This window comes from Bos grunniens, chromosome 12, assembly GCF_055505025.1.
Source record: "Bos grunniens cultivar Pamir isolate PY7600 chromosome 12, Bosgru_T2T1.0, whole genome shotgun sequence".
Lineage (NCBI taxonomy): Eukaryota > Metazoa > Chordata > Mammalia > Artiodactyla > Bovidae > Bos > Bos grunniens.
Window position 1 is genome coordinate 57,546,388 of NC_141176.1, and position 72,089 is coordinate 57,618,476.

Here is a 72,089-nt window from a genome sequence, read left to right on the forward strand (position 1 = left end):
CATTTGGCACTGTCAGTTTTTGAGTTGTAAGCCTCTAGTAGATGTACCAGAGAAGGCACTGGCAACCCACTCCAGTACTCTTGCCTGGAAAATCCCATGGATGGAGGAGCCTGGTGGACTGCAGTCCATGGGGTCGCGAAGAATCAGACACGACTGAGCGACTTCACTTTCACTTTTCACTTTCATGCATTGGAGAAGGAAATGGCAACCCACTCCAGTGTTCTTGCCTGGAGAATCCCAGGGATGGGAGCCTCGTGGGCTGCCATCTATGGGGTCGCACAGAGTCGGACACGACTGAAGCGACTTAGCAGCAACAGCAGTAGATGTACAATGTATCACATTTGATTTTACAATGATGAATAGTAATATTGGAATTACTTCATATGTTTATTTGCAATCCATATAATACACTTTTTTGTTGGGGAGTATATTCAGTTCCTTTATTTGTTTCTTAATTGGGTTGTGGGTTAAATGATTGTTGAGTGTAAAATGCTATTTATACATTTGGAAACGAGTCTTTTATCAACTCTATAATTTGTGAGTTTTCTGTTCCAGTGTTGTTTATCTTTTCATTCTCTTAACAGTATCTTTCAAAAACAAAATGTTAACTTTGATGAAGTTAAATTCATATTTTTTTCTTTCTCAACTCATGTTTTTGATTTTGCATCTAAAAGATTTTGCATCATTTTGCCATATGAAAGTCCACATTATTCTGTCATATATTTTATTTTAGAAAACTTATATTTTTGCATTTCAAATTCCAGTTTATGGTCTATCTTTAAAATTATCTTTTATAGAATTTTATATAAAATTATCTTGCATAATTTTAATTTTTATAGTATGTCAGGTATTTTTGGAGATTCGATTATTTTTATGCATGTGAATGTCCAAATTTTTCCAACACCACTTTTTGAAAAGACAATCCTTTCTGCATCAAATTGCCTTTGCACCTTTATCAAACATTGTTTGTCTATATATGTATGGATCTATATATTGGGGTCCTTTACTTTCTTAATTTACTGTGTATACTGATAGTTTCACAAATACCACACTATCTAGGTTACTTTTGTTGTTGTTTAGTCACTAAGAGGCTCTTTAGCACTATGGTAATTCAGTTCAGTTCACTGAGTCGTCACTCAGTCGTGTCCGACTGTTTGCGACTCCATGGACTGTAGCATGCCAGGCCTCCCTGTCCATCACCAACTCTCAGAGTCTACTCAAACTCATGTCCAGTGAGTCGGTGATGCCATCCAACTATCTCATTCTCCATCATCCCCTTCTCCTCCTGCCTTCAATCTTTCCCAGGATCAGGGTCTTTTCAAATGAGTCAGGTCCTCCCATCAGGTATTGGGGTTTCAGTTTCAGCATCAGTCCTTCCAATGAATATTCAGGACTGATTTCCTTTAGGATGCACTGGTTGGATCTCCTTGCAGTCCAAAGGACTCTCAAGAGTCTTCTCCAACACCACAGTTCAAAAGCATCAGTCCTTTGGCACTCAGCTTTCTTCACAGTCCAATTCCAATGGCAACCCACTCCAATATTCTTGCCTAGAGAACTCCGTGGACAGAGGAGCCTGGTGGGCTGCCATCTATGGGATCATACAGAGTCAGACACGACTGAAGTGACTTAGCAGCAGTAACAGCTCACATCTATACATGACTACTGGACAAACCACAACTTTGATTAGGTGGACCTTTGTTGGCAAAGTAATATCTCTGCTTTTTAATATGCTGTCTAGTTTGGTGATAACTTTTCTTCCAAGGAGTTAGCGTCTTTTAATTTTGTGGCTGCAATCACCATCTGCAGTGATTTTGGAGCCCCCCCCCCGCCCCTGCAAAAAAAAAAATAAAGTCTGTCACTGTTTCCACTGTTTCCCCATCTATTTGCCATGAAGTGATGGGACCAGATGCCATGATCTTCGTTTTCTGAATTTTGAGTTTTAAGCCAACCTTCTCACTCTCCTCTTTCACTTTCATCAAGAAGCTCTACGGTTCCTCTTCACTTTCTGCCATAAGGGTGGTGTCATCTGCATATCTGAGGTTATGAATATTTCTCCTGGCAATCTTGATTCCAGCTTGTGCTTCATCCAGCTCAGCCTTTCTCATGATGTACTCTGCATATAAGTTAAATAAGCAGGGTGACAATATAGAGCCTTGAGGTACTCTTTCCCCGATTCAGAACCAGTCTGTTGTTCCATGTCCAGTTCTAACTGTTGCTTCCTGAGCTGTGAACAGATTTCTCAAGGAGAAGGTCTTGGGCGATTTTAAATTTTAACTCAATATAAGATTTTAACTTGAGTCCTCTAACTTTGTTGTTTTTCAAAACATTTTTAAAATTTTATTTTTTTCCTATTCATATAAATTTTATAATCAGGTAGTAGATATCTAAAAGAAAGCTTATGACAATTTTGATCAGTAAATCTAAGAATGTAATTTATATCAACTGACAGCTTGTAATATCAGTCTTCTAATATAGATGAACATGATTTATATGCCCATAAATTTATATCTCCTTCTAGTTTCCACATCTATTTTATTAGAATTGTATATAAGAGTTTAAATATTCCAGGGATGGATTATAAATTTAATATTAATATTTAATTAAATATTATCTTTATATAGAAATACAATTGCCATTTAAAAATTGACCTTGTACACTGCAACACAGTAAGCTCTTATATTACTCTAGGTATTTTGTTTGTTTGTTCTTGATTTCGTAGATTGTCTATACTTTTCTCCATAAACAATGTTCCTCCCAATAAAAACAGTTTTATTTCTTTGTTTCCTCTGTATAGGCTTGTCTTTATTTTTCTTGCCTTATGATATTGCCTCGTACTTCCAGTGTGATGTTGGTTAGATATGATATGATATGACATCCTTGTCTTATTCCTAGTCTTTGTCACTTCTATGTAAGTTTATTAGGTGCAGATTTTTCATAAATAAATGTTATTTTTAGAACTAATGAAGTTACCTTTTATAACTGGCTTCCTGAGGATTTTATAATCAATGGATAAAAGTTAATATTTGTCTATTTTCCCTCATACATTAATACAATCATATATTTTCTTCTTACTAATATGTTAAATGGTGAACTGTACTGACCAATTTTTGGAATGCTGAATTTGTCTAACATGCCTGAAATAATGTCTGCATGTTCATGATGTATTATCTTTTTAAAATACTACTAATTTAGATATGATAATAAAGATCTGTATGTCCACACTTAAGAGGGATATTGGCCTTTCAGTTCAGTTCAGTCGCTCAGTCACGTCCGACTCTTTGCGACCCCATGAACCGCAGCACGCCAGGCCTCCCTGTCCATCACCAACTCCCAGAGTTCACCCAAACACATATCCATTGAGTCAGTGATGCCATCCAACCATCTCATCCTCTGTTGTCCCCTTCTCCTCCTGGCCTCAATCTTTCCCAGCATCAGGGTCTTTTCCAATGAGTCAGTTCTTCACATCAAGTGGCCAAAGTATTGGAGTTTCAGCTTCAGCATCAGTCCTTCCAATGAATATTCAGGACTGATTTCCTTTAGGCTGGACTGGTTGGATCTCCTTGCAGTCCAAGGGACTCTGAAGAGTCTTCTCCAACACCACAGTTCAAAGGCATCAATTCTCTGGTGCTCAGCTTTCTTTATAGAACAACTCTCACATCCATACATGACCACTGGAAAAACCATAGCCTTCACTAGACAGACCTTTGTCTGCTTTTCAATATGCTATCTAGGTTGGTCATAACTTTCCTTCCAAGTAGTAAGTGTCTTTTAATTTCATGGCTGAAATCACCATCTTCAGTGATTTTGGAGCCCATAAAAATAAAGTCAGCTACTGTTTCCATTGTTTCCCCATCTATTTTCCATGAAGTGATGGGACCAGATGCCATGATCTTAGTTTTCTGAATGTTGACCTTCTGAATGTTGAGCTTTAAGCCATCTTTTTCACTCTTCTCTTTCACCTTCATTAATAGGCTCTTTAGTTTTTCTTCACTTTCTGCCATAATATTGGCCTTTAGTTTTTTATTAGTATTTATGGTTTTATTAGGTAACCTCATAAAAACTTTTAGTAAGTGTTCCTTTCTATATTGGTGTTTGGAAGAAATTGTATAGAATTGGTATTACTTATTCCTTCAACATTTGGTGAAATTATTAGTGAACATATAGGTTTTGAATTTGTTTAGTGGAAAAATTTGATCTGCAAATTCAATTTATATAATAGATATAGAGCTATTCAGGTTACCTATTTCTCCCTAAATCAGTTCTTTTAGTTTGTGTCATTAAAAGAATTAGTTAATTTCTTCTAAGTTATCAAAATTATGGACATAGACCTTAGCTATATTTATTTATTATGCTTTTAACTTTATGAGATAGGTAATGATGTCTATTCTATTATTTTTTTGTAATGGTACTTTTTTTCTTTTATTTATTTAGTTTTATTGTTTAGACCAGGGACAGATTTATATATTAATTGAATTTTTCAAAGAACCAGCTTTTGATTTTTTTGTTTCCATCAATTGTGTGTTTGTATATATAGATATACACATTCACACACACAATATCTCTCTCTATATAGAGAGAGATACTTCCCAGGTGACATTACTGGTAAAAAATCCACCTGCATTGCAGGAGACTTGTGTTCAATCCCTGGGTCAGGAAGATCTCATGGAGAAGGACATGGCAACCCATTCCAGTATTCTTGCCTAGAGAATCCCATGGACAGAAGAGATGGGCTATAGTCTATAGGGTCACAAAGATTCAGACATGACTAAGTGACTTAGCACACATACATTTTTATATATATATATATATATATATACACACACATACATATATATATATACATACATATATACATATGAACATGTGAAATATACATATTGAATATATGTGTAGATCTATATCTACATATATATGGAAATAGAGTTTTGTTTAGGCATATATACATATGTGAATATAAATATATATTTAAACTCTTTTTCCTATTTTAAACTTAATTCATTTCTGTTCTAAATTATTCTTAGTTTTCATTTCAATCCCCAAAAAAAGGCAATGCCAAAGAATGTTCAAACTACTGTACAATTGCACTCATTTCACATGCTAGCAAAGTAACACTCAAGATTCTCCAAGCTAGGCTTCAACAGTACACAAACAGAGAACTTCCAGATGTTCAAGCTGGATTTAGAAAAGGCAGAGGAACCAGAAATCAAATTGCCAATATCCACTGGATTATAGAAAAGGCAAAAGAATTCCAAAAAAACATTTACTTCTGCTTCATTGATTATGCTAAAGCCTTTGACTGTGTGGATCACAGCAAACTGTGGGAGATTCTTCAAGAGATGGGAATACAAGGCCACCTTACCTCTCTCCTCAGAAACCTGTATGTAGTCAAGAAGCAACAGTTAGAACCAGACATGAAACAATGGACTGGTTCCAAACTGGGAAAGGAGTACATCAAGGGTGTATATTGTCACCCTGCTTATTTAACTTATATGCAGCATACATCATGTGAAATGCTGGGCTGGATGAAGCACAAGATGGAATCAAGATTATAGGAGAAATATCAATAATTTCAGATATGCAGAAGGCACCACCCTTATGGCAGAGAGTGAAGAAGAATTAAAGAGCCTCTTGATGAAAGAGGAGAGTGAAAAAGTTGGCTTAAAACTCAACATTCAAAAAACAAAGATTATGGCATCTGGTCCCATCACTTCATGGCAAATAGATGGGGAAACAATGAAAATAGTGACAGACTTTATTTTCTTCAGCTCTAAAATCACTGCAGATGGTGACTGCATCCATCAAATTAAAAGATGATTGTTCCTTGGAAGAAAACCTATGCAAAACTAGACAGCATATTAAAAAGCAGAGACATTACTTTACCAACAAAGATCCGTCTATTGAAAGCTACGGTTTTTCCAGTAGTCATGTATGGATATGAGAGCTGGTCCCTAAAGAAGGCTGAGTGCTGAAGGATTGATGCTTTTGAACTGTGGTGCTGGAGAAGACTCTTAAGAGTCCTTGGGACTACAAAGAGATCAAACCAGTCAATTCTAAAGGAAAAAGTCCTGAATATTCATTGGAAAGACTGATTCTGAAGTTGAAGCTACAATACTTTGGTCACCTGATGCAAAGAGCTGACTCATTGGAAGGGACTTTGATGCTGGGAATGTTGAAGGCAGAAGGAGAAGGGAATGACAGAGGATGAGACAGTTGGAATGGTTCACCCACTCCAAGGACATGAGTTTGGCCAAGCTGTGGGAGATGATGAAGGACAGGGAAGTGTGGCATGCTGTAGTCCATCGGGTAGCAAGCATAGGACATGACTGAGTGACTGAACAACAGCAACAAATTCTTTGCTTTATTCTTTTTACTTCTTGTCTGTTTTTTCCTAATTATTCTAATTTGAAGATTGTGAAGCTTAAGCTATTAACTGTAAATCTTTCTTTTAATATATGTGCTTAATGCTTTATAGCATTTTTCAAATTTTGATGTTTTATTTTCTTCTTTTAATATAACATATTTTTCAAATATTCTTACAACTTGCTGTTTAGCACATGAATTATTTAGTAGTGAAATGTTTAATCTCGAAATATTTGGGTATTTTCCAGATATCATATAGTAATTGATACCAAGTTTAATTCCATTATGGTCTGAGACATACTTTATATGATTTATATTCCCTTAAATTTATTTAGATGTTAAGGTTGGGCTTTTGGCCAGGAATTTGGTCTATCTTCATGAATACAGTATGTATACTTGGAAGGAATGTTTTCTACCCTCATTAGATAGAGTGTTTCATAGATGTTGATTAGATCAGGTTGGTTGATAGTGCTGTTTTGCATCAATGATTTTCTTCCAAAGAAATTATTGAGAGAGAGTACTAAAATTTCCAAATGTAATTGTGTTTTTTTTTTCCCTTAATTTTCCCTTTCAGGTATCAGTTTGCTTCCTGCATTTTGAGGTTCTATTACTAAATTTATATTCCTTTGGGATTACTGTGTTTCTTGGAGACTGCTTTCTCATAATGTAACACCCCTCTATAGTCCTGATGATCTTTCTTGTTCTGAGGCCCATCTTGTCTCTTATTATTAATTATAGCCAGACCAGCTTTCTTTTGGTTAGAGTTTGTATGGCATATATTTTTATTCATATCTTTACTGTAAACTCATCTTAGGTCTTACTGTTTAAGTGGGCTCTTTTAGGCAGGTTTTGCATTTTTATCCATTGGGACAATTATTGTCTTTTATATGGTATGTTTACGTTGCTCACTCTAAAAGTAACTATAGGTACAGTTGGATTATAATTTGCCATATTGAGAACTGTTTCCTATTTCTTTCGTTTCTTTCTTGTTATTGTTGTTGTTAATATTTTTCTTCTTATTCTAATTTTTCTCTTTTTTAATTTGAAACTTTTACAATTCCTCACTGGTTTTTTTTTTCTATTTAATTATAATAACAACCTTTTAAAACTTTATAACTATATATATTTTACAATACTGAATATGAAATGAACAAGTATAAATTCAAATCGTCTTTTTGCTTTACATCCAAGGTCCTTATAATAGTATATTCTCCATTTCTCTCTAATCTCTAATTCATTTTTGCCTTCACATACAGTGAAAACAGCCAATACACATTTGTTATTGTTGCTTTAAATATATGATTTACTTCTAGAGTAAAAAAGGTAATAAAAATTCACTTTTTTTCACTTTATTTCTTTAGATTATAGTTTCTGACCTCTTAACTTACTCCTTTGGCCTGAAAAACTTTTCAACAATTTTAGAGCAGGTATTCCAGCATTTTGTTCCCCAAATGTTTGTTCATCAGAGAAAGTCTTTATTTTTCCTTTACTTTGAAAGATGTTTTCACTGGAAATTGAATGCTAGGTTATTATAGTTTATTCCTTTAATACTTTAAAGATGTCACTTATGTTCTGATTTTTGTATAATTTTTGATGAAGAGTTGATGTGATTCCAAACTTTGTTTATCCATTGTTAAGGTTTTTATTTTTTCCCCCCTGTTGTTGTCAAGATTTTTCTCTTTACCTGTGATTTCAACAGTTTAGATATTATATGCCTGTGTGTGTGTGTGTAACTTTATACTTCCATGCATTTGTGAGCTTTCTTAGATTTCTAACTTGCTCTCTACCATGAATACTGGAAGTTATCAACTCATTTCTTCACACATATGTCCTCTGCACCCTTCTCCCCATTTTCCTTTTTTTGAATTCCAATTACACATATACTACAATGTTTTATATTTCCCCACAGTACTTGAATGTGTTGAATGTGATTTTATGCTTTGTGTTTTATTTTTTCACTCTTTTTTCTCTGTATGTTTTAGTATGGATAGCTTCTTTTGATGTGTCAAGAAGTTCACTGATTTTTCCTTGGCTATATTCTACTTACGAACTCATAAAACATTTTTCATTTATGTTACTTTGGTTTGGATTTGCACCATGCTATTTGATTCTTTCTTAAAGTTTCACATAGTTGATGATATGTATCTGATCTTATATGTCATATTAGTTTTATGTTAGAGCCTTAGTACATTATTCATTACTATTTTAAATTTTTTCAATATTTCTAACATGAGTCATTTTTTATTATGGTTCTGATTATTATGTTTTGCCTTTAGGCTCAATTTTTTATTTTTTTCATAATGTGCCTTATATTTTACTTCATTACTATTTTATGAAATCTGGGAATATTTTATAAGACAGAAGATATGGAGGTCAATATATGCAATGCAAAGAGCAAAAACATGATTTTTCTCCTTCTTGACTTTTATTGTTGAGATTTTTATTAATCTATTCAGGAAGTTGTTGTTTAGTTGCTAGGTCATGTCCAATTCTCGTGACTCCATGGACTGTAGCCCTCCAGGTCCTCTGTCCCTGGGATTTCCCAAGCAAGAATACTGGAGTGGATTGCCACTTCCTTCTCCAGGCAATCTTCCCGACCCAGGGATTAATGTGGCATCTCCTCCAATGGCAGGCAGATTCTTTACTGGTGAGCCACCAGAGAACCCTGAATGTGTTTAAATTGTATTATTGTTATGTTTGCCAGAAGTGAAGTTTATTGTTGGAATGGATACCAAACAATTCAAATTCTTAGAGTGAAAACTGTTATCTCCCCCTTGGCTGTGTGTCTTCGCTTTGTGTTCCTTCCCAGTGGAAATTAGTCTCTTGAGCACTTCCTACTGTAGCCCCTGCTATTTTCACTCAAGTCTTAGTGAAAGTTAGTTTCATGAAAAAGGAGAAGTAGAAAGGAATGTTCTCGGATTTTATTCTTCAGTTTCTCATCAAGGAATGTATTGCAACCTTCATTTCAGCACTGTGAATTTCACAAGAATTCCTCTGCTCAAGTGATGGATTAAATTAGTAGTATTTGTTAAGATGGTAAGTCTTGAGATTTACCAGTCAATCCTAAAGGAACTCAACCTTGACTATACATTGAAAGGACTGTTGCTGAAGCTGAAGCTCTAATACTTTGACAACTTGATGCAAAGAACTGACTTGTTGGAAAAGACCCTTACACTGTGAAAGACTGAGGCAAAAGGAGAAGTGGGCAGCAGGGGATGAGATGGTTAGACAGCATCACCAACTCACTGGACATGATTTGAACAAGTTCCAGGAGACACTGGAAGACAGAGGAGCCTGGTGTGCTACAGTCCATGGGATCACAAAGTTGGACACAACTTAGCAATTAAACAACTATAGCAACAAAATCTAGAGAATTGCTTTAGGAATGCAGGATAAAATTAGTTATTTCACTAAATTTTGTGGGTCATTTGCTCCCACATGGAAGATAAAATTGTGTTTTTATAATTCTCTTATGGTTGATTGAAGCCAGCAGAGTCGTTACTTTCAGAACAGGTATTTAGTTGCTGACTAAAAATACTCTGGGGCTCTCTTTTATCACTGGAATAGGTATTAGTCAAGTTTAAGATTGTGGCTACTCTGTGAACTGAAGTTCTGAAGTGACTATGATTTACAGTACGTCTGCTGACCCTCAACATACAGGTAGCATGAGAAAAAAATCAAAGTTTGTCATTTTAAGCTACTGAGATTTCATGACGTTTCCCTCTATAATAACATAACCTGTCTACACTAACTTGTCAAGGGAAAAAAGTCAATTGTTTAAGTTAGGATATTTTAAGTTTGAGATATGGATAGATTTCTTGTAGTTGGATGACTGAGTCCAAGTGTCAGAGTGAAGGTAAGATTTGGAAATAAATTAGAAAATCAACACTTAGAAGATATTTTAATACCATGAGAATAGAAGATATTGTATAATAAAACTTTAGAGAGAAAAGAAGAGGCAATAATTTTGAATATTTAAGAATCTGTACAGAGATAGTTATCCAGTCAGTTAACCAAAAAAATTGTTTGTATTTTAATGGCCTAGAAGTTGAGAACAGAGTGTTTTAAGGAATGCTGGAGTAGTCACCAAATACAAGTTTCGCTTAAAATGTCAAAAGGCATGAATTAAATATGCTACTTAGTTTAACAGCATGGAGGGTAATAGTTATATTATGAAAAGTTGTTTCAAAAATAAAAGCATAAGGAAAATTAAAGCAAGGAAAAGATAGTGAGAAATTCAAATTATTTTCATAATTTTCTGACATCAGTTGTATAAGACACTAGTAATACACTATATATTTATATGTACTTCTGCATTTATATAACATATGTCTGTAAATTTTCATATGTATTTACATAGATGTATATAAACATACATGTACACATACAATTATGTATATATATGTGTGTATAATGCAGATAGTAGCACCGCTAAACTTTATATTACTATATAATAAACATTCCTCACAATCTCATTAACAATAAGATTTTCCTCACTTTTATGTAGGCTCTCAACTTTACTGTCCTAAAGTCCACAATTTCATTGACAAGTCTTCACAAGAGAGTATAGACTTTACTACTGCTTTCCCTCTTCAGTTTTTTTCTAACCCTTAATGCCTTGCGCCAGAGGCACTCCCATGTTTTAGGCAGCAACCTGTTTCAAGGTAATAAAATCGATATTTGCTACTTGTTCAGTAGCAAATGCTACTGTTCAGATGCTCAGTTCAGTTCAGTTCAGTCACTCAGTCGTATCCGACTCTTTGCGACCCCATGAATTGCAGCACATCAGGCCTCCCTGTCCATCACCAACGCCCAGAGTTTACTCAAACTCATGTCCATCGAGTCGGTGATGCCACCCAGCCATCTCATCCTCTGTCATCCCCTTCTCCTCCTGCCTGAATCCCTCCCAGCATCAGGGTCTTTTCCAAGAGTCAACTCTTCACATGAGGTGATCAAAGTATTGGAGTTTCAGCTTTAGCATCAGTCCTTCCAGTGAACACCCAGGACTGATCTCCTTTGTTTTATTTTTTTTTAATATAAATTGATTTATTTTAATTGGAGGCTAATTACTTTACAATATTGTATTGGTTTTGCCATACATCCGCCATGGGTGTACACATGTTCCCCATCCTGAACCCCGCTCCCACCTCCCTCCCCCATACCATCCCTCTGGGTCATCCCAGTGCACCAGCCTCGAGCATCTTGTTTTATGTATTGAACCTGGACTGGCGATTTGTTTCACATATGATATTATACAAGTTTCAATGTCATTCTCCCAAGTCATCCTACCCTTGTCCTCTCCCACAGAGTCCAAAAGACTGTTCTATACATCTGTGTCTCTTTTCCTGTCTCGCTTACGGGGTTATCATTGCCATCTTTCTAAATTCCATATATATGCGTTAGTATACTGAATTGGTGTTTTTCTTTCTGGCTTACTTCACTCTGTATAATAGGCTGCAGTTTCATCCACCCCATTAGAACTGATTCAAATGTATTCTTTTTAATGACTAAGTAATACGCCATTGTGTATATGTACCACGGCTTTCTTATCCATTCGTCTGCTGACAGACATCTAGGTTGCTTCCATGTCCTGGCTATTATAAACAGTGCTGCGATGAACATCGGGGTACACGTGTCTCTTTCAATTATGGTTTCCTCCGTGTGTATGCCCAGTAGTGGGATTGCTGGGTCATGTGGCAGTTCTGTTTCCAGTTTTTTAAGGAATCTCCACACTGTTCTCCAAAGTGGCTGAACTAGTTTGCATTCCCACCAACAATGTAAGAGGGTTCCCTTTTGTCCACATCCTCTCCAGCATTTATTGCTTGTAGACTTTTGGATAGCAGCCATTTTGACTGGTGTGAAATGGTACCTCACTGTGGTTTTGATTTGCATTTCTCATCCACTAGATCATGGAAAAAGGAAGAGAGTTCCAGAAAAACATCTACTTCTGCTTTATTGACTATGCCAAAGCCTTTGACTGTGTGGATCACAATAAACTGTGGAAAATTCTTCAAGAGATGGGAATACCAGACCACCTGGCCTGCCTTTTGAGAAACCTATATGCAGGTCAAGAAGCAACAGTTAGAACTGGACATGGAACAATACACTGGTTCTAAATAGGACAAGGAGTATGTCAAAACTGTATATTGTCACCCTGCTTATTTAACTTATATGCAGAGTACACCATGAGAAACCCTGGGCTATAAGAAGCACAAGCTGGAATCAAGATTGCCGGGAGAGATATCAATAACCACCTTATGGCAGAAAGTGAAGAGGAACTAAAAAGCCTCTTTATGAAAGTGAAAGAAGAGAGTGAAAAAGTTGGCTTAAAGCTCAACATTCAGAAAACAAAGATCATGGCATCTGGTCCCATCACTTCATGGGAAACAGATGGGGAAAGTGTCAGACTTTATCTTTTGGGGTTCCAAAATCACTGCATGGTGATTGCAGCCATGAAATTAAAAGACATTCCTTGGAAGAAAAGTTATGACCAACCTAGATAGCATATTAAAAAGCAGAGACATTACTTTGCCAACAAAGGTCCGTCTAGTCAAGGCTATGGCTTTTCCAGTGATCATGTATGGATGTGAGAGTTGGACTGTGAAGAAAGCTGAGCACTGAAGAATAGATGCTTTTGAACTGTGGTGCTGGAGAAGACTCTTGAGAGTCCCTTAGACTGCAAGGAGATCCAACCAGTCCATCCTAAAGGATAATCAATCTGATTTTGGGGTTGACCATCTGGTGATGTCCATATGTAGAGTCTTCTCTTGTGTTGTTAGAAGAGGGTGTTTGCTGTGACCAGTGCATTCTCTTGGCAAAACTCTATTAGCCTTTGCCCTGCTTCATTCTGTATTCCAAGGCCAAATTTTCCTGTTACTCCAGGTGTTTCTTGACTTCCTACTTTTGCATTCCAGTCCCCTATAATGAAAAGGACATCTTTTTTGGGTGTTAGTGCTAAAAGGTCTTGTAGGTCTTCATAGAACCGTTCAACTTCAGCTTCTTCAGCATTACTGTTTGGGGCATAGGCTTGGATTACTGTGATATTGAATGGTTTGCCTCAGAAACGAACAGAGATCATTCTGCCTTTTTTTAGATTGCATCTAAGTACTGCATTTCGAACTCTTTTGTTGACCATGATGGCTACTCCACTAATCCGAAGGGATTCCTGCCCACAGTAGTAGATATAATTATCACCTGAGTTAAATTCACCCATTCTAATCCATTTTAGTTCGCTGATTCCTAGGATGTCGACGTTCACGCTTGCCATCTCCTGTTTGTCCACTTCCAATTTGCCTTGATTCATGGACCTGACATTCCAGGTTCCTATGCAGTATTGCTCTTTACAGCATCAGACCTTGCTTCTATCACCACTCACATCCACAACTGGGTATTGTTTTGCTTTGGCTCCATCCCTTCATTCTTTCTGGAGTTATTTCTCCACTGATCTCCAGTAGCATATTGGGCACCTACCGACCTGGGGAGGTCCTCTTTCATTATCCAACTTTTTGTTATTTCAGAGTTTCTATGGGTGAGGGATACATAAATTACTTAATTGGGTATCTCTGATTCAAGGATTACCATGTAGCAGAAGTCAAGCTGTCAGCTGCAGCTGAAGGTTTTTCTGAAGGCTTGACTGGAGAGGGAGAAACATCCAAACTCATTCACAGTCTTTGGCAAGCCTGGGTCCTTTACCATGTGGTCCTCTCCATAGTGCTGCTTAACAACATAGCAGCTGGTACCTAACCATCAGAGTGAGTGATCCAAGAGACACTAAGAAAGAGGACACAAGACAAAACTGCAATCTGATATAATTTAATCTTGGTGTAACATCCATTACTTCATAGGTTATATCACATTTGTTGGAAGCAAGTCATTAAATCTAGCTTCTACTCAAGGGGACAGGATTAGATAGAGTTGTGAGTACCAGTAGATAGAAATAACTGGAGTTTATTTTAGAAGCTGTGTATATCTGCTCAGTTGCTCAGTGGTGTCCAACTCTGAAACCCTATGAGCTGTAGCCCTCCAGGCTCCTCTCTCCATGGGATTGTTCCAGGAATAATACAGTAGTGGATTGCCATTTCATACTTCAGGGGATCTTCCTGACCTAAGGATTGAACCCAAATCTTCTGGATCTCTTGCACTGCAGGCAGAAACATTGCATGGCATAACAAAAATGGCCAATAACAAAAAGGAATTATACATATACTCTTTCTTTATATCAGGAGTCCAGCAAAAGAGAAACAATATTCTTATGGCTGTTGTTTATGTAAAACAAATTTATTATTTCTCAGTTTCCAATTAAAAGTAAACTACTAATTATTTCTCCACACCAATATATAGAAAACTTTGTTTTTCAATCACTAAGTCATGTCCAACTCTTTTTGACCTCATGGATTGCAGCATACCAGATTTCACTGTCCTTCACTATCTCCCAGAGTTTGCTCAAACTTATGGCCTGAACTCGTGGTGCTATCCAACCATCTCATTCTCTTTCACCCCTTTTTCCTAGCGCCCTCAGTGTTTCCCAACATCAGGGTCTTTTCCAGTGAGTCAGCTCTTCGCATCAGGTGGCCAAATTATTGGAGCTTCAGCTTCAGCATCAGTCCTTCCAATGAATATTCAGGACTGATTTCCTTTAGGATGGACTGGTTGGATCTCCTTGCAGTCCAAGGGACTCTCAAGAGTCTTTTCCAGCACCACAATTCCAAAGCTTCAGTTCTTTGATGTGCAGCCTTCTTTATGGCCCAACTGTCACATCCGTACATGACTACAGGACAAACTATAACTTTGACTATACAGAACATAGGATATATGAAAACACAGTATATAGAAATTCATCAGAGATTTTCACACTGTCAAGTTTCAAGATTGCACATTTATTTAATTTCACACTGTTTATGTGCATCATTAGTATTTTGTAGGGAAATAAGCAGAGTTATTATCAGTGATGGCCAACAAATTCTGTTTTAGATAGGCCTATTATATGCTGGAAAAGAAAGTAAAGGGATATATAAATTAGTGGTGGTTTAGTTGCTAAGTCATGTCTGACTCTTGCGACCTCATGGACCATGGCCTGCCAGGCTCCTTTGTCCATGGGATTCTCCAGGCAAGAATACTGGAATGGATTGCCATTTCCTTCTCCAGGGGAGCTTCCCAACCCAGTAATTGAACCCAGGTCTCCTGCACTGCAGGCAGATTCTTTACCAACTGAGCTACGAGGGAAGCCTCATATAAATTGCCAGTTGTTTTTTTATTTGTTTGAAGTAATTAAACCAGATAACTTGTATTATGATTGGTTAATTTGATTGTACCATTTACTAAGTAGTAAAACATACATTCATAAGAGTATCATGGAATTTATTTAATTCATCTAATCATCAAAAATATGTTGTTGTTTTCTTATAATAGCAATTCCATTTAGCTTGACTTTATCTGCTACTTTACTGAACAGGCTGACTATTAACTTTTTGCCATGATACTTCTGGCAAGATATATAAATAACATCTCTCAGTCCAACTATTTTGATTATTTTAAATATACTGCTTGATGTTGACAGGGTCACTGATTACTGCTATTTGGATGTGAACCACCCCTATACACTTGCAACAATTTATCAAGCATGTTGATGAGAATACCATGTGAAATGGTGCCAAAAGGCCTCAGTAAAATACAGATTTGTTAGGTTTTTTTTCTCTCCCCTTATCTAAGATGCCTGTCATCCTGCCATCCTGCATGAGCAATGCTTTCAAGTTGAACAAATTTGAGATAGGAAGAGCAAATATGCTGCCACCAGCCACACTTTATAAAAGTTTGACTAATGCTTAATGCTGAATGTAGTGGACAGATTGCTGACATGAATGGTTTTCATCATGTGGAATTTAATTCTTCTGTTTTTTGTTTTTGTTTTTTTGTCCATAGTAGAAATAGAGAATGAAGTCTTCACCCATAGTATACCCAATTTACAGCTCTCTGGACTGCAAGGAGATCCAACCAGTCCATCCTAAAGGAGATCATCCCTGGGTGTTCTTTGGAGGGAATGATGCTAAAGCTGAAGCTCCAGTACTTTGGCCACCTCATGCGAAGAGTTGACTCACAGGAAAAGACTCTGATGCTGGGAGGGATTGGAGGCAGGAGGAAAAGGGGACGACAGAAGATGAGATGGCTGGATGGCATCACCGACTCAATGGACATGAGTTTGAGTGAACTCCGGGAGTTGGTGATGGATAGGGAGGCCTGGCATGCTGCAATTCATGGGGTCACAAAGAATTGGACACAACTGAGCGACTGAACTGAACTGAAGCAAAAGATATTCACTATAATTTTTTTTCCTCATTATATTTTCTGTTCCAATATCCTGGTCACTTACATCTATGAATGCATTATGCTTTTAGTATGATGCATGTGGGTGTTCTTGTTTGACGATTATTGCTGACAGATGAGGGCATTCTGGAGACTATTCAAGGTCTGATGCCCTTGGGTAAGGCTGAGAGGTAGATGGTTTGCAGTGTGTGTGAATGGGTTTATATTTCCATTGGAGACCACAGAAATAAATCACTGACTTAACTTTGTAAATATCCCATTTTCTATCACTGTAATGAATAACCTATAGACTGATTCTCAAGCTGGAAATCTTACATACACACATACATACATACATATATACATATTTACTAAAAGTGTTCCAACTTTGTGTTTTTTCCATCTTGCACCCGAGTTAGATAACTTGCTAAATAAGACAAGGAAGAGCAATCTGCATTGCTAAATATTTGGCCAGAAAATTTATCTGAACCAACCGTCAACAGCACAGAGCCATAGTCTGAAATGCCACTGAAACAAATTTAGATAAATTCCTTTATTAAAATACTTTTTTCAAGATAATGTTCAGTCTTTAAAATAATGAATCATTTTTATCTCAGAAAAACATAAGTCTATTCATGGATGGCTTATTTTGTTAGTTTTTTTATAATAATTTTATCATATCTCAGTAATCCTTTTTTCTTTAAAACATATCAACTTAATACTTCTGTAGTATCAGTGCATGTATTTATATTTTTTCCTTGGCTTACAACACTGTTATATCTACTTTGAATACCCTTTTCTCCTTATGTTACCATTTTCCTCATTCACTTTGAGTTTATAATGTGATTTATGAAGGAATGACTTTCATAACTAAGAGGAACCACTGAATGACAGATAGATACTTTGCTTCAAAAACACAGATATTTTAACTAATTGTATTTTCAATGTGACAAGTGTGCATGCTCAGTCACATCTGTGTCCGACTCTGCAACCCCATGAACTGCACCCAGCCAAGCTCCTCTGTCCATGGAATTTTCCAAGTAAGAATACTGGAGTGGGATCTTCCTAACCCAGGGATCGATCTTGTGTCTCTTGCATCTCCTGGACTGGCAGGCAGATTCTTTGCCACTGTTCCACCTAGGAAGCCCATCAATGCAAAAAAGGGGGCTTTAAAAAAGAATAAAAGTTTAGTGATTTTCAACTGTGCTTGATCCAGTTAGTGGAACTGCTTGATAATTATGAAGAACTGATGAGTCACATACATCCCTAAAGAAAGTATTCTCACTAAGGAAAGTCAAATGGGATAGTGTTAACTGAAATGAGAACCAAAAATACTTACAGAACAGAGTTACAAAAAAGTCAATAAAATTAAATAAGATCAAAATTATATCTTAAAAAATAGATCATGGATGATTGCTTAAAAGATCTTTGTAGTATTCAAAATTAATCTATACTCAGTTTTCAATAATTAGACAATTTCTGATATTATACATTTTGTAATTGATAACATAAAACAGGCTAAAATAGCCATAACAAACACCCTTTTAGAACAAAACATCAAAGTATATATAATTGCATGTATTCTTACAGTTATTTATAAATAAATACTTAAAACAGATTGGAAAGTGAGACTATAAATAGAAGCTTGAGAAATGCACTTGTGCATATGTTATCATCAACATATTCTCTATAACTTATACAAAGTTTATAATAGTCATTAAAGAAAAAACTCTAGTGAAAAATGAACACCTTGCAGATACAAATTGCCAATATATGTGAAAAGCTGTTCTCATTAGTAGTCAAGCAACAAATTTTATATTAAAATATCATTCTATGCCATTAGATTAGCAAAATTATTATAAATATGTATCATCTATTTATCTACTTATGTATTCTACTTATGTATTTAGCTATCATCTATCTATCTACCCATCATACAGCTATCTATCTATTCTCATCTACTCATCCATTTTTCTGGCAGTTTCCAATGCTAAGGAATATGAAAATGAAGAGGGAAATGAATTCTCATAGACTCCTACTGGAAATAAGAATAGTAACAAGTTGTTTGGAAAGCCATCTGGCAATGACTATTAAAACATGATTTAGCATCCCAGCCACAGGTTTTATTTCATAGTTAGAAAAACATTTGTACACAAGGATACTTGGTATATAGTATAGATTATTATAGCCATTTAGCATAATCTCTTTCAGTTCAGTTCAGTTGAGTTAAATTACTCATTCATGTCCGACTCTTTGTGACCCCATGAATCACAGCACACCAGGCTTCCCTATCCATCACCAACTCCTGGAGTTTAACCCAACTCACGTCCATCGAGTCAGTGATCCCATCCAGCCATCTCATCCTCTGTCATCCCCTTCTCTTCCTGCCTCCAATCCCTCCCAGCATCAGGGTTTTTTCCAGTGAGTCAACCCTTCACATGAGGTAGCCAGAATATTGGAGTTTCAGCTTCAGCATCAGTCCTTCCAATGAATATTCAGGACTGATTTCCTTTAGGCTGGACTGGTTGGATCTCCTTGCAGTCCAAGGGACTCTCAAGAGTCTTCTCCAACATCACAGTTCAAAAGCATCAATTCTTCTGTGCTTAGATTTCTTCTTTTTTTTAATTTAAATTTATTTATTTTAATTGGAAGCTAATTACTTTACAATATTGTATTGGTTTTGCCGTACATCATAGTCCAAGTCTCACATGCATACATGACTATTGGAAAAACCATAGTCTTGACTAGATGTACCTTTTTTGGCAAAGTAATGTCTCTGCTTTTAAATATGCTATCTAGGTTGGTCATAACTTTTCTTCCAAGGAGTAAGCGTCTTTTAATTTCATGGCTGCAGTCACCATCTGCAGTGATTTTAGAGCCCCCCAAAATAAAGTCTGACACTGTTTCCACTGTTTCCCCATCTATTTCCCATGAAGTGATGGGACCAGATGCCATGATCTTAGTTTTCTGAATGTTGAGCTTTAAGCCAACTTTTTCACTCTCCACTTTCACTTTCATCAAGAGGCTTTTGAGTTCCTCTTCACTTTCTGCCATATGGGTGGTGTCATCTGCATATCTGAGGTTATTGATATTTCTCCCGGCAATCTTGATTCCAGCTTGTGCTTCTTCCAGCCCAGCGTTTCTCATGATGTACTCTGCATATAAGTTAAATAAGCAGGGTGACAATATACAGCTTTGACGTACTCCTTTTCTATTTGGAACCAGTCTGTTGTTAGGTATTAGTTATTGACTAGATGTAGCAGGAAATGACAACTCACTCCAGTACTTTTGCCTGGGAAATCCCATGGACAGAGGAGCCTGGTGGGCTACAGTCCATGGGGTCGGGCATGTTGAGAGACTTCACTTTCACTTTTTACTTTCATGCATTGGAGAAGGAACTGGCAACCCACTCCAGTGTTCTTGCCTGGAGAATCCCAGGGACGGAGGAGCCTGGTGGGCTGCCGTTTATGGGGTCACACAGAGTCAGACACGACTGAAGTGACTTAGCAGCAGCAGCAGCAGATATAGTACATGTGTGTTTAAAGAAGATAGAATATATTCAAATCCTTTATATTTTCTTGGGATGATTTAGAATGAATATGTTAAATTGTATATAAGATTTTCATGAAGAGAAAAATTTAAACAATATGTAACAACATATATGGTAAAGCAAATTTAACTTAGACATAATAATTTTAGAGCATGAAGAAACAAGAAAATAGTGGTGGGAAGTTAGTAATACAAAATACATGTTGTCCTTAAAAATAAAATCTAAAACCCAAACCAAAATAAAGAATTATTTAAGAAGATAGACCATTATATATTTTGTTATGAATTTAAATACTTTGGACTACTATAAACTGCCAAAATTTTAATAAGCTACAAAAGAAATATTTTATATAATTTGTCCAAGTAAAGGATACTGGGAATAAATGACCTTTGTGGAAAACAATATTCTTCAAAATTTATGTGTATTATAGTGTATTGATTAGTGAGATTAATAAATTGCTACCTGTAAATAAAGTAATTCAGATATTCAGAAATCCAGAACATATAAGTTTTATATCACAGCAATGAAAAAGATATACTAAAGCATGATGCTTTACTCATTATTGAATAATTTCAATCTCTCATACAATGTAATGAATTTAACCAAATAAGTATCAATAGAATGTAAAAATTGATAAATAATAAACCATGCCATTTTATTTGACAATCTCATGGATGTGTGATTTAGGAATCCTAACATAGTATCTTACAATTACTCAAAAGGTGATAATGGTAGAACATCTAAATATTTAGAAAAATAAATAAATATTGAACATTTACTTTACCATGTATGGAAAATTATTTGATCAATAATCAAACTAAGCTTCTTGGTCACTTGAACAATTGAAAAAGTCTATTTCTCTGTTTATGTCCAAACTGTTCAAAATGAGAATAAGGGAAAAAAACTGAGAAAAAAAAAATAAACTCACAAGAACAAAGAAGGAAATGACAACTAATCAATATGTCAAAAAATCATAGTTAATAGATACTTTGGGGACAAGGAAAAGTTGCCCTACAAACCAAACTTACTGAGTGCCTGCTTAGCCTGGAACTGACATAAAATAAACCAACTCATGTTGCAGAACGCTGGAAATTATCAGAAATTTAAGACAAAATGTAGGGTGCAATCAGGGGTTGAATATTAGTGGATAGTTGAAAGTTTCTGAAAATCTTAAACTGATATCGCCAAATGAATCCCCTCATTTCTAGTTACTCGGATCACCATTTACTATTACCTTGTTTAGTGAGGTTCTTTCATACATTTCTCTTACACAGAGATAGTCTGTTACACTCTGCATTTCAACCTGGCATCCCCCTTTCCTAAATGACTCTTTAAAACTGTTCAAGCATTCAGTTTATTTCTATGTGTTGTAAAATTCTCTGGATTTTGACAAATCATTGTATCATGTATCCACCATTATAATAACTTGCCTAGCACTTTCACTAACCTAGGGATAAAAAAAGAAAGAAAGAAGCGTTTCCCCTATTCAACTTTTCTCCCCTTCCCAGGAATCCATGACTTTTACTGATCTTTTACCATTGTTACAGCTTTGCCTTTTCGAGAGCAACTGGTTGGAATGATAGCATGTATCTACTTCAGACTACCCTCTTCCACATAGCAATAGGAATTTAAGTTTCACTTTTGTCGTTTTACTGGTTCATAACTTATTTCCTTTTGTCACCAAATAATTTTTTATTGTATGGGTATGCCAAACTTGCTTAATTGTTTATTTTTAAATCCACTTATGTAAAGACATTTTGTTACTTCCAATTGGGGGCTATCATGTAGTAAGTTACTATAGAAATTCATATGCAGGCTGTTGTGTGGATGTAAGCTTTAAATTCACGTGAGGAAACACCTAAAGGTGTGATTGTTAGAGCGCATGACAAGACTAAGTTTAGCTTTTGTAAGAAACTACCAAACTGTATTCCGAAGTGTTTGAAACTCTTTGTAGTCCCCCCAGCAATAAAGAGAGTTCCTGTTGCTTCACAGTTTCTTGTAATTATATTTTCAGAGTGTATTTGTGCTTTGTTTTAAAATGACTTTATCCATTCTAATATGTGTATATGTGTGTACCTTCTTTTAACTGGCAATTTCCTAATCACAAATTATGCTGAGTACTTTTTCATATGCTTGTTCACCCAGTTTTATCTTTTTAGGTAATACATTGTTTACAATGCTTGCACATTTTAAAGTTTAACTGTTTGTTATTTCATTGTTTCACAGAATTCTTGATATTTTAAGAATCCATTATCACATATGAGTCAAAATTCTTCCAAAAATAGTGAATGTCACCATCTATATAGGTATATAAATAGGGGGATATAATGCTTTCAGGGGCTTTCCAGGTGGCTCTACTGGTAAAGAACCTGCTTGCCAATGCAGGATATGTAAGAGACACAGGTTCAACCCCTGGTTTAGGAAGATCCCCTGGAGGAGGGCATGGCAACCCACTGCAGTATTCTTGCCTGGAGAATTCCATGGATAGAGAGCCTGCCGGGCTACAGTCCATGGGTTTGCAGAGTCGGACGCGATTCAAGTGACTGAGCATGCACATGTGCAATGTTTTCAGAGAGGCATAGACAGCATTACATAGTAAGTAAATTTTGAGCTGACAAATGAGGAATAAAAAATGAAAATGAGGCTGAGATCTGGAGCTTACAGCATGGACAGAATCGTTCAGGTATCAGGGAGCAGTAGAAGTACTGAATAAAAGCTGATATGTCTAAAACACATAGAAAGATGACAGACAAGGTTTCAGTGTTTTGCAAGGGTCAGGTTTTGCTGTGGATTTTGTTTATCTGGGAGGGACAAATGAATGTGGGATCAACACGATCAAAGTTTTTCTGTAAAATGAGTGCACTGTCTTCAATTTTAACACTTTTTAGATTAAATAAAACATGGATGCAGGAAAAGTAGTTAGGAAATTATTACAGTTGCCCAGGTATAACATGCTGGTGGCTTGGAATAGGTTGTTGTAAGAGTTAAAATCAGCATGGCAGATTTATATGTTGTCTGTCTGAAAATGAAAACTTTATCCATTTAGAGCTGTAGAAATTTGATGACTGATCTTAAAGTCCACTGTTAAGTGGAAACACTGGAGAAGCACCAGAAAGTGTTGGTATGGACCAGTTAAATTATAGATCAGAAAGTTGGAGGCAGGGATAACTAAAATGTGGTGTGATGAACTCTAAGAAAAGAGTGGTTCAAGGAGAACACAAGCAATCATGCCATGTGCTGCTTAGAGGGCATATGGAATAATTTTTATAAAGGCTAGATTCAGAAATGCTTTATATGTTGTCAATCTTGACAAGAGGAGACTGAGTGTTGAGAGTATTAAGCTGCAGTTGTGCAATAACCACACTGAAAACTTTATCTTGCTGGGAAGTAAACATTATAGTGTGTGTGTGTGTGTGTGTGTGTGTGTGTAGTTATTTCTTTATAATTTTATTTTGCATTATTGAGAAATTTTCCAAATATTGAATCCTGAATTTCTTGAGAAGCTGCAGATACAAGAAGTTATAAACAGCAGAAAGCCTTGCCAACTAAGAAATAGTTGATTGGCATCACAAAACTTCATCCCAAAACTTTTCTCCAGGGTGCATGTGTGCTAAGTCGCTTCAGTCATGCCCCACTCTTCTCACCCCCCTGGACTGTAGCCTGTCAGGTTCCTCTGTCCATGGGATTCTCCAGGAAAGAATACTGGAATGGACTGCCATGCCCTCCTCCAGGGGACTGAACTTGTGTCTCTTACATTTCCTGCATTGGCAGGTGGGTTCTTTACCACCAGGGACACCTGGGAAGCCTCTTCTCCAGGATGCTTAGTCCTAATAGATATGCTCAGCTACAGATGAGGCTCAAGGTTTCCTTTAGCATCTCTGTTCTATTTTTTATAAGACAAGCTAGCTAGGCGACTTCTTTGGACTTTTTTTCTTCTGCAAGCAAAATCTCTCCTCTGTAATTTAACATCAGAAAGAGAAAAGAACGAAAGATAGATTAAATGAATGAGACCTCAAAGAAAAGAGACTAGTTGTCCCCAGTACACCATCAGTGAGAAAACTTGGCTCCATTACTGTCTTCATCTTGGTCTCTGCTCTTTCTCATCAAAGAAGGATACAGGAAGTGAGAAAGAAAACCTTGCTCTCCTCCACAGAAAGTAACAATCATCTCAAAATATAATTATGCTACTTTAACCCTAAAAGAGTACTTGCTCTATCAATTAATAGTTTCTGTGACTTTATAGCTGTCCAAGAGTTGATAATGAAAAAGCTTAAGAAAAATGCTTATTATTGAATATTGAGGAAAATAAAATTTTCTGCCTGGATCAGGAACATACAATAGAACCTAGAATATTTTAGTTTTCTAGATTCTTCACTTCCTGTGTAGCCTGTATTGCATTTTTACCTAATGGTAAAATTTCTGGAGTTTTTCATGACTTTTCTTCTGGTTATTATTAGTTTTTTAAAAAGGGTTAAAAAATGCTCAGCGAGGATCTACAAGGCAATTAGCAGTAATGGAAGCTTGTTAATACATTAAAGGTCTTATGAATGTGGCCATAAAATGTCATCACTTTCTGTTACCATGCCTCATCTAAACTTAGGAGCCATTTATGTTACAAGTTCCAGAAGCAATTGGCTTAACACTGGTGACATATTGATATGACTCTGGACAAATCAGGCTTGAAATATATTAATACAAATTACATTCCCCACAGTGATGTCTTGCTTTTTTTGTCACTATTATTTCTCAAGCCTCTGCAGTACATGGAACACCATTATGATGTATTGACTAATGAATGTCAGGATCAGTCAACATCCATGCAGCATTCAAAAGAAAACACTGCAAGAGAAAGACAACATGTGAATATCACAAATAAACCAAGTAGGATAGATGCTGTATCACCTTAAATTTTTTTGTTAAGCATTTTTCTTTTAGTATATGATTTTCTCTGTGTAAATTAGCAAAAGCAACACCTTCTAAATCTATGAAATAAGAAAAAAAAACAGCATATTCTTTGAGCATATTAATTAGAAGAAGGAAAAAAAAAAAGCCTCCTACTTGGCATTTGAGCTTGGGTTAGCAAGCCTTGGTAGTGTTTAGTGGTTTTCAAAACTGCCCCTAAGTATTACAAACTTGGTAGAACTGTGGACTTCCCAAGTGGCACTAATACTAAAGAATCTGCATGCCAATGCAGAAGTCAAAAGAGACACAGGTTCGATCTCTGGGTGGGAAAGATGCCCTGGAGGAGGAGATGGCAACCCACTGTAGAATCCTTGCCTCGTAAATCCCATGGACAGAGGAACCTGGTGGGTTATAGCCCCTGGGATTACAAACATCAGACACGGCTGAACAACTGAGCACCTGCACATACAGAACTGTGGGAGAGTAAATGTGGCAAAAGTTTTGTACTTTTATCTCTGAATTTTTTTTGTTACTCATCCAGTGTTGAATCACCAAGAACAAAAGTTACAAATGGAAAGACAAGAGTTTTTATATTTACTATAATTCATGTTTATGAAATGTCAACTACTTAGCAAAATTCAACTGAATTAATAACCATGCTTGCCTTGTACTATGAGAACCTCAATTTATTTTCAAAATACAGAATGTGTTTTAATGAAATGAGGGGTTGTTTGAATTCAGGATTTCTACTGATAATTTTCTCATAAGAGACTATAAGCTGTCTATTTTATTACACAAACTTTTAAAACTAATTTTCAGTGAATACAGTTCTTACTCTTGTTGAACTAAAAGATTATCAGAGAAAATCCATCTTTCTTTTGTTGTAGTTTACAAAATAATTTATCTAACACCTCCCTTTCAAGGATTATATTCAATATATTCTCTGATCACATAGATTACACTCAGGAGTTGCTAGGGGCTTGTGTTTTTCTGCTTCCTAAGGGAGAAGGACTGAATCCTTCCCTTACTGATGGAAACTTGGTTGAGAGCTATTTGTGTCATGGACTGAGTTGTTATTTTCAGGGTATGGGAAATCCTGGGCTTCTAGTCAGCAGAGAAGGATGAGAAAAGTAGATTAGGTGCTCAAAAATATATTTAGAAAGTGTGGTTAAGAAGCTATTCCATGAAGACATCATGCGAGCCAACTAAAGAATGTCACTCACCATCTGATATTACAAGAATGAAGTCACTAGTCACTGCAGACACTACTTTTCACTGCACTCCGAAAAGAATTCAGGGTGGAGAGCAGGAATGAGGTACTCTTTGCTCTGGGCTGGGGGGCGGGGGGCGGTGCTGCGGGGCGGGGCGAAGCGAGGGGTGGGGTGGCGGCGGGGGAAGAAAGCTGGCAAAACAGGTGTTGAGTTAGTTAAATATTTTCAGGACAAATTTTTATGAACCAAATTTCTTGTATCTTCTCTTACCTAGAAGAGCACTAAAATCATGAATGGAGATATCTGATCATTGTGACTCACAGCAACCTTCAGCCAAAACGTGTGCTGGATTGCATGAATCCTCCTTCACCAAAATCATGTGTATACTGACCTCCCACCCACCTTCTTGGAGCAATTCCTCAGAGATACCTGAGATGCTGCTTCTGGGCTAGAGTCTTCATTTAGTCCCAAGCAAAACTTAACTCACAGCCCTCATGCTGTGCAGTATTTTCAGTCAATGTGAGCAAAATGTCTGAATATTTTTGCTACAGTAATTTTACCATTTATTGTATGATTTTAAGTAATACCTTATATGACAGAAAGAGAGAGATTAATTTTCCCCATATCATATAATCTTGACTTACGAAGAGCTTAGATGATTCAGCTAAAAAATAAAACCTAGTAACATTTTAGGCTCTATAGTTTGAATTATAATTCCAAGAACAGAGAAGCTAGTCTCACAGTTCCCTGTATTATTCAATCTATACACATATTTTCTTTACTTTCCAGTGTAAAAATTTTAGGAAATACAGTGACACACTAAATTATGTCTAAAAAATTTCAACAATAATTTTAATATATCCATAGACTACCAATCATGAAGGCTCTAGAGTAATTACATATTTCTCACTAAGATAATTTTAAATATAGCAAAAGACAGAATAGAAATTCCACTCATATAAGAAAAATTAGTCATGTAGATATAGAGGATAGACAAGTACAAATGAGAATGTGTAACAGAAAATATACCTGGTGAAGAGTTGTTGTTATTCAGTCACAAAGTCGTGTCTGACTCTGCAACCCCATGGACTGAAGCATGCAAGTCTTCCCTGTCCTTCACTGTCTCCTGCGGTTTGCTCAAAATCATGTACTTTGAGTCAGTGATGCTATTTAACCTGCCACCCCCTTCTCCTTTTGCCTTAAATCTTTCCCAGCATCAGGGTCTTTTCCAGTGAGTTGACTCTTCATATCAGGTGGCCAAAGTATTGGAGCTTCAGCTTTAGCATCAGTCATTCCAATGACTATTCAGGGTTGATTTCCTTTAGGATAGACTGCTTTGATCTCCTAGCAGTGCAAGAAACTCTACTTATAATTAAATAAACTTGGTGAAGTATATTTATAATTTCTTGGCTGTAGTCCCAACAGGACTCCTGCCTTCAGAAGGTCAGTTTTGGTGTTGTGCTGACCCTTCATTTCAGTTGCAACCTCTTTGATTCAGATACAAGGCTGTGCAGAAAACCAGCCTTCTTGTATCACACAAGCACATCCTGAGTCTGTCAAGTGCAGATGCCTGTGATTACACTCTCATAGCCAATATCATGTCCCATTGTTACTGTCAGCCTCTTTAGTAAAGAAACCATTAAGACTACAATTATACTTGAGTGGCACTTGATTTAAATAAGGAAGGAATCAGTGCTTTCTGACCCTTCCTTGAATATGTCAAGATCATTTTGTTTCAAGCCTTTCATTACTCTTCTCTCTGCCTGGAAACCTTGACATTTTCTAATTCACAAGTTTGGCTCTTTTCTCTGAAACCTCCCTAACCTCTACCCCTGCCCTTTGTATCATATTACTTTCCTATATTTTTTTCACAGATAGCCTCCTGAAATATTTTTTTTTATTTGTATATTATACATCTTCAAGACTGTGTGCAAGTTCTGTGAGAACTAGGACCTCATCTTTGCTTAGTCACTGCATCTAAGCTCAGAACAATACACTGGAAATTGAAAGTGTGCAAAACCAGTGGTTAAATGAAGAAAACTCAAAATATATAAGAATCAGCATGTAACAAATTGTAAGAAGGTTAAAGAAAACAATTGAGATATTGCATATAAACTTTATTCAACACTTAATGTTGTGGACAGTATTCTTTTGGAGCACTGCAAAAACAGCATAGAAGGCAAAAAGCCTTTACAGTATAAAGAGTAAAGAACTTATATTTGGTTGACTGGGGCCACATGGTTAGTCTTTAAGGAGATAAGACCCAGAGTTGACTTGATCTTAGGGGATTGCCTGACTGGATACACTATATTTCTGGTCAGGCAAAACGTTTGCAGGGACATGAAACTTGTCTGTCTTTCAGTTTGCTGATGTGGCACCCTGGGCAGGAGCAGCTCCATATTGAACCTGGAAAATTATTATTTCAACGGAAGTATAATCTGTGTAGTAAAATTGCTTTGAAGAATAATTTTTATTATTGATACTCTCAGGTATCAGATATACTTCACAATAGGCTTTTGGTTTCCTCTTGGCACATCTGCTTCCCAAGTGGCACTAGTGGTAAAGAACCTGCCTGCCAATGCCAGAGACTTAAGAGACATGGGTTCAATCCTTGGGTTGGGAAGATCCCTGGAGAAGCAAATGGAAAGCTGCTCCGGTATAGGATTCCATGGAAATGGGAATCTGGTGAGCTACAGTCCATGGGGTTGCAAAGAGTCTGGTACAACTGAGCTCAGACACAACACATAGGGTATCTGCTAGGAACTTGACATAGAAAGCTTGCTGCTGCGTAGCTTCAGTCGTGTCCGATTTTGTGCGACCCCAGAGACGGCAGCCCAACAGGCTCCCCCGTCCCTGGGATTCTCCAGGCAAGAACACTGGAGTGGGTTGCCATTTCCTTCTCCAATGCATGAAAGTGAAAAGTGAAAGTGAAGTCGCTCAGTCGTGTCCAACTCTTCGTGACCCCATGAACTGCAGCCTACCAGGCTTCTCCATCCATGGGATTTTCCAGGCAAGAGTACTGGAGTGGGGTGCCATTGCCTTCTCCGCATAGAAAGCTTAATAATGAGTAAATAGGTAAGTACGTACCTACACAACTGATTAAATAAATATCTTAGGCCTACAAATATATTTTTACCTATAAAAGTTTACTCCATGTGAAAAACATTGTAACTTTTCTAATGTTCCAACTGGGACTTGCTACACAAAATACCCACCAAGGGGAACATATTTCAGTGAATGAGAGGTTTTGTTATACAGTCTTTCAAGAATGAGAATAAAGCAAGCTATTCATGTTAAATCAATATCAAATTATCAATTCCATGTCTCTTTGGCTAATATTTCTGTGTATCACTGAAAGAAATTATTCAAGATCTTTTCATAAAATTTCCTTTATCTGAAAATAGATGTGCATTTTAAAAGAGAAAGCTATTTCGAAGTCAACCAGAAAATTAACTAATTCATTTCTCATCTTCTTTATGTATTGAGAGCTTACTGAGATCAAGAAATTATGCAAATTGGATGATAGCAATCCTTTCCCTTAAAATATTTCTGTAAGTTTTCATTTTCCTAGGGGTAAAGTTCAAACATATTAGCAAAGTGTAGATGAATGTTAATATCACCCTTGCTTACCGCTTACTGTTTCTTTTTATCGTTTGACATACTCACCCCCACCAAACCCTTCCCACTGTATTCCACTCATGCTAAAATATGTCAAGTTATATGCACATGGCAATAGTTATTTTCACCCTGCTTGGATTTCATTTTGGCTAGAATCACTTTTCTTCCTCAGCTATTCATCCTTCAAGCCTTAGATCACACTAACCCCGTTTACAAAGGGCTCCCTGATCTCCTTAAGATTTTGCTTGTGGGATAAAGCTTTATGAAAACTTATGTGAGCTTAATTGTGATTGAGCTTAATTTATGATCCTTTAAAGGATAAACAATTTACTCTTATATTAATCGAATGCTGAGAAGTTAGTAATGTAAAATGAAAGTTCTTAAAAGATGAATTCCAATAGATGACTTGACACTAGATTTACAAAGATATGGGCTTCCTGGGTGGCTCAGTTGTGAAGAATCTGCCTGTGATGCAGAAAACACAGGAGATGCCATGGGTTTGATCCCTGGGTTGGGAAGATCCCATGGAGGAGGCCATGGCAACCCACTCCAGTATTATTAAGAGCCTTGGAGAATCCCATGGACAGAGGAGCCTGGCAGGCTACAGTCATAGGCTTGTGCAGAGTCAGGCATAACTGAAGTGACTGAGCATAAATGCTACAAAAATATTGATAGTCTTTCTATTCCTAAGGATTTATAAGCCTTATATAAGAAGGGAGAGAGAAAGAGATGAAACTGTACAATACAAACTAAAAAATTTATTAGCTGCTACAAATTATGGCATGTTTAGTAACACAAAAATTCAAAGGACTGTCAGAGAGGAAGCAGAAATTTATTTGTAGAAGAATTGTGAATTAAATGTAGTACAGAAAAAAAATTTTCTTTTCTTCTGTCTAGGTTCTTAGCTGAGATACCCTTATAATATAAGACAGATTAATGGGATAAAAATTAATTATGCCTATACATTGGTTTGTACATAAGATTAACATAGATATGAAATTCTAAAGGCTGCCAGATGGTTGAGGCTTAGGAAAGTAATAGGGGTCTGGGCCTTCAATGTAGGGGAAGACAACTTACAGGAAAGTGAAAAGACAAGATATTTAGTAAACAAAGTTGTCCTGCCCTACAGATAAGTCTCGTTGGTGAAAAAGTGATCTCTGGTACTAGCTCCAGAACACCAATTATTTGCCGTTTAATAAGAACTACATTTCCCCCAGTGTCCAAAATTATGTTCTTCTTTCCATCTGAAGCCTCACCAGATGTGCCTTGAACATCCATATTTCCATCAAGAGTCTCTTTAAGGAAATCTAGTTTGTTTGTTTTTCCCTAACATTCACCTCAAAATTCTTCTAGCCTCTATCCATTCCTCATTTCCAAAGCCACTTGCACTTCATACATTTATTGAGAAGGAGATCTGTTTTAAGGAATTGGCTCACGCAATGTGGTGACTTGCCAAGTCAAAAATCTACAGGGTTGGCCAGTAGACTGGAGAACCCAGGTAAGAACTTCAGTTTGAGTCCACAGGTGGTCCTTTGGTAGAATTTCCTCTTTGTCCAGAGAGGTATATATATATATTTTTTATTTTTTTTTTAAAGCCTTCAACAGATTGGATGAGGTCCACCCACATTATGGAGGGCAATCTGCTTTACTCAGTCTACTGATTTAAGTTAACATCAATTAAAACTTCTTTCATAGAAATAACTAGAATAGGATTTGATCTAATATCTGGATATCATGGCCTAGCCAAGCTGACACATACAATTAACCATCACAATCACTGGTTTTTTTCTCTATGGACCTTGTTAATCAGACTACAGTTATTCAGATAATGATAGCGAGCATCAAAATCATAGTCACAAAGTGGACATAAATTATTGAATGTAAATTGTATGTATTTTCTAATTATAAAGGAAAACTATTCCAAAATCATACTTTTATGGAGAGACATTTTTGAGATAAATTTAGAACTTAAATGGAGAAGGCAGTGGCACCCCACTCCAGTACTCTTGCCTGGAAAATCCCATGGACGGAGGAGCCTGGTAGGCTGCAGTCCATGAGGCTGCTAAGAGTCGGACACGACTGAGCGACTTCACTTTCACTTTTCACTTTCATGCATTGGAGAAGGAAATGGCAATCCACTCCAGTGTTCTTGCCTGGAGAATCCCAGGGACAGAGGAGCCTGGTAGGAGGCCGTCTATGGGGTCGCACAGAGTCAGATACGACTGAAGTGGCTTAGCAGTAGCAGTAGAACTTAAGTATTAGAAAAGACCCAACCTTAGTAACTTGATTTATTAATGTAATTATATTAAAGAGTGTTTTCAATGAAACCTAATATAGTTTTGGCAAAAAAAAATAATAAGAATAATAAAATCTTTTTTTAAAACTCACCTAAAATCCATACTAATAAAAGAGATGGGAAGGGATTGATTTAAATATTATAAAACAATAATTAGAAACATATTTTTACTGAATTGGCTGAATAAACCAACTGTGCTACATGTGAATTTTATTTTTATTTTCATATGTGTTTATCTACTGCTTGACTACCCTTATTCTTTTCATTATGCTATCATTTTAAAACTCATTATTTTAGCTTTTAAAATAATTTTCTTTGACTTTTGTTATGTATTATAGGGTTAGGAATAGTTTTATTCTTTACCATTGATAAGGTGATGATAGTCGTCAGTGATGTTTAATGCACTTTTCAAATATGTCCCTCTTTATTCGTACAGTGTGTTCTGACACCTGATAAATTCAAAACAACTTCAAAAGCACTTAGCCATATAAATAACAGGCTAAAAGCACTATTAAAATTTTTGAAATCCAGAGCTGCATTTTGTCACAATTATAGACTAAAGTTATCAACCCTATCATCAATACTCAGCTGCTTGTAAATGATGACCTACCAAAGACTCATTTGACTCTGGAAGAGAATTTGCATGCAAAAGCAAGTTGTGTGTGTGTGTGTGTGTGTGTGTGTGTGTGTGTGTGTGTCTGTGTGTGTACAGGAATAATCAAGATAAAGAATGATTGACATACAGAAACTAGTGTCAGTTTGGGGGTAAATTTCTATTAGAAACAGCTCCAATATCCACCAACAGTGCCTATGGGAAGCGGTAACTAAAGTTTATTTGGGGTTGCCTACTACCCATATAGCATGATCCTAAGGAAGTATGATAAAAAGTACAATTATGTCCAACTAGATTGGAATCTGGCATTAACTGAAAGTTTTTCTCCTTTCAATTTTAAACATAATCCATGACAGCATTTGCTAGATGAAAGGAAGTTCTTTTTTTAGAAGTGCTGTTAATATTATAAATTCCAATGACTTAAAAATATAATATAAATGTATGCAGAATATAAATTCAATTTGGTATAATACTGGTATAATTGATAATATTAACTTGATTTTAGCAATGCCTTTGATAATACAGATACTGATGATAAAATGGTTTGAGAATTTTAGTTAAAACAAACATGAAATTTTCATCCATAAAAACAAATTGCCCAAAGTTATTTAAACTAGAGTTACTTAACAATAAATAAATTATTACATTGGCTCAACCTGGTGAAACTTTGAATAAAGTTCAAATTTCAGTTTTGGAAGGTAGGAACCTGGAATGTTAGGTCCATGAATCAAGGCAAAGGAGAAGTAGCCAAACAGGAGATGGCAAGAGTGAACGTCAACATTCTAGGAATCAGCGAAATAAAATGGACTGGAATGGGTGAATTTAACTCAGATGCCCATTGTATCTACTGCTGTGGGAAGGAATCCCTTAGAAGAAATGGAGTAGCCATCATGGTCAACAAAAGAGTCCAAAATGCAGTATTTGGATGCAATCTCAAAAACGACAGAATGATCTCTGTTCGTTTCCAAGGCAAACCATTCAATATCACAGTAATCCAAGTCTATACCCAAAAGAGTAAAGCTGAGAAGCTGAAGTTGAACGGTTCTATGAAGACCTACAAGATATTTTAGAACTAACACTCAAAAAAGATGTCCTTTTCATTATAGGGGACTGGAAGGCAAAAGTAGGAAGTCAAGAAACACCTGGGGTAACAGGCAAATTTGGCCTTGGAATACAGAATAAAGCAGGGCAAAGGCTAATAGAGTTTTGCCAAGAGAACGCACTGGTCATAGCAAACACCCTCTTCTTTTCACAGCTATCTGTAAGGCCACCTCAGACAATCATTTAGTCTTTTTCCATTTATTTTTCTTGGGGATGGTCTTGATCACTGCCTACCGTACAATGTCACAAACCTCTGTCTATAGCTCTTCAGGCATTATGTCTATCAGATCTAATCTCTTGAATCTATTTGTCACATCCAATGTATAATCATAAGCGATCTGATTTAGGTCATATCTAAATGGTCTTCTGTGTATTCTTGCCACCTCTTCTTAATATCTTCTGCTTCTGTTAGGTCCATACCATTTCTGTCCTTTATCGAGCCCATCTTTGCATGAAATATTCCCTTGGTATCTCAGTTTTATTGAAGAGATCTCTAGTCTTTCCCATTCTGTTGTTTTCCTCCATTTCTTTGCATTGATCTCTGAGGAAGGTTTTCTTATCTCTCCTTGCTCTTTTTTGGAATTTTGCATTCAGATGGTTATATCTTTCCTTTTCTCCTTTGCTTTTCACTTCTCTTCTTTTCACAGCTATTTGTAAGGCCTCCTCAGACAGCCATTTTTGTTTTTTGCATTTCTTTTCCATGGGGATGGTCTTGATCCCTGTCTCCTGTACAATGTCACAAACATCTGTACATAGTTCATCAGGCACTCTCTCTATCAGATCTAGTCCCTTAAATCTATTTCTCACTTCCACTGTATAATCATAAGGGATTTGATTAGGTCATACCTGAATGGTCTAGTGGTTTTCCCCACTTTCTTCAATTTCAGTCTGAATTTGGCAATAAGGCATTCATGATCTGAGCCACAGTCAGCTCCCAGTCTTGTTTTTGCTGACTGTATAGAGCTTCTCCATTTTCAGCTGCAAAGAATCTAATCAATCTAATTTCAGGGTTGACCATCTGGTGATGTCCATGTGTAGAGTCTTCTCTTGTGTTGTTGGAAGAGGGTGTTTGCTATGACCAGTGTGTTCTCTTGGCAAAACTCTATTAGCCTTTGCCCTGCTTCATTCCATACTCCACGGCCAAATTTGCCTGTTACTCCAGGTGTTTCTTAACTTCCTGATTTTGCATTCCAGTCCCCTATAATGAAAAGGACATCTTTTTTGGGTGTTAGTTCTAGAACCATTCAACTTCAGCTTCTTCAGCGTTACTGGTTGGGGCATAGGTGTGGATTACCGTGATACTGAATGATTTGCTTCGGAAACAAACATAGATCATTCTGTCGTTTTTGAGATTGCATCCAAGTACTGCATTTCGGACTCTTTTGTTGACCATGATGGTACTCCATTTCTTCAAAGGGATTCTTGCCCACAGTTGTAGTTATAATGGTCATCTGAGTTAAATTCACCCTTTCCAGTCCATTTTAGTTTGCTGATTCCTAGAATGTCAACGTTCACTCCTGCCATCTCCTATTTGACCACTTCCAGTTTGCCTTGATTCATGGACGTAATATTCCAGGTTCCTATGCAATATTGCTCTTTACAGCATCAGACTTTACTTCCATCACCTGTCACATCCACAACCGGGTATTGTTTTTTCTTTTGCTCCATCTCTTTAGTCTTTCTGGAGTTATTTCTCCACTGATCTCCAGTAGCATATTGGGCACCTACCGACCTGGGGAGATCATGTTTTAGTATCCTATATTTTTGGCTTTTCATACTGTTCATGGGGTTCTCAAGGCAAGAATACTGAAATGGATTGCCACTCCCTTTCCCAGTGGACCACGTTTTGTCATATGTCTCCACCATGACCTGTCCTTCTTAGAGTTTATTAATATTTTGGCTGTTATCTTTTTGCTTTTTCTGTTCTATAAATAGTGCAAAAAAAGGATTACAGATAATTTAGAATTTTAAAAAATGAGCCAAGATAGAGAATAAGCTATGCAGAATAAAATGGATTCACATCTTAGAATCTATTCTTTGAAATTTTGGCACTAGCGGTAAAGAATCCTCCTGCCAATTCAGGAGACCTATGAAACATGCGTTCAGTCCCTGGTTTGGGAAGATCCCCTGGAGAGAGAAATGGCAACCCACTCCAGAATTCTTGCTTGGAGAATCCCATGCACAGAGGAGACTGGAGAGTTACAGGCCTTAGGGTCAAAGAGTCAGAGACAGCTGAAGCAACTTAGCATAGCATTCACGCATGCATTGTCAAATAAGGCTATCTTTAAGCAAGTAGGGCATAACCAAGTTTATGACCCATTCCAAATGTGGGGAAAAAAATCAGTGTTTTCAGATGAAATCTTCAAGATTAAAAAAAAAATACAGTATAATTCTCTTTACATAGGAGAAACTCATGTAACAACAGATGATACACACACAGCTTTTATTGGGAACATTATGAATTATGTATTGTTATTTGGACATTATTCTTCATACCCAAATTTAAATAATACAGTAAAACATTTTGGGTTCTACAGATGTACTTATTCTGTTTGTATCTATAGTTATTTATCTTTATATGGCCATTAGTTAAAGTGAAAATCACTCAGTCATGTCCAACTCTTTGTGACCCATGACTGCAGGCCTCCAGGATTCTCTGTGCATGGAAGTCCCAGGCAAGAATACTGGAGAAGGTTGCCATTTCCTTCTCCAGGGGATCTTGCTGACCCAGAGACTGGGCCCAGGCTTCCTTCATTGCAGGCAGATTCTTTACCATCTGAACCACCAGGGATATTGTAAATAATCAGATCTGCGCTGTCCAAGACTGTACCCATTAGCTATACATGGCTGTGTAATTTTATAGTAATTTAAATATATAGTAAATAATATTTAATTCTACACTTCCAAAAGCCATGTGTCAAGTATTCAATAACCACATGTAACTAGCTGTTATGTGTAGTAGATAGAGTGATTTACAGATAGACTGAAAAAACTCTGTATTTTTCTCTGGGGATAGTTAGATGTCAGTTGACTCTTGGCCAAGATAAGGTCAGTAGGATTTATTATGTGTTGTTTAAAAACTTAAACTCCTCTGGCAACTCCCAGACAGAGCTTTTTAAACTAAGAGTTTTCAACGTGCCTAACCTATTTTGTAAACCTAGCTTGATTAAATGCCATAAAATCCTGCTTGGAGTATGAAATCCTGCTTAGAGCTTATGATTTGAACACACAGGAAACCACGTTTTCTTACACTGACCACACTGGTTGAATCCAGTGACAGAGCATAGTCCGTGTACAGGAAAAAACCCAGGGAAACTGGAACATGAAATTCTTTTGGAATTCTGAGGCTTGCTTGCATTGTTTCTTTTACCATATGGACCATATACTGTTTGTCAAACATGAACTATACACAAAGAAATTTACAAAATTTCAAATGTTATGAATATACTTTCAAAAGGAACATGTGTAGTTCATTTTTGTCTCTGGCACATATGGTATAATTTTAAATCACTGAGTAAACATCTATATAAAAGTCAATGCTTAGATAATTAAAATGTGGTCTTTTGAAGTATACACACACATATGCAGACATACTTATAAGCTTATTTTATATTAGGCATATATACCACTTATTCCATTTTGGTATTAGTTTGCATTTACCAGATAGAAAGATTTTTCTCATGTATTTACTTGCCATTTATAAATTGCCTTAGGAAAAAAGGCTACTCAGATACTTTGCTTTTTTTTTGAAATGGGCTGTTTCTTTTTCTTTCTTTTTTTGACTTCTAAGAGCCTTTTATACATTCTGGATATCAGTCTTTATCAGATACATGATTTGCAAATCGTTTCTCCCATTTGCTATGTTGTCTTCACATTTTTGATAATGTTCTTCAGAGTAAATTTTTGAATTTTGATTAAGTCCGCTTTATATAATTTTTCTTTTGTTGCCTGTGGTTTGGCACTATATCCGAGAAACCATTGTCTACTTCAGAGTCAGAGATTTACATCTTTTTTTTCCAGAGAAACTTTTCATTTAGGTAAAATTTTAATTTAGTTCTTACTCTCAGGCTTCTGTTTGTTTTTTGTTCATTTTTATATACAGTATGAAAGAGAAGGTCGAGTTTACCCATTAACATGTGGATGTTTATGTTAACATTTGATGAAAATACTATTTTTTACACTTTGAAATGTCTATACACTTGTTCAGTTCAATTTACCATAAATGTAAGGTGTATTTTGTGAGAATGGATTCTAGTCCCCTGACCCATAAGTTTATCTTTCTGGTGGCACCATACTCTCTTGAATGTGGTAGCTTTGCAAAAGTTTTTAAATAAAGAAATTTGAGTTCTTCAACCTTATTCTTTTTTTCTCAACAATGTTATGGCCTTCATCAATTTCTATAAAGAAATCAGATGGGATTTTAGAGGGATTGTGTTTAATCTGTAGATCAGTTTGGAAGTATTGCCATTCTAAAATGGCATGTCTTCTTATGGAAACATGGGGTGAGTTTTCATTTGTATTGTGTGCATTCAGTCGTGTCTGACTCTTTGCGACTGCATTGACTATAACCCACCAGGCACCTCTATCCTTGGGGATTCTCCAGACAAAAATACTGGAGTGGGTTGCCATTCTCTTCTCCAGGGGATCTTCCCAACCCAGGGATGGAACCCAGGTTTCCCACATTGCAGGTGGATTCTGGACCATCAGAACCACCAGGAAAGTCCAGGAATACTGGAGTGGGTAGCCTATCCCTTCTCCAGAAGATCCTCCTGATGCAGGAATCTCTCCTACATTAAGACTTCTTAAATTGCTCAACAATTTTAGTTCATTGATTATAAATTTTATGTTCTTTCTTTAAAAATGTATCCCTAATTTAGTTATTTATTTTTATACTATTAGGAGGCCTCTGACTTCAGAACTGTACTAACTCTATACCATTAAAAATATGACTGAGAATTCAATTGCCACAATAAAAACTGTTGTTACTCATGGCTTATAAAACAAAAACAAAGTATATCTGCTTGGTCCTCCATGAACAAAATAGATGTTTAACACCCTATTTGAACGTGAAAGTGAAGGTGTTAGTTGCTCCGTCGTGTGCTGACTCTTTGCGACCCCATGGACTGTAGCCTGCCAGGCTCCTCATTCCATGAGATTCTCTAGGCAAATACACTGCAGTGGGTAGCCCTGCCCTTTTCCAGGTGATCTTCCTGAACCAGGGATTGAACCCAGGTCTCCTGCATTGCAGGCAGATTCTTTACCGTCTGAGTCATCAGGGAAGCCCTAGTTGTTTCTAACTGCAAGCAGAAAAAGAAGCAGCAGCAGCACGTGTTAATGCATAGTCCCATGTATCTTCTAAATGTGATTCACCTGTGTAGATTACGCATATACAACCGCAACTGAAAAGGAATCAAAGGAAGGAGTATGTGCATGAGAATCTATATACAAATATCTTTTTCCTTTTTACTTTTCAGTTTCAACAATAGAATAAAGCACCCTAGAATTGTGTTAAATGGTAGCATTTAAATATACTGATCACAACGCACTCTCAAAATTAAACATGGAGAGCCAAATAGCATGGTATAGAATGAAAAAAAATTTTTAATGTGTATTACATAGAGTAAGTGGGAGTTTCCTAACACATTGGTTTTCTCAGTCTGTGTATTTTTATTATTATTATTAAAGTATAGATTTCCAATGTTGTGTTAGTTTTAGATGTACAGCAAAGTGATTCAGCTATATATTTTATATGTGTGTATTCTTTCACTGATTCTTTTCCATTATGGGGTATAAGATATTGAACATAGTTCCTTGTGCTATAATCCTGAGCTTCTAATGTATCCTTCTCCCTTCTTCCCATTTGGTAACTATAAGTTTGTTTCATATGTCTGTAAGTCTATTTCTGTTTTGTAGGTTAAGTTCATTTGTATACTCTTTTTTTAGATTCCACAGATAAATGATATCATATGCTATTTGTATGTGTGTCTTGAGTTGATATATAAAATATATCATCACTATGTGTCGTAATAGAAAGTTTTGAAGATAAATCCATAGCCAGTAGAAGAACAGAATAAACATTATACATTAATCATGTTCAATACAGGAAAAGTATTAAATAGCTTTATATTTAATAACCCCATAAGTGCTTTTATTATCAAAGTAAATGTTGCCATTTAATTTTTAAATTTAAAACTAAATAAATAGTCTAAAACATCGGGTAGGGCCAAACAGATATAGATACATATATAGATATATGACTTATAGAGTTTCTGAGAGAGCATTTGCAAATAATAACAAACTGAAATAAATACTATAATGAAAGTGCTGACTTGGAGAAACTCATGTGATAATACTGGAAGCTTTTTAAAAGTTGCAGCAATTTGAATATATATCTATAGTTTGTGTAAGCTACTTTATATTTAGGGTTATATTTTAAAACAGATTTCCAAAATGGAATATTGTAAAAAATAGTAAAGTACTCTATTTCTGTTTCTTAGCTAAAATTATCACAATTTTAAATGAATTTGTTTTTAATCTCTGTTGTTGCCCAACACTGTTTTAATTGGATTAAAATACAAAGTTGTATTACACAATTCAATAATTGAGTTATTTTTAGGAATTGTTATAGACAAAACCCTCAGTGAAAGCGCATATAAACTTTAGAGAAAGTACTCTCAGTACAATAAATATTAATATATTTGTGTCAAGCCGACAAATGTTCAAAGAGATTATACAGCAAAATCACTAAGTAAGATAAAGGACCAAAAGCAAGTGGGCCTTTTAATGGGAGCATTATAGTTTCTTTCTTTTAAAGCAATTCATCTTGGTTAAATTTTACAAAATTTAAGTCAAGTGTAATGCACACACACATACATTTTTGCTTCCCAACACAGCTTCTTTATATCATGCTTCCACTTATTATTAGAGCTCACAGAGCACAGTAGTCACCAGCTTAGAACAGGAAACAGTAACTTAGGCTTTCAAAACCAACTCAACCTCTCTTTACTTTTCAGGCTCACATAGGTGACATAACTTGCCTCTATCTCTTTTTTTTTTAATTAAAAATTTTGTAAAGTAGTTTTATTTATCTGATAAAGCTTAAAAAAAGTGAGTCCTGTTAGAATTTGTGAGGGTAGAACTGAGGATTTGATAGAAACCATAACTTGCAAAACAAACTATACCATTTTTCACAAAACAGAAAGCTTTTACTCAGCCAAATTAAGATTAGAGACTTAGTCCAAATTCCATTAATATCAGTTTTTATTGACCCATTTGTTCTAAAGTAAGACATGTACAGGGCTTGTAAAAGCCCTGCATTCTGAAATAAGGTTACTGACTATTCTAGCAACTCAGTTGGTTCACATTTTTGAAAATGCTTGCCAGTATATTCGTCTGACTAAATCTAGCTCTTGAAATGACATGAGTACTTTTCTCTAATCCTCTCCTTTTGAGATTCTTCATAGTTCCTATGGTGTTTATTCTCTAATTGCTAATGTATAAATGTTAACTTTGTGTGACTACACATGTGTTCATACTGATCTTTAGATGGTTAACTCTCTTTTCCATACTTTCTTCATCTCTAAGTGGAGGGTTAAGTTTTTCCCATATAAATGGTTGCTATGAGAACTGGTTGAAATGATACATATATTCATAACTGATACATACATTCATAGGTAAAAACTTGTAAGTGTTTGCTTTTATTCTCTATTTTTTTCATTATTTATGTTCTTCTCCATTTATATTTTCCCAAAGCATGCTCTGAATAATTTGATGACAAAAATACCCTAATAACTTAGACATGAGTAAACTAAACCAATAAGAAAATATGCAAAAGTTCTTCCTTCATCTTAAATATCTTTTTTAAGTTTTAATTATTTTTTAATTGAAGGATAACTGCTTTATAGAATTTTGTTGTTTTATGTCAAACATCAACAAGAATCAGCCATAGATATACATATGTCCTCTCCCTCCAGAACCCCCTCCTGTCTCCCTTCCCATTCCACTCTTCTACATTGTTAGAGTCCCTGTTTGAGTTCCCTGACTCATAAATAAGTCCTTCATCTTAAATATCTTTTAAAAGACTTTCATTCCTTTAAAATTAAAATAAACTAAAAATATAAAAATATAGCTGAAAAATAATCTGACAAATTTCAGTTATGCCTCTGTTACATTTCTATTATTTGTACTGTAGAGAGAATATTCTTGTGTAATTATGGAAAATTAAACATTTTGTTAATTCTTGTTTTTCTCCCTATCTCCCTATCTCTTGATCAAGATGTAGAATTTCCTAGCTGTTTCAACAAATTTATTTATTTTTTTTATCATTTCCATGGACCTTCAAAATGTACTACTTTTCCTTTTCTCTATTGATGCTATTGTTTTTTGAGAAATTACTTAAGTGTCATATACAAAGCTAAGTAATTTCTGTACATTACCTTATAAAATTCTCACAACTGTTTTATAAATTTGGAATTATTGTAGCTAGGAAAAATTAGTTATTTTCCAAATACCCATATCAAATCATGGAGCTAAGATGATTCAGTCATGATTCTCTATGGCTTGTTTTGTTGTCTGGGATAATGTGAATCAAATCCCAGCTTAACAACAACTCTGTGCCCACCAACAGCATAAGTGACATTTTAATTTGGAGGGCTTTTGTGTAAGTAGGGCTTGGAATTATTTATCTTCCTTCATGGAAGTGAAAGCTTTCTCATCATTTATCTCACTAGTGTAATGCACACATATTATCAGAAAATTTGTAAATATAAAAAATTATGGAAAGTCATTGTAAAAATACATCATAAAATCCTTAAAAATTATGTGTCAAAATTTCAAGTTTTGAGGCTTGAGTGTGACAGATGCTATCATGTCCCTATTTTTTAAAAAAATATTTTTAATTACAGATATTATTTCTCCTCTATACAAAAAATGCAGAACTAATATAGACTTATAACTGCAAAAATTACTTTAGAATAGAAACACATACACAAACAAACATGAAGAGAGATTTATTTACAAGACAAAGAAGCACATATAATAATCTTAAGTATTGTAAACCAATGCCTGTTACATGGACATAGAGTTTGTTGAAGGTGTATATCTGTTTATCTGTACAGATACCTGTATATCAGATACAGAAGTGTATATCTGTACATAGGCACAGATACACCACAAGATCATGATTTTATAGCATCAGGCAGTGAGTTCACAAGAGAACATTTAAGTAGTCAATCAGAGTTTCAGAAATGTTCCTGAGTATGTCACACTTCTTTTGATACTCAGAGATGCATTCCTATATATGCTAATTACTCTAAATTTTTAGCTACTAAAGGTGAGTGAAGGATTTGAAGAGCTTTCTGAAGAGTTGACAACCCCCAAGTAAACTGGAAACAGACTACAGTCATAAAAAATCTTCTCTCACTAACAGACTTTATTTTTGTCAGAGAAACATGAGAAAACAGTAGAAGATGGAGACAGTCCCTCTACTACCATTGAAATTTACCTGCTTTAAAAACCCACCTTCCCCCATTTCTATCTCCCTAAAAAGAGAGAATTTGTAGGCTTATACATACAAGAAAATATTAAAGGTTTATTCTGATGGAAATCATTAGATGACTCCTACAAGATAACTAAGAAGAAACCTAGATGACCTTGGGTTTGGCTACGGCTTTTTGGATAAAACGCCAAAGGCAGGATTCTTGAAAGAAAGAACTGATAAGTTAGATGTCCTAAAATTATAATTTCTCTTCTGTGAAAAACATTGTCAAGAGAATGAGAAGACAAGCTATAGACTTATCAGCTTGGAACAGCTTGGGAGAAAATATCTGCAAAAGATCCATCTGATAAGGAACAATTATTCAAAATAAATGAAGAACTCTCAAAACTCAAGAAAGGACACAGCTTGATTAAAACAAACAAACAAACAAAACAGATACCTTAACAGATACCTCACCAAAGAAGATACAGAGAGAGCAAATAAGCATGTAAAAAGATGTTCCATCTATGTCATCAAGGAGATCTAAATTAAAAGGAGACACCACTTCCCACTGTCACCAAAATCCACAACACTGACAACAGCAAATGCTGGCAAATACATGGAGCAGCAGGAACTTTCATTCAGTGCTTGTGGGAACACATAATGTTGCAGACATTTTGGAAGGTCATTTGGTGTTTTACAAATCTAAAGGTACTCTTACCACGTGCATTCTTGCTAAGTTGCTTCATTCATATCCAACTTTTTGCGACCATAGGCTCCTCTGTGCATGTGTTCCTCCAGGCAAGAACACTGAACTGGGTTGCTATTACTTTTTTCAGGGGATCTTCCCAACCCAGGGATAGAATCTATGTCTTCTTTGTCCCCCACATCACAAGCAGATTCTTTAACAGTGAGCCACTAGGGAAGCAGTATGATCCAGCAATCACTCTACTTGGCATTTACTCCAAAGAGTTGAAAATTTATGTCTATATAAAACCCTGCACATGGATTATCTTTTAGAAGCTTTCTTCTAAATTTCTATAACTTGGAAGCAATAAGATGTATATAATTAAACTGTGGCACATTCCAATGCAATAGTGTTGTTGTTCAGTCACCCAGTCATTTCCAACTCTTTGAGACCCCATGGACTGCAGCATGCCGGGCTTCCCTGTCCATCACCAACTCTTGGAGCTTGCTCAAACTCATGTCCATTGAGTCCAACCATCTTGTTCTCTGTCATCCCCTTCTTCTCCTGCCTTCAATCTTCCCCAGCATTAGGTTTTTTTTCTAATGAATTTGCTCTATGCATCAGGTGGCCAAGGTATCAGAGCTTCACCTTCAGCATCAGTCCTTCTGATGACTATTCAGGATTGATTTCCTGTAGGATTGACTGGTTGTGTCTCCTCGCTGTCCAAGAGACTCTCAAGAGTCTTCCTCAACACCATAGTTCAAAAGCATCAACTTTTTGGTGCTCAGTCTTCTTTATGGGCCAAGCCTCACATACATACATGACTACTGGAAAAACCTTAGCTTTGATTAGATGGACCTTTGTCAGTGAAGTAATGTCTCTGCTTTTTAATTTGCTGTCTACGTTAGTCAGAACTTTTCTTCCAAGGAGCAAGTGTCTGTTAATTTCATGGCTACAGTCACCATCTGCAGTGATTTTGGAGCCCAAGGAAAGAAAGTCTGTCACTGTTTCCATTGTTTCCCTATTTTCTGTGAAGTGATGGGACCGGATGCCATGATCTTCACTTTTTGAAGGTTGAGTTTTAAGCCAGCTTTTTCACTCTCCTCTTTCACCTTCATCAGGCTCTTTAGTTTTTCTTAGCTTTCTGCCAATGCAATAGTATTTAGTACTAAAATGAAATGAGATATCAAACCATCAAAAAACATGGAGGATCTTTAAATGCATATTGCTAAGTGAAAGAAGGCAATCTGAAGAGGCAACATATGGTATGATTCCAACTATATGACATTCTGGAAAGGCAAAACTATGGAGACAGTTAAAAAGGTAGGAATGAAAAAGTGGAACATAGGGGATTCTTAGAATAGTGAAAACACTCCGTATGGCACTCTGATGGATACAGATCATTACACATTTCTTCAAAGCCATAGAATGTGGAAAACCGAGAGTGCACTGTAGCATAAACTGTGGACTTTAGGCAATGTGATGATGTGTCAATGTAGGTTCATCAGTTGTAACAAAGGTATCACTCTGTGGGGGATGTTGATAATGGGGGATGCTCTGCATGTTTCAGGAGCAGAGTCTACATGGGAACACGGGAAGTCTGTACCTCCCTCTTAATTTTTCAGGGCACTTCACACTGCTCTTAAAATAGAAAGTCTTTTTATGAAAAAATCAATAGGTCAGTAGGTAAAGATCTTTACTTTTATGCTGAAATGAAACTTTACTAACAGGAAAAAATCTTTGCTGTTTTGATTAGTCTCAGAGTCTAGATAACTGACATTAGTTTTAACTTCAGGTTTGTTCACTCTACTATTTTAAATATTTTTAGTTAGCTGAAAGAAAATCCAGAGCTAACACAACATAGAAAATCCCCAAACAATACCATCTCTTGGAAGTCTGCTGTTACAAAGCCTCAAAGGATTTACTAAATTGAAGTGAAAGTAGAAAGGGACAAAGACTCAAAGCTTGTCAAATTCCCAGTTGGGGTAAGGGATCAATGTTTGTACAAATTGCTAAGTTGTTCACAGGGGAGAAGCCAATACTTTGAACAAGTCCTCCCTTGCTAAGACAGGGAAAGAGTTACATTTAATTCTCCGGAGATTTTTCCGCCATGGTAAAGAAATGGAATGAATCTTAATTGATCTCTTCATCTGAAGTGTTAACTTTGGTCTCTATATTCATGAAGCCAGACAGCTTTTTCAAGCAGATTGTGGAGACAGTAGATCCGTCTACACCAAATCACAAACTGCTGCCTTATATCTAGCTAAACAAAGAGAGAAAGGGCTTCCTTCATGGATCAGATGGTAAAGAATCTGCCTCACAATGCAGGAGACCCAGGTTCGATCCATGGGTCAGGAAGATCTCCTGGAGAAGGGAGTGGTACCCACTCCAGTATTCTTGCCTGGATAATTCTTTGGACAGAGGAGCCTGGTGGGCCAGTGCCCATATGGTCGCAAAGAGTTGGACATGACTTAGCAACTACTACTACTACTACAATGAAGACAGTACTAACCTGAGAAATTATAAAAAGTTAATCTTAATAAAACAACAGCAACAAGAGTAATTGTCACTGTTATATAATTTTAAAGGAAAACGCCTAAATAAAATAATTATGTCCAAACTACATTAAAAAAAAAAAAAAGTCCAATTTTTCTCGTTGTTGTTATTTAGTCACGAAGTCTTGTGCGACTCTTTGTGACCCCATAGACTGAAGCATGCCAGGCTTCCCTGCCCTTCACTATCAACTGGAGTTTGTTCAAATTCATGTTCCTTGAGATGCTTATAGTAAGGGAGGCATCTTGCTTCAGTTTACAAAGGGATACTGTGACAGTGATCCTTAAACTGTTTGGTCTCATAGTACCTTTATAATTTTAAAAATTATTCAGAATACCAAAGGTTGTTTCTTTCTGTTGGTAATATTATCAACATTTACCATAAAATAAAATGCTAAGAAATTTGTAAATATATTTATCTATTTAAACATTTAAAAATAATCATAATTGAGTCCAGGATGCTGTAGTCAGAGGTTGCACAAGGAAGGTGAGAACAAGATAATGAATTTTCTGTCTTCTGCCAACATCTGCTTCAAGAAAAATGATTATGGACAAGAAGCATATTTGAGCTTTTATTCCTTTTCAGTGGAGACACTTCTATCAGCAGACAGCTATACAGTAAAGTTTTTACCAAAGTGCAGCATACTCTATGGAGTGGCTTGCTTCATAGTTCATGTATACAGATCAATACTTCTAGGCAAAGAAATGGAGACCAGTTGGCCAGCCAAGCACAATACAGAACAAAAGAGGAAACTCTATATAAACATATAACTCCATATAAATCTCAGTTCAGTTCAGTTCAGTTCAGTCACTCACTCAAGTCCGACTCTTTGAGACCCCATGAATTGCAGCACACCAGGCTTCCCTGTCCATCACCAACTCTCGGAGTGTATTCAAACTCATGTCCATCGAGTCAGTGATGCCATCCAACCATCTCATCCTCTGTTGTCCCCTTCTCCTCCTGCCCTCAATCCCTCCGAGCCTCAGGGTCTTTCCCAATGAGTCAACTCTTCACAGGAGGTGGCCAAAGTACTGGAGCTTCAGCCTCAGCATCAGTCCTTCCAATGAACACCCAGGACTGGTCCCCTTTAGAATGGACTTGTTGGATCTCCTTGCAGACCAAGGGACTCTCAAGAGTCTTCTCCAACACCACAGTTCAAAAGCATCAATACTTCGGCACTCAGCTTTCTTCACAGTCCAACTCTCGCATCTATGTGACTAATGGAAAAACCATAGCCTTGAATAGATGGAAGTTTGTTGGCAAGGTAATATCTCTGCTTAACAACATGCTATCTAGGTTGGTCATAACTTTCCTTCCAAGGAGTAAGCGTCTTTTAATTTCATGGCTGCAGTCACCATCTGCAGTGATTTTGGAGTCCCCCAAAATAAAGTCTGACACTGTTTCCACTGTTTTCCCATCTATTTCCCATGAAGTGATGGGACCAGATGCCATGATCTTCGTTTTCTGAATGTTGAGCTTTAAGCCAACTTTTTCACTCTCCACTTTCACTTTCATCAAGAGGCTTTTTAGTTCCTCTTCACTTTCTGCCATAAGGGTGGTGTCATCTGCATATCTGAGGTTATTGATATTTCTCCCGGCAATCTTGATTCCAGCTTGTGCTTCTTCCAGCCCAGCGTTCCTCATGATGTACTCTGCAAAGAAGTTAAATAAGCAGGGTGACAATATACAGCCTTGACGTACTCCTTTTGCTATTTGGAACCAGTCTGTTGTTCCATGTCCAGTTCTAACTGTTGCTTCCTGACCTGCATATAGGTTTCTAAGAGGCAGGTCAGGTGGTCTGGTATTCCCATTTCTTGAAGAATTTTCCACAGTTTATTATGATCCCACACGGTCAAAGGCTTTGGCAGTCAATAATGCAGATGCAGATGTTTTTCTGGAACTCTCTTGCTTTTTCGATGATCCAGCAGATGTTGGAAATTTGATCTCTTGTTCCTCTGCTTTTTCTAAAACCAGCTTGAACATTTGGAAGTTCATGGTTCATGTATTGCTGAAGCCTGGCTTGGAGAATTTTGAGCATTACTTTACTAGCATGTGAGATGAGTGCAATTGTGCGGTAGTTTGAGCATTCTTTGGCATTGCCTTTCTTTGGGGTTGCAATGAATACTGACCTTTTCCAGTCCTGTGGCCACTGCTGCGTTTTCCAAATTTGCTGACGTATTGAGTGCAGTACTTTCACAGCATCATGTTTCAAGATTTGAAAGAGCTCAACTGGAATTTCATCACCTCCACTAGCTTTGTTCATAGTGATGCTTTCTAAGGCCCACTTGACTTCACATTCCAGGATGTCTGGCTCTAGGTGAGTGATCACACCATCATGATTATCTTGGTCATGAAGATCTTTTTTGTACAGTTCTTCTGTGTTCTTGCCATCTCTTCTTAACATCTTCTGCTTCTGATAGGTCCATACCATTTCTGTCTTTTATCAAGCACATCTTTGCATGAAATGTTCCCTTGGTATCTCTAATTTTCTTGAAGAGATCTCTAGTCTTTTCTATTCTGTTGTTTTCCTCTATTTCTTTGCAATGATTGCAGAGGAAAGCTTTCTTATCTCTCCTTGCTGTTCTTTGGAACTCTGTATTCAGATGCTTATATCTTTTCTTTTCTCCTTTGCTTTTCATTTCTCTTCTTTTCACAGCTATTGTAAGGCCTCCTCAGACAGCCATTTTGCTTTTTTGCATTTATTTTCCATGGGAATGGTCTCGATCCCTGTCTCCTGTACAGTGTCACGAACCTCTGTCCATAGTTTATCAGGTACTCTGTCTATCAGATCTAGTCCCTTAAATCTATTTCTCACTTCCAGTATATAATCATAAGGGTTTTGATTTAGGTCATTCCTGAATAGTCTAGCAGATTTCCCTACTTTCATCAATTTAAGTCTGAATTTGGCAATAAGGAGTTCATGATCTGAGCCACAGTCAGCTCCCAGCCTTGTTTTTGCTGACTGTATAGAGTTTCTCCATCTTTGGCTGCAAAGAATCTAATTAGTCTGATTTCAGTGTTGACCATCTGGTGATGTCCATGTGTAGAGTTTTCTCTTGTGTTGCAGAAGAGGGTGTTTGCTATGACCAGTGTGTTCTCTTGGCAAACTCTATTAGCCTTTGCCCTGTTTCATTCCATACTCCAAGGCCAAATTTGCCTGTTACTCCAGGTGTTTCTTAGCTTCCTACTTTTGCATTCCAGTCCCCTATAATGAAAAGGACATCTTTTTGTAAATCTATTTAATACTAAAAAAAAAAAAAAAAAATGCTCATGTTTGCTGGTAAATATCAGATAGTTCTTCATGTGTGACTTCTTTCCTCATCTGCAGCAACTCTTCCAGACTTGTGGCCTGTAAATCCAGCACATCAGTCTACTCTTTCTCCCTCTTCCATCATTCATGAGATTTCAGGCCCTGTGAGCTTAACTTTTCGTTCTTACCACACACAGGCAAACAATACTGGTCGAAATACTCTTACCCAATCTTATACTAAAAACACTACCAACAATAGTAATAATAATAATGAACATAATTAAAGTTAAAAATGTAAAGTAAGGCAAAACAAATCTCCAATATAGAAAATGAGCACATACAAAATCTACCATAAATCCCATTACTTACACCTTTGGGTCAAGCAAGAGATTTTTGGTGTAAAATTTTACTTTTCAAGCTGTGTTTTTCTTCTGTGTAAATATCCTATCTAAATGCAAGTCCTGTTGCATTGTTCAGCCACTCAGTTGTATCCTACTCCTTGAGACCCCATGGAGTGTAGCACACCTCCAAATTTGTTGGCATATTTAGTGCAGCACTTTCACAGCATCATCTTTTAGTATTTGAAATAGCTCAGCTGAAATTTTGCCACCTCCACTAGCTTTGTTTGTAGAACTGCTTCCTAAGGCCCACTTGACTTCACACTCCAGAGTGCATGTGTAAGCTGATTTAAATGTGTTCTAACCATTGCCTTTCAGAAATCTAATGAAATTTTTAAATAAGTAGTGGAATTCAATTTCTCTTTGTATCACAAATAATTTGAGATATTTATATTTGCCACTCATCTTTATGAGAGAAAACAGTAAAATTTTCAATGGTGTTGAATCTAAAAATAATATGTAAAGACAGTATTCCTTATTTGCAGTCAGTTTTATCATTACAGTGTAAAACTGAAAAAATATTGAACAAGAGAGACAGGTATGATTGATAAGGTAAAAATTACTTTCTGACCCAGTACAGTTTTATATGCTCAAAAAAGTAATTGATACTTAAATTGGCTTCAACCTGTGACCAGCGTAGTGGCCCAAAATTTCCTTAAACCAATCTACTATCATACAGGCCAAGTAGTCATGGTATGATTAATTCAAATCAGTGTTGAAAGCTAAATTTTTGGCTTAAAAAATGGTAGTGTTAACTAAAATAACTTTCAGAAAACAGCATTTTAGGAAATGTGTATGAAATATTGTTTACATACTAAAGCAATATTTATTATGACATGTAGTACTTGAAAATTATAAATAAAATAGCTCATGATCGTATTTTAAGATCATTTACATGAAAAAATTACATAATATTTTTAAAATGTAACAATTATTCTTTGTCAAAAAATTAAGAAGTTAAAAAATGCCAAATAGTTCTAAAACAAAATTAACTCATTTATAAAAATGGAGGGGTTGCCAGTGTATATCAAAATAGTGGCATTTCAGTGCTAATACTTTATTGGTAACAGTGAAAATCTTTTGTGCAAACAAATTTAATTTTTAATATTAGATAAGTCATGGGCTTCCCATGTGGCACTAGTGATAAAGAACCTGCCTGCCAATGCAGGAGATGTAAGAGATGCAGGTTCAGTTCCTGGGCTGGGAAGATTCTCTGGAGGAGGGCATGGCAACCCACTCCAATATTCTCGCCTGGAGAATCCATGAACAAAGGAGCCTGGTGGGCTACGGTTCATAAGGTCGCAGAGTCGAACACAACTAAAGTGATTAAGCACGTACAGTACATTGGCTAAATCTATGCCTGACAAGAGCTCGAGGACATTTTATGAAGACTTAGCCTACCTATCAGACTTTTTAACTTGAATTTGTTGTTCCATAAGTAGAAACTAAGATGGATCTGGGTAGTATATTATGTCATCAAAATTTTCAGTCAGAGGACTTTCCTGGTGGTCTGGTGGTTCAGAATCCCAGATCATGGATTTGATCCCTGATCTGGGAACTAAGATCCCATATGCCACAGGGCAACTGAGCCGGCACACCGCAATCACAAACCTTTGCATGCTTTGGAGTTTGCGTACCTCAACAGAAAATCCTTCCTGCTGCCTGTAAGACTGGATAAAGCCAAATAAATAAATAAGTATTTAAAAAAACTCAGAGAATTGTTCAAGGACCAGAATTGTTGCCCAATTTTAGTAACATATGTTACTATCCTGAATATACATCAATATCCGGAAAAAGCAGACTTTGGGAGCTGTACCATTTACACAGGATTAGATAATCAAAAACATTCAGAAGTCTCCTATGTGTACTGACATAAGGCTTTTTGTACAGCAGCAGAAAGTATGATCAGGTAATCAATGAGGGTCTGAGAATTCCAGATACAGGTGATCAAGTTTCTTTCTCAGACATAAAAGATGTTTCATTTTTATGAATCCAAAAGATACATGCAAGAAATTGTGCTTTCAAGTGGGCCTAGGCAAAAATTTACAGTGGCATCTTTTACCCCTTTTATAACCAAGCTAGTTTGTATAACCAGATAAACCAGGTATAAATTATAAAACAATACATTCCTAAGCAATGTAGACAAGGTAGCTTTGTCTCTCTCCAAACGGGTTCTGAACTTTAAACTGCATATTTTATCCTGTTCTTGGCCAAGGATCAGCTTCAGAGTTTCAGCCTTCCCTGGGGATAAAGCATAGTGCTAAACTAGTCCAATTATAAGGTAACCCTGTTTTACACAGGAGCTAAGAGAAGTATGGCTGAAATCAATGACACATGAACTTGATGTTATTTTATAAAAAGTATGACTTTAAAATACAGAAACAATAAGTATATTTTCCCTCTTTTCCTTGCCTTTTTAATTTACAAGTTCTCCCTAGACTTTAAAGGAGCACTTTTCTAAACCTAAGAGATGGTGCTGTAAGTTTAGAGGACAAGTAAAAGTAAATTGGCATGGCAGGTGTTCATTAAGTGGAAACTGCTATTCCACAATGATGTTTCATTAACATTGTCACTATTTTATGATGATTATTTTGTAGAGGATGTGGTTATTATCTGTAAGGAGAATATCATTTAGAAGTAGAAAGTAAAGTCAGTGAATATGTATCAATGATTCTTGCAATACATGGTAAATAGATGCAAATAAAGGATGAAACAGGGCTCAGAGGGAGACTAATCATTCTTAAGATATCAATTGCCTCTTTTAAACAATTATAAGGTTTCAAAAACATTCTCTTCAACATCAGCAAGTGTTTAGATTGCACATAAAGGACTAATAAATATTAGAAAAATAAAGTAAATAGATATATAGAAATCCCCCCTTAACATCAAACTTACTCCTCCGACCCTTGCCCCTGGTTCCCCATGTTGCCAAAACAATTTCTTGTTGTTGGTGCAAGTTGTAAACAGGTTTTAAGTTCTATTTAGTTTTTGTTTTGGTTTGTGTCTTGTTTCCCTACTGTGAAAGCTATCACTGTTGACTTCTATCCCTGAAGTCTCAGTTACCCACTTACAAAAACTTTGCCATTTTATCTTGGAAGCAAATGCATTTACATTGCCATGCTCTAAAATGAACTTTCTCTTCATTTCTGCATTTTCTTTGTTAGCCCAAGGGAGTTTTAAACTCTTTGTTCTGCCCAAGGGAGTTTTAAACTCTTTCTCTCTTAAAGTTTCTGACCTCACTGCTTAACCTGTCCCTGTCAGCAAATAGCTTCACTTACAAGTTCAGCAAAGAAGTGGAAAACAGTTATCTGCATATTTTGCCACTTAACTTAAAACTTTTTCTGTTTCCTATTATCTTTGCTCAATTACCATCTCTTTGTTTCTAATGTCAGATATTATAAGGAGACTCAATTCAAAAATATAATGATCAAAATATGTGTTCTTGATGTAAGTTCTCAGTTCTTTACAAATTTAAGTTTATATGTAATTGAATTAAGCAATATGAGGTTTAAAATAATGTTGTTTTAGTATTGAATGGAATACATGACCATTTAAACTAATATTCATTGTTTATATTACTCTCTGAATTTTGGTTTCATTTTTAATTGAGATTCATTCATTTTGATTCTAAAAATAAAACATTTAAAGCATTTTGTCACAATATGAAGATTATTGAAAATACATATAGTTATGTATTGCTACACTTTCCTTGAAAATATGATTTAAAAAAGGTATATAGATCTTTCTTTAATCAGTCTATATAAAAATTATATTATTTATCAATTTACAATAAATATATTATTAATAATATAGTTTTAGAAATACAGAAATAGTTGTGTTTGTGGGAGGACAATGCCAAAGAATGTTCAAACTACTGCACAATTGCACTCATCTCACATGCTAGTAAACTAATGCTCAAAATTCTCCAAGCCAGGCTTCAGCAATATGTGAACTGTGAAATTCCTGATGTTCAAGCTCCTTTTAGAAAAGGCAGAGGAACCAGAGATCAAATTGCCAACATCCGCTTGATCATGGAAAAAGCAAGAGAGTTCCAGAAAAACATCTATTTTTGCTTTATTAACTATGCCAAAGCCTTTGACTGTGTGGGTAACAATAAACTGTGGAAAATTCTGAAAGAGATGGGAATACCAGACCACCTAACATTCCTCTTGAGAAATCTGTGTGCAGGTCAGGAAGCAACAGTTAGAACTGGACAGGGAACAACAGACTGGTTCCAAATAGGAAAAGGAGTATGTCAAGGCTGTATATTGTCACCCTGCTTATTTAACTTTTATGCAGAGTACATTGTGAGAAATGCTGGGCTGGAAGAAGCACAAGCTGGAATCAAGATTTCCGGGAGAAATATCAATAACCTCAGATATGCAGATGACACCACCCTTATTGCAGAAAGTCAAGAGGAACTAAAAAGCCTCTTGATGAAAGTGAAAGTGGAGAGTGAAAAAGTTGGCTTAAAGCTCAACATTCAGAAAACAAGGATCATGGCACCTGGTCCCATCTCTTCATGGGAAATAGATGGGGAAACAGCGGAAACAGTGTCAGACTTTATTTATTGGGGCTTCAAAATCACTGCAGATAGTGATTGCAGCCATGAAATTAAAAGACGCTTACTCCTTGGAAGGAAAGTTATGACCAACCTAGATAGCATATTGAAAAGCAGAGACATTACTTTGCCAACAAAAGTGCATCTAGTCAAGGCTATGGTTTTCCAGTGGTCATGTATGGATGTGAGAGTTGGACTTTGAAGAAGGCTGAGCGCCGAAGAATGGATGCTTTTGAATTGTGGTGTTGGAGAAGACTTCTGCGAGTCCCTTGGACTGCAAGGAGATCCGACCAGTCCATTCTGAAGGAGATCAGCCCTGAGATTTCTTTGCAGGGAATGATGGTAAAGCTGAAACTCCAGCACTTTGGCCACCTCATGCGAAGAGTTGACTCATTGGAAAAGACTCTGATGCTGGGAGGGATTGGGGGCAGGAGGAGAAGGGGACAACAGAGGATGAGATGGCTGGATGGCATCACTGACTCGATGGACGTGAGTCTGGGTGAACTCCGGGAGTTGTTGATGGACAGGGAGGCCTGGCGTGCTGCGATTCATGGGGTCATGAAGAGTTGGACACGACTGAGCAACTGAACTGAACTGAATTGAATATTTCTAGGAAATATAATGGACTTCCTTTGTGGCTCAGACTGTAAAGAATCTGCCTGCAGAGTAGGAGATTCAGGTTTGATCCCTGAGTCGAGAAGATCCCCTGGAGAAGGGAAACACAAGCCACTCCAGTATTCTTGCCTGCAGAATTCCATGGACAGAGGAGCCTGGTGAGCTATAGCCCATGGGTTGCAAAGAGCTGGACATGACTGAGTGACTAACACACACACACACACACACACACACACACACAGGAAATATAAAAGCCTTAAAAACCAAGCTTTCAAAACCAACAGTACAGAAGCTTATTTTGTTATACTATTTATTAGTTTTATGCATAGAAATAAAATATATCATAGCACAATCAGAAAGTGACATTGTGTGCATAAATTCATGTGCTATGGTTCAGCTATGAACTATGATTAAGCTTGAGTGTTTCAGAAAACCAATTTCTAATTACATATATTTATATTTTATTGCTATGAACTTCTGCACTAGCAAGAATATTACTTTGAACTCTTGAGACACTGTATAATATGCTAGGAAACATATATATATATTTTTTTTTTCATATATAAACAAGTATGTGTATATGCATACTCAGTCCTTTCCTGATGATAAAAACACATTTATAACCAAATTAGGGGGAAAAGAGCAGAAAAATATACAAAATAGTATAAAATCATCCACAAATCTACCATAATTTAAAGTTTGTGTGTAGTTTTGTACAGTGAATAGGTGGCACATAAGCATGAAACTGCTGTTATTTTCTGTATTGCTATTTTTTCTTATATATTTAAGATTTTTCAATGACATGATTTGAAAGGCTTTTCCATATGGCATCCTATAGAGTTTTATGATGTGTTTGCTTCATCAGTATATTCCCATGATTTTAAATTGCCTATCACACAGAAATTGATTCAAAGCTAGTAGTTATTAAGACATAATAATAACACTAAAGAAATTTCAGAGGTTTGAAATCTTCTGCTGCTGCTAAGTCACTTCAGTTGTGTCCAACTCTGTGTGACCCCATAGACGGCAGCCCACCAGGCTCCCCCGTCCCTGGGATTCTCCAGGCAAGAACACTGGAGTGGGTTGCCATTTCCTTCTCCAATGCATGAAAGTGAAAAGTGAAAGTGAAGTAGCTCAGTCATGTCCAACTCTTCGTGACCCCATGGACTGCAGCCTACCAGGCTCCTCCATCCATGGGATTTTCCAGGCAAGAGTACTGGAGTGGGGTGCCATTGCCTTCTATGGTTTGACATCTATGCATTTTAAATTCTCAGTGATATGTACTTCTTATGTATGGGAAGAGTATGCAATTCCAAAGGTAAATTAAAAGTAAATAAACAACAATAAAACAAAAAAACTGAGTTATATACCTTATCTTTTATTCATTATTTATCTCATGGATACTGAAACCACATTTACAATGTCAGTAAATTATATATTGTCAAATTTAAGAGCCCATCAATTTTTGTCCATATAACATTGTAATGTATGTATATGTACTTTTTTCTAGTATGATAATTTAGAAAATTAACTTATTGATTAGAAGTCTGTTCTTCCTAATACTAATTTTTAAAGATATGCATTTTCCTTAGTCCATCTGTAGCTGTATTCCTCATATTTTGATGTCCTGTAGAGTTTTGTTTTTCATCCCATTAAAAATACTTTCTAATTTTCATTGTAACTCCTTCGGCAAATTACTTAACATTTTTATTTTCTAAATTTATTAATTTTAATTGAAGGCTAATTGCAATATTGTCAATATATTTAAAGATTTCTCACTAGTAACTGTGTAGTAGTAACTGTGAATACTATTTTGGAGGTAAAATTGATATATCTTATGATGGGTTAGCTAAGAATATTTAGGTAGAACATTATACCATGAAGTGATGAGACCTGATGCCATGATCTTAGTTTTTTGAATGTTGAGCTTTAAGCCAACTTTTTCACTCTCCTTTTCACTTTCATCAAGGGGCTCTTTAGTTCCTCTTCGCTTCTGCCCATAAGGGTGGTGTCATCTGCATATCTGAGGTTATTGATATTTCTCCCAGCAATCTTCATTCCAGCTGGTGCTTCATTCAGCCCATATTTTGCATGATGTACTCTGCATATAAGTTAAATAAGCAGGGTGACAATATACAACCTGATGTACTCCTTTCCCAATTTTGAACCAGTTCGTTGTTCCGTGTCTGGACTTGACCTGCATGCTGATTTCTCAAGAGGCAGGTAAGGTGGTCTGGTATTCCTATCTCTTTCAGAATTTTCCACAGTTTGTTGTGATCCGCACAGTCAAAGGCTTTAGCATAGTTGTTGAAGCAGAAGTAGATTTTTTTCCTGGAATTCACTTGCTTTTCCTACAATCCAACAGATGTTGGCAATTTGACCTCTGGCTCCTCTATCTTTTCTAAATCTGGCTTAATTGGAAGCTTGGAGAATTTTGAGCATTACTTTGCTAGCATGTGAGATGAGTGCAATTGTGCTAATTTGAACATTCTTTTTGGCATTGCCTTTCTTTGGGATTGGAGTGAAACCTGAGGATTTCTCAGGATTTGTGGTCACTGCTGAGTTTTCCAAATTTGCTGGCATATTGTGTGCAGCACTTTCACAGCATCACCTTTTAGGATTTGAAACACTAAGCCAGAATTCCATGACCACCACTAAGTTTTCTTGTAGTAAAGGCCTACCTGACTTAGTACTCCAGGATGACTGGCTCTACTTGTCACCTCTTCTTAATATCTTCTGCTTCTCTTAGGTCCATACTGTTTCTGTATTTTATTGTGCCCATCTTTGTATGAAATGTTCCCTTGTTATCTCTGATTTTCTTGCAGAGATCTCTAGCCTTTCACAGTCTATTGTTTTCCTCTATTTCTTTGCATTGATTACTTAGGAAGGTTGTCTTATCTCTCCTTGCTATTCTTTGGAACTCTGAATTCAGATGGGTATATCTTTTCTCCTTTGTCTTTCATTTCTCTTCTTTTCTCAGCTATTTTTAAGGTCTCCTCAACCATTTTGCCTTTTTGCATTTCTTTTTCTTGGGGATGGTTTTGATCACCACCTCCTGTACAACATTATGAACCTCTGTCCATAGCTTTTCATGCACCGTGTCTATCAGATCTAATCTCTTGAATCCATTTGTCACTTCCACTGTATAATTGTAAGGGATTTGATTTAGCTCACACATGAATAGCCTAGTGGTTTTACCTACTTTCTTAAATTTAAGTCTGAATTTTGCAACAAGGGGTTCATGAGCTGATCCACAAGTCAGCTTCTGGTCTTGTTTTTGCTGACTGTATAATGCTTCTCCATCTCAACTGTAAGGAATATAATCAATCTGATTACATCCTGAACACTTCTTTTGCTCCCTTAAAGGGTGTTATTTAACCTACCTTTAAGTCCATCCAAAATTTCTCTGCTAAAATGCATGTAGATATTAATTGTTTTCTTGTAAAAGATTCCTCTTGTTTAGACAGCTTCAGTATTTAGTTTTAATTTTCCTTCTTTTGGAAGGAGTATATTTTTGTCATTTATTTTTTCCCTTCTAAATCTAAAAATAATGTTATTTTAGTTTTAGGTAACTTTTTATTTGCTCCTACAGTAACAATGATCTCATCAAAATGTCTGCCCTTGTCACTTATATGAATCATCTTCTTCTTTCTTTTTTATTTTTATAAACCTAATGATTTCATATCTTTAGATGCATCATGTGATATATCTTCAATTTAGTTGATTTTGTATTGTATTAAAACAGTTTAAAATTTATCATTGTGTAGATTGTGTTTGTATGTGTGTGTGTGTGTGTCTTGTTACATAGGCTTAATGTGAATAAAAGCACAGATAAAACAACTTTGAGAATGGTAACTGAAGGACTAACTTTGTTTTGTCCTATTTAATAGAACCTATGTTTATACAGCAAATGGAGGTCGTATGTCTTATATGTCCATTTATTTAACACATACTTTAAGTTGACACTACCTGCCAACCTACAAATTACAACAGTGAACAAGACAAAATGGAAAATAACATTTTATAAAATATTCTGCAATTATGAACATTTAGTAATTGTAGGAGAATCCCATGGACGGGGGAGCCTGGTGGGCTGCAGTCCATGGAATCGCGAAGAGTCGGACACAACTGAGGGACTTCCCTTTCACTTTTCACTTTCATGCATTGGAGAAGGAAATGGAAACCCACTCCAGCGTTCTTGCCTGGAGAATCCCAGGGACAGGGGAGCCTGGTGGGCTGCCATCTATGGGGTCACACAGAGTCGGACATGACTGAAGTGACTTAGCATAGCATACATACAATCTAATTTTTAGAGAATGAACATGTGTGTTAGTGATAGTAAACAGGCAAACCTGGCAAGTGTTTTGGTAAGTAGTATCTCTTACAAAGTGTCTAAGTCTCCTATAGAAAATCATTTGCCTGAATTGCATTTCTGTAAATAATGAAACAACTTCATATATAATTTAAAGTAAATCTCCAACATGAAACACTTTGAGTGAATCTCTATAAAGCATATACAAATAGAAATGCATCAGTAAACTACTGCAATGTGACAAAATGTATTTTAATACATTATTTTACAAAGTAAATTTTCACTTATCATCCTATTTTTGCTTTTTATTTTTTTTCCTATTGAGGCTTAGTGTAGGGAGAACAAGAATCACTTAATGAGTCAAATTATTGTTCAGCTTCTATCTTCTTTCATCTGTGCCTCTGCCTCTGAAATAAGAATTAGCATTGGTTTAGCGAAAAAAAAAAAAGAAAAGAAAAGAAAAGTGGATTCTCCAATTATCCTCTTAAATGTAATTTATCAGAATAACACATAAACATCATATCTGTAATTTTCCTTTGATTTTGTACTGTCTACAGACAATAGTTTTTCAAATTTTGTAGTTTCATCAATATCTTATGTTTACCTTGTATTGCAGTAAGTTCTTGGTAGGGGATGTGCTATTTCAGTTGGTAGGCATCAATAGTGATATATTTTTCTGAACAATAATTATATCAATTTACCTTACATCTTAGCTTTGAACAAGAAATTGGGAGAACTTTCAAAGGGAAAAAATCAACTAAACTCTCTGTTGTTCATTTTTCTTCCCAAATATCTGTTTATGATTCAGCTGCTTAAAATTATCTGCTTAATTAAATCAATGTTCACATAGTACTGTATATATCCAAAGTGCATATGGAAATAAGAAATGGAAGCAATATGCTTCAAATGAAATATTTTAAATAAAGCCCCATGCTAAATTTGATGTATTAAGTATTTAAATATGCCTTTCTTGCTTGTGTAGATGTGTGCTAAGTTGCTTCAGTCCTGTCTGACTCTTTGCCACCCTATGAACTATAGCCTGCTCCTCTGTCCATGGGATTCTCCAGGCAAGAATACTGGAGTAGGTTGCCCATGCCCTCCTCCACGGGATCTTCCCAACCCAGGAATCAAACCCATATCTCACATACTCCTGAACTGCAGGCGGGTTTCTACCCACTGAGCCACCTGGGAAGCCCCTCCTGCATTGGTAGGTGGGGTCTTTACCACTAGCCCTACCTGGGAAGTCCATATGCCTTTCTTACTTTGCTTTAATTTTTTAAAAGCCTCACAACCCTTAGATTGTCATTTGATGGTGTATTATTATTTTGTAATTAATTTGAAATTCATTTATTCTACTTGAGATATTTACTATGACAGGAAGAACACATTCTTCCCCACCCCTTTTTTTTCCCTGAATCAAAGTTAAGTGATATGGATCCTAATTTTAAAAAGATATATGATTAGAGAAGTTGAACATGAAGCTATTATGACACTATTTAATTCTATCTGGGAAATTCAATTATCTAGTTGTCAGGCATGCCAAGTAACTCTTTCCTAAATTAGATGATCATGTTTCTTCACCTGTTATTAAAATAACAAAATACAAAGGTGACTTCAACATAAGTCCACATCAAGAAGATAGAATACAATATTTATCAAAAAATAAAAAAAGATGACTAAATACCTACAAACTGAAATGATAAATCTATGGCTCTCAAAATTACTTAATTTAAATATTTTATTAAATATGAAATTTTATTATGATGTTAACTGCTGCTCTGTGAATATCTGACTTCTTTCTTAGAGTTTTAAAGTTCCAAATGTCAGAAATAAATTCAACTATTTGAAAATGGTGATTTTTAGCTCCTAGGACTTTTGAATATTTGGTGAGTGTTTGTTATACACTAAATCAAATCAAACTTATCCTGCTGAGATTGTACCTTTTGTATTATTTGATGATCCTACACATATTCAAAGTATTTGTATGCATTTGATTTTTAATGAAATGAAATTTAATTGGGAAATTAAAAAGAGATGAATGGGATAAACACTGTAAATGCATGATGTCAGAAAGTAAAAAGAACTTATTTTAGAATAAATTTGCAAGTGTCAGGCAATGAAATATTGTAGATTAATAAGACAAATGCATTTTATGATAGTTTGTGCCTCAGATTCCACATTTCTTTACATTACAAAAAGGAAAGAAAATATGATTTGAGGGATATGTAGGTAAAATCAAGTTATTTTTTATTGAAAAATGAATATTGAAAACTTCTATTTGGTTTTTCAATAGTGTTTGATTATGTAGACTTTGAAATCAGAAAAGTTAGATGTTTAAATACTGCCTCTGACATTCTCCAGCCCCTTGACATGGACAATTGCCTTAAGTCTCTAGTTCTTTATATTTTCACCCATAAAATGGGCCAGTAAAATAAACTTCAGAGATTCTTTTCATAGGCTCCAGACTCCATTATCCAAATGTACACTAGATATTTTCATTTGGTTGCTCTGTTACCAGAGCTAAACAGATCCACCAAGTACACCATCTTTCTTTGTATCCTCTATTAACCTTTTACAGAAGGTAATAAATTAACATATATGTGAAAATATGAAAATAATAGCATAGTTTAGACACATAAATGCATAAAAATAATTACAATTTTCTGTAACATTAGAGTTAATTGTCTTAATAAATTTTAAGATAGATATTTGATAGTGTACTGTTTGTTTTGCTTTTAGTCACTTAGTTGTGTCCTACCCTTTTGCGACCCCATGGACTGTAGCCCACCAGGATCCTCTATTCCTTGGATTTCCCAGTCAGGAATACTGGAGTGGGTTGCCATTTCCTACTCCAATTAGGATTAGATGAAGCCATTACAATGACATTCTCATAAAGGGATTAGTGCTTACAAAGAAGAAACATCAGAGGGCTCCCTTTCTCTCTCCTTCTGTTTCTCTCTCTCTCTCCCGCAACCACACACACACCAAAGAAGAACAATGTGAGGACACAGCAAGAAGACAGCCATCAGCATGCTAGAAAGACAGCTTTCATAAGAATCAAACCAGCTGGCACTTTAGTCTTCAATTTCCTAACCTCTAAACCTGTGAGAACATAGTTTGTCACTCAGACAATGGTATTTTGTTATAGCAGCTCAGGATGACTAAGACAATCAATTCGACACTGGTGTCTCCAAATCTAATGTGCCATTCTGAGCATGCCATTTTTACCTAACATCTTTTGCATTTTTAGCTTAGTAGATGGTATCACTATCCACCTCACTAGTCAGATCAGAAAATGAAAATTATTACTGACTGTTCCCTTACCTTATTAACATTCTATCATGCTCTACCTTCTAATTACCTGTTGGTCACAGATACTGAATTTCAATGACACCAGTAATAATCATTTATTTAAGGCTGACCTATAGTTTAGTATGTAGAACATCTCTCCCATGTCAGTTCATTTCCTCATGTGGTTTGTAATTTTTAATGCATATAAATACACTTTTAGCTAAAGCTCCTACAAGGAGCCCTTCAGACACTTGATTATGAAATGTTTTTTCTGTTTGTTTTAATTTTCCATTGAAGTACAAATAAAAGTTATGACAAATTCTTAAGGATTATTTACCTTTGGCCTCAGTTAGAAACAGTTTAATAAAAGATATGGTATTCTGTCAAGAGAGTATGTTTGCATGTGTGTTTATGACTGGTTAGATAGCATAATTTTTTTTTTCTTTTTAAAAATCTTGTGCTCATTTGGAGATAAATATTTCCACTTTTATGCTCAGTTCCATCTCCCAGACAATAAAGAGTTATCATCTATTCCTGTTTGACTAATAACTCCAGACCCTAAATCCTACATTCAATTCCTAGACACTGATGGGTCATCTAGCCATAGCTTGTCTCACCACACGAGCTTTAATTTCTGAAATGTTTCTTATCTCACTAAACAGACAGTAAGAATTTTATGTTGTTCTTTTTTTCTTGGCTAAAGTATGGCAGTTATTTTCTATATATTCTCTATTTAGAACTCCCACTTATTTAATCAAATAATATTTAAGAAATAAAGTCAATCCACTCACATTTTCATCTAACAATTTCCCTACTGTAGTAAGCATTCTTCTTCAAAAATAGTGGAGTTAAAAACAAATGCAACAGCTAGGCATTCATGCTACATTACTCATTAATGAAGAGATTTGACCAATTTTTAAAATATATTTCATTCTGATAAGAAAACTTAACATTGTATCTACCTTATTAACAAATTTTATGGGTACAAAATTACTGTTGACTATAGGCACACCTCACAGCTCTGTAGAATTAGTCTTGTTGAACTGAAACTCCATGTCCATTGATTCGTAACTCTCCATTTCTCGCCCCCTCAGTTCAGTTCAGTTCAGTTCAGTTGCTCAGTCGTGTCCAGCTCTTTGGGACCCCATGAATCACAGCACGCCAGGCCTCCCTGTCCATCACCAACTCCTGGAGTTCACTCGGACTCACGTCCATCGAGTCAGTGATGCCATCCAGCCATCTCATCCTCTGTCGTCCCCTTCTCCTCCTGCCCCCAACCCCTCCCAGCATCAGAGTCTTCTCCAATGAGTCAACTCTTTGCATGAGGTGGCCAAAGTACTGGAGTTTCAGCTTGAGCATCATTCCCTCCAAAGAAATCCCAGGGCTGATCTCCTTCAGAATGGACTGGTTGGATCCCCTTGCAGTCCAAGGGACTCTCAAGAGTCTTCTCCAACACCACAGTTCAAAAGCATCAATTCGTTGGCACCCAGTCTTCTTCACAGTCCAACTCTCACATCCATACATGACCACTGGAAAAATCATAGCCTTGACTAGACGCACCTTTGTTGGCAAAGTAATGTCTCTGCTTTTCAATATGCTATCTAGGTTGGACATAATTTTCCTTCCAAGGAGTAAGTGTCTTTTACTTTCATGGCTGCAGTCACCATCTGCAGTGATTTTGGAGCCCCCCAAAAATAAAGTCTGACACTGTTTCCACTGTTTCCCCATCTATTTCCCATGAAGTGATGGGACCAGATGCCATGATCTTCGTTTTCTGAATATTGAGCTTTAAGCCAACTTTTTCACTCTCCACTTTCCCTTTCATCAAGAGGCTTTTTAGTTCCTCTTGACTTTCTGCAATAAGGTTGGTGTCATCTGCATATCTGAGGTTATTGATATTTCTCCCGGCAATCTTGATTCCAGCTTGTGCTTCTTCCAGCCCAGCGTTTCTCGTGATGTACTCTGCATATAAGTTAAATAAGCAGGGTGACAATATACAGCCTTGACGTACTCCTTTTCCTATTTGGAACCAGTCTGTTGTTCCATGTCCAGTTCTAACTGTTGCTTCCTGACCTGCATACAAATTTCTCAAGAGGCAGATCAGGTGGTTTGGTATTCCCATCTTTTGAAGAATTTTCCACAGTTTATTGTGATCCACACAGTCAAAGGTTTTGGCATAGTCAATAAAGCAGAAATAGGTGTTTTTCTGGAACTCTCTTGCTTTTTCCATGATTCAGCAGATTTGGCAATTTGATCTCTGGTTCCTCTGCCTTTTTTAAAACCAGCTTGAACATCAGGAAGTTCACGGTTCACATATTGCTGAAGCCTGGCTTGGAGAATTTTGAGTATTGCTTTACTAGCGTGTGAGATGAGTGTAATTGTGCGGTAGTTTGAGCATTCTTGGGCATTGCCTTTCTTTGGGATTGGAATGAAAACTGACCTTTTCCAGTCCTGTGGCCACTGCTGAGTTTTCCAAATTTGCTGGCATATTGAGTGCAGCTCTTTCACAGCATCATCTTTCAGGATTTGAAATAGCCCAACTGGAATTCCATCACCTCCACTTGCTTTGTTTGTAGTGATGCTTGCTAAGGCCCACTTGACTTCACATTCCAGGATGTCTGGCTCTAGGTCAGTGATCATACCATTGTAATTATATGGGTCGTGAAGATCTGTTTTGTACAGTTCTTCTGTGTATTCTTGCCACCTCTTCTTAATATCTTCTGCTTCTGTTAAGTCCATACCATTTTTGTCCTTTATTGAGCCCATCTTTGAATGAAATATTCCCTTGGTATCTCTAATTTTCTTGAAGAGATCTCTAGTCTTTCCCATTCTGTTGTTTTCCTCTATTTCTTTGCATTGATCGCTGAGGAAGGCTTTCTTATCTCTTCTTGCTATTCTTTGGAACTCTGCGTTCACATGCTTATATCTTTCCTTTTCTCCTTTGCTTTTCACTTCTCTTCTCTTCACAGCTATTTGTAAGGCCTCCCCAGGCAGCCATTTTGCTTTTTTGCATTTCTTTTCCATGAGAATGGTCTTGATCCCTGTCTCCTGTACAATATCATGAACCTCATTCCAGAGTTCATCAGGCAGTCTATATATCAGATCTAGGCCCTTAAATCACCCCAGCCCTTATAACCACCACTCTACTCTTTGAATCTATCAGTTTGATCATTTTAGATGTATCATATATGTGGAATCATGCAGTGTTTCAGTGACTGCCTTACTTCACTTACCTTAATGTCCTACAGGTTCATCCATGTTGTCAAACATGATGGAATTTTTTCTTCTTTGATTTCTTTCATCAATGTTTTGTAATTTGCAGTATAAAACTCTTTCAACACCTCAGTTAACTTTATTCATAAGTATTTTATTATTTTTGGTGGTATTGTAAGTGAGACTGTTTTCTTAATTTCCTTTACAGGCAGTTTGTTGTCAGTGTATAGAAACACACATATGCTGATTTTGTATCTGGCAACTTTACTGAATTTGTTTATTAGTTCTAACATTTTTTAGGTTTTTCTATATATAATAGCTTGATCATTTTGTTTAATATTAATATCTTAGTTTCTTTACTGTTAAAATGGTAATAATTAAGGTTATTGGTAATCTCAAGGAATTTTTGTGAGCATTGAATGAGATAATGCATATTGTATGCTTCATTCAGTGCCTGATTTTTAGTAAGTAGTCAAAAATGTTGGCAAATGTAGCTTTTCTAAGTGTCATGTATTTTTAATAGACAAATCAGGCTCATGCCTGTATTCTCAAATTCATACTCCATCAATTCTTTCCCAGTGAAAACTGATAGAAGGCTATTTTGTAGAGGGTTGTTACTATTATACATACATTTTACTAAGATCCCTTTGGCTTTAACATTGGGAATGATGAAGTGGGGTCTAAAGTTTGAGTGCATGTGGAGATCAGTAAGAAGGCAATAGTAGCAGTCTTAATGGGAGATGAAATGTTGAAATATGAGAGTACATCAAATTTTAAGAAAAATGAGTATATTTAATAAGCATTTATGTGTTTCAATCTGTGTTTGGTGAATGATCAGATATAAAAAAATGAAGATGTAGGAAGCATCAACAATGACATCTCTATAACAATAGATGACCAAGACTAAAGAACGCTTTGATAAGTCTTCCCTGGTGGCTCAGTGGTAAAGAATCTGCCTGGTAATGCAGGAGACATATGCCTGATCCCTGTTGCAAGAAGACCCCACATGCCTGGGAGCAACTAAGCCCGTGTGCCACAACTATTGAGCCTGTGCTCTAAAGCCTGGGAATCACAACTACTGAACCCATGTGCCACAACTACTGAAGCCCAGGTATCCTAGGGTACATGCTCCTCAACAAGAGAAGCTGCCATGAGAAGCCCACACCACCCCTGCTCTCCTCAACTCGAGAAAAGCCCAAAAGCAATGGAGACCCAGCACAGCCAAAAATAAATAATTTCAAAAAATAAATAAGAGGTTGGAGGAATAAATTAACAAAAAATTGCTAGTATAAATCAAGTTTATAGATGAATATTTTTTTTTCAAACCAATGTTGAGCTGTATTAAAATGCCCATATAATAATATTACCTACTTATTTGGAAATACTGAAGTAGAGTTACAGGAATGATATATATTGAAATTCATATTCAGGTCCATCATAAATATAGAAAGATTGATTGTAGGAGTATGCGGATGAGATTTCCAAGGGAAAGGATATACAGTGAGAAGCACTGAGAGCCAAACTTTGAGAAAATACCTTATCTAGTAACTGATAGAAAGACAGTCTTTATGCAAGAGGACTAACATATAATGGGAAGAGAGAAAGGAAAAAAATATAATTAGAGTTAACTTTCACTAATTAGTCAATGATAAGCATTTTATGGGTTTTATCTCATGAATGTGGTTTAATCTCATTAATCTATAACACAATTTTAAGCAGTAGCTCCTATTGTGTAATGAATCTTCTCTTAGATAACAATGGCATTGTGGTTTAAAGAGATTAAGAAAATACCTCAGGGCATTGTGTTCATAAATGCCAGACACAGAATTCACATGTAATAATTCTGAATCATCAAAAAATAGTATGATATAAATAGAGTTAAATAGTATATTTAAGTTACATATCACAGTTTAACTCTTATTTTTAAAGTAAATCACAGCCTGTCCAATCAAAATAAGAACATCTATATCACTTTATTATAACATTGTTTATATCCCAATACTTATAGGAATCAATTGAGATATAAGTAGGCCAGTAAAATGAATCAAATTCAACAAGACAAGTTATAGCTTAGAGTTTAACAGTCTCTTAATTGTTGACATAATTAAGTGAGCAGAACTATTAAAGTCACTGTGTTGTAAGTTGTGATATAAGAGATAAAAATAAAATACTCTTTTCCTAATTAAATGACTATAAAGTGCCAATTCATTCTTTATTGGAGCAATTTAAAACAAAGAAGCAGTAGCATTCTTTCTAAGCAAGTATGCCCCATTCTTTTTCCACTTTGGTTTTATCACTTCAGACTTGAGTAATTATAAGAACTAAAGAATTAAAGAATGCTATGGTAAAATTGATTTATAAAATTTAGTTGCAAAAGGAGAAATTTCTAAGGGACTCTTGATGAAGACATAGTCTTGATAGCATTATACTTAATTATCTTTGGGAAAAAAGCATGGGAAATTGTTGTGGAAAAAAAGTATAGTGGATTCTAAACAGCCTGACATATAATCTAGACAGATGACTATCATATTCTTATTTATATTACCCCAACCACTTTTTGTTTTCCTAAATCTTATTTATTATCATGGCTTCTGAGCAGACAGTGAGAATAAATCTGCACTTCTCCTTCCTCTATAAGAATTAATATACATGGTAGTAAACAGATAATTTAGCAATAAAGAATGTCTTAAATTAAAAAAACAAACAAAACAAAACATGGCACTTTGGAGAATGAACAGTACAGAAATAGTTGCTTACATTTAGTAAAAATCAGATCTAGGGGAGAAAAAGATGGTGGGGGAGTAGATGTGGAGTACCTCTCTCTCCTCGGTTACATTAGGAACACACCTTTAGACACAGAAGTGCATGCAGAACACCAGCTGAGAGCAGACAGGAGTCCATGACCAGTGGAAAAGAATATATAGAATCATGCAAAACTTGGTAAGACAAAGGAACTAGGGGCAAAAACAGGAGTGTTAGTAGGACCGGACCTGCCCTCGGCCAGTGGGGGAACTGAAACAGGGGTCTCATCCCCATATCAGGGCAATTGTCTGAGTCAGAGGAGAAACAGCTGATATGTGGCAGCCTAAATGGAAGGAAAATCAGATACTCCTTGCCACAGTCATACATACCTCGGATGGGGATGAAGGTCTTCTGGAAGGTGCAGTGGCTGGGAGCTGGAGTTTAGGGATTGTGGAGCAATCCCAGGGCAAGGGCTGCTGTTGACTGTGGAGAGATGGATTGAGGGGATGTGAGGGAGAGGATTGTGGTGGGAAATGCCTGTGGAGGAAAGCAGGCAGCTATGGAAGCAAGATGATACTGCTGAGTCATGCATATAGTGTGGACCCATCACCATAGCATCTCTCTTCCCACACGGACAGATGCATGGACAGCTGAACAATAGAGAAGCTGGCCCATTAAACCATGACGCACTGAACTACAGAGCAGGACCCCACCCAGGATGCCCCTTTAAGTGCCTGATGCCCTGATCTACAGAGTAGGACCCCAGCCAGGGGGGGCACTCTATGTGCCTGACATGCTGAACAACAGAGAACACCCCAGGCAAGGGAGCCCTTTAATTGCCTGAATGGGCAAAGCTACAGAGAAATACTAGCCAAAGAGGCCTTCTGATTGCCAGCTACAAGAGGCTCAAAAAAAGACTCTGATAGGGCCATAATTCCTGTGGCAGAGGCAGTCTGTGTCCCTGCGTACTTGGAGCCACTAAGGTCCTTGCAAGCCAAGTAGCTGCGCCACCTTCATGCTCAACTCTCACTGGGGCAGAGCTGCCACAGGCAAAAATGTCTTGCATCCAAGCATGCAGGGTCGCTTCGGTTGTGTCCAACTCTTTGAGACCCTGTAGACTATGGCTTGCCAGGCTTCTCTGTCAGGAAGAGGGGTTCTCCAGGCAAGAGTACTGGAGCATATTGGCCAATATTGATTGCCATAACCTTCTAAAGCGCTATATTTTCTGCTGCCCTAGCCGCCAACTTCCCTGAGTACCTGGTGCTGCCAGAACCCCTGCGACCCAAGCAGCTGCATCACTTCCACACCTGGCCCTCACAGGGTCAAACCCAAGGCCTCCAGGGCAGCCTCAAGAGCAAACCCCAGTGGACAACCCACATGCAGAGGTGGAAATAAAACCACAGTGGAAACCCAGGGGCAGTGTGGCTATGGAAGAAGACCCAAAATCTTCCCACCAGCTGTACAAGCTGCAGATTAAACCCACATGATCAACTAAGCAGACTCCGTGTCTATGGAAAATATAAAAGGTCATTGAGAGCTCCCACCAAAGAAAATGCACTAGTTCTGACGGCTGTAGACGTTGGAGGAAGAACACACAAGAGTAGGACCAGATTAGAATCTGAGTTGCCCCCACAGCAGGTCCAGAGATCAGCACAGTGTTGGAGGGCATTCTAGGGAGGTGAAGTGGACTGTGACTCTTAGTGAGGGAAAGGACTCTGACAGCAATGACTCAAGAAAAACAGTTATTATTCCTATGTTTTGACTTGTATATGTAGACTCTTTTGGATTATTTCTTTCTTTCCCCTACTTCTGTTGTAGTTGTTGATTTTATTGGCACTAAGAAATCTAATTAAGCTTATGAGATTTTATTTTTTCTCAGTCACATTTTTCATTGTTATAAACCTCTGCCTCTACATTGGGTTTTTGCAGTTCTGTGGAGTTTTCTTTTTTTCTTTTTTGTTTTTTATTTTTTAATTTTAATTTTTAAATCTATTATTTTTTCTACATTATTCCTTTGTTTGCTTTTCCTACTGTTCTTTTCCCCTTGCAGTTAATCTTTAATGTATATAAATCTTCTTTATCTCCCTTTCTTTAATATGAGGCCACCATCACCCATATACCAAAACCAGACAAAGAGAACACAATAAAAGAAAACTACAGGCCAATATCACTGATGAACATAGATGCAAAAATCCTAAACAAAAATTTTAGCAAACAGAATTCAGCAACACATCAAAAAGCTCATATACCATCATCAAATTGCTGTTTATTCCAGGATTCTTCAATATATGCAAATCAATCAATGTGATAAACCATATTAATAAACTGAAAGATTAAAAACCATATGATCATCTCAATAGATGCAGAAAAAGTCTTTGACAAAATTAATCACCCATTTATGATTAAAACTCTTCAAAAAATGGGCATATAAGGAACCTACCTCAACATAGTAAAGGCCATATATGATAAGCCTACAGCAAACATTACTCTCGATGGTGAAAAACTGAAAGCATATCCCTTAAGATCAGGAACAAGACAAGGGCATCCACTTTCACCTCTATTATTCAACATAGTTTTGGAAGTCCTAACTTCAACTATCAGAGATAAGAAAGAAATAAAAGGAATCCAGATCTGAAAAGAAGAATAAAGCTTTCACTGTTTGCAGATGAGATGATACTATACACAGAAAACCCTAAAGACAGTATCAGAAAATTACTAGAGATAATCAGCAAAATTAGCAAAGTTGAATTTAGCAAAGTTGCAGGATACAAAATCCTTGCATTTCTATATACTAACAATAAAAAATCAGAAAGAGAAATTAAGGAATCAATCCCATTGCAACAAAAAGTATTAAAAATCTAAGAATAAACTTACCTAAGGAGACAAAAGAACTGTACACAGAAAATTATAAGACACTAATGAAAGAAATCAAAGATGACATAAACAGATGGAGAGATATTCCATGTTCTTGGGTAGAAAGAATCAATATTGTGAAAATGACTACAATACCAAACACAATCTACAGATTCAATGTGATCCCT